Genomic DNA, 72,089 nt, shown 5'->3' on the forward strand with positions numbered 1-72,089 from the left:
ACACCCTGCTGCCGTATGTGTCCCTACTACTGCTCCTGATACCCCAATACTGAGACGCTGCTGCCGTATGTGTCCCTATTACTGCCCCTGTTACTCCAATACTGAGCCGCTGCTGCCGTATGTATCCCTATTACTGCCCCTGATACCCCAATACTGAGCCGCTGCTGCCATATGTATCCCATTTACTGCACCTGATACCCCAATACTGAGCCGCTGCTGCTGTATGTGTCCCTATTACTGCACCTGATATCCCAATACTGAGCCACTGCTGCCGTATGTGTCCCTATTACTGCTCCTGATACCCCAATACTGAGCCGCTGCTGCCAAATGTGTCCCTATTACTGCCCCTGATACCCCAATACTGAGCCGCTGCTGCCGTATGTGACCCTATTACTGTATCTGATACCCCAATACTGAGCCGCTGCTGCCGTATGTGTCCCTATTACTGCATCTGATATCCCAATACTGAGCCGCTGCTGACGTATGTGTCCTTATTACTGCACCTGATACCCCAATACTGAGCCGATGCTGCCATATGTGTCCCTATTACTGCCCCTGATGCCCCAATACTGAGCGTCTGCTGCCGTATGTCCCTATTACTGCACCTGATACCCCAATACTGAGCCGCTGCTGCCGTATGTGTCCTTATTACTGCACCTGATACCCCAATACTGAGCCGCTGCTGCCATATGTGTCCCTATAACTGCCCCTGATACCCCAATAATGAGCCACTGCTGCCGTATGTGTCCCTATTACTGCATCTGATACCCCAATACTGAGCCGCTGCTGCCGCATGTCCCTATTACTGCCCCTGATACCCCAATACTGAGCTGCTGCTGCCGTATGTGTCCTTATTACTCCACCTGATACCCCAATACTGAGCCGCTGCTGCCGTATGTGTCCCTATTACTGTACCTGATACCCCAATACTGAGCCGCTGCTTCCGTATGTGTCCCTATTACTGCCCCTGATACCCCAAAACTGAGCCACTGCTGCCATATTTGTCCCTATTACTGCTCCTGATACCCCAATACTGAGCCGCTGCTTCCGTATGTGTCCCTATTACTGCCCCTAATACCCCAAAACTAAGCCGCTGCTGCCGTATGTGTCCCTTTTACTGTACCTGATACCCCAATACTAAGCCACTGCTGCCATATGTGTCCCTATTACTGCTCCTGATACCCCAATACTGAGCCGCTGCTTCCGTATGTGTCCCTATTACTGCACCTGATACCCCAATACTGAGCCACTGCTGCCATATGTGTCCCTATTACTGCACCTGATTCCCCAAAACTGAGCCGCTGCTTCCGTATGTGTCCCTACTACTGCCCCTGATACCCCAAAACTGAGCCGCTGATGTCGTATGTGTCCCTTTTCTGTACCTGATACCCCAATACTGAGCCGCTGCTGCCGTATGTGTCCCTATTGCTACACCTGATACCCCAATACTGAGCCGCTGCTGCCATTTTTGTCCCTATTACTGCACCTGATACCCCAATACTGAGCCGCTGCTGCCATATGTCCATATTACTGCCCCTGATACCCCAATACTGAGCTTCTGTTGCCGTATGTGTCCCTATTACTGCCGCTGATACCCCAATACTGAGCCGCTGCTGCCGTATGTGTCCCTATTACTGCACCTGATACCCCAATACTGAGCTGCTGCTGCCGTATGTGTCCCTATTACTGCCCCTAATACCCCAATACTGAGCCGCTGCTGCCGCATGTCCCTATTACTGCCCCTGATACCCCAATACTGAGCCGCTGCTGCCGTATGTGTCCCTATTACTGCCCCTGTTACTCCAATACTGAGCCGCTGCTTTCGTATGTGTCCCTATTACTGCTCCTGATACCCCAATACTGAGCCGCTGCTGCCGTATGTGTCCCTATTACTGCCCCTGTTACTCCAATACTGAGCCGCTGCTTTCGTATGTGTCCCTATTACTGCACCTGATACCCCAATACTGAGCCGCTGCTGCCGTATGTATCCCTATTACTGCTCCTGATACCCTAAAACTGAGCAGCTGCTTCCGTATGTGTCCCTATTGCTGCCCCTTATACCCCAAAACTGACACCCTGCTGCCGTATGTGTCCCTATTACTGCTCCTGATACCCCAATACTGGGCCGCTGCTTTCGTATGTATCCCTACTACTGCTCCTGATACCCCAATACTGAGACGCTGCTGCCGTATGTGTCCCTATTACTGCCCCTGTTACTCCAATACTGAGCCGCTGCTGCCGTATGTATCCCTATTACTGCCCCTGATACCCCAATACTGAGCCGCTGCTGCCATATGTATCCCATTTACTGCACCTGATACCCCAATACTGAGCCGCTGCTGCTGTGTGTCCCTATTACTGCACCTGATATCCCAATACTGAGCCACTGCTGCCGTATGTGTCCCTATTACTGCTCCTGATACCCCAATACTGAGCCGCTGCTGCCAAATGTGTCCCTATTACTGCCCCTGATACCCCAATACTGAGCCGCTGCTGCCGTATGTGACCCTATTACTGTATCTGATACCCCAATACTGAGCCGCTGCTGCCGTATGTGTCCCTATTACTGCATCTGATATCCCAATACTGAGCCGCTGCTGACGTATGTGTCCTTATTACTGCACCTGATACCCCAATACTGAGCCGATGCTGCCATATGTGTCCCTATTACTGCCCCTGATGCCCCAATACTGAGCGTCTGCTGCCGTATGTCCCTATTACTGCACCTGATACCCCAATACTGAGCCGCTGCTGCCGTATGTGTCCTTATTACTGCACCTGATACCCCAATACTGAGCCGCTGCTGCCATATGTGTCCCTATAACTGCCCCTGATACCCCAATAATGAGCCACTGCTGCCGTATATGTCCCTATTACTGCATCTGATACCCCAATACTGAGCCGCTGCTGCCGCATGTCCCTATTACTGCCCCTGATACCCCAATACTGAGCTGCTGCTGCCGTATGTGTCCTTATTACTCCACCTGATACCCCAATACTGAGCCGCTGCTGCCGTATGTGTCCCTATTACTGTACCTGATACCCCAATACTGAGCCGCTGCTTCCGTATGTGTCCCTATTACTGCCCCTGATACCCCAAAACTGAGCCACTGCTGCCATATTTGTCCCTATTACTGCTCCTGATACCCCAATACTGAGCCGCTGCTTCCGTATGTGTCCCTATTACTGCCCCTAATACCCCAAAACTAAGCCGCTGCTGCCGTATGTGTCCCTTTTACTGTACCTGATACCCCAATACTAAGCCACTGCTGCCATATGTGTCCCTATTACTGCTCCTGATACCCCAATACTGAGCCGCTGCTTCCGTATGTGTCCCTATTACTGCACCTGATACCCCAATACTGAGCCACTGCTGCCATATGTGTCCCTATTACTGCACCTGATTCCCCAAAACTGAGCCGCTGCTTCCGTATGTGTCCCTACTACTGCCCCTGATACCCCAAAACTGAGCCGCTGATGTCGTATGTGTCCCTTTTCTGTACCTGATACCCCAATACTGAGCCGCTGCTGCCGTATGTGTCCCTATTACTGCCCCTGTTACTCCAATACTGAGCCGCTGCTTTCGTATGTGTCCCTATTACTGCTCCTGATACCCCAATACTGAGCCGCTGCTGCCGTATGTATCCCTATTACTGCACCTGATACCGCAAAACCGAGCCACTGCTGCCGTATGTGTCCCTATTGCTACACCTGATACCCCAATACTGAGCCGCTGCTGCCGTATGTGTCCATATTACTGCACCTGAAACCCCAATACTGAGCCACTGCTGCCATATGTCCCTATTACTGCACCAGATACCCCAATACTGAGCCGCTGCTGCCTTATGTGTCCCCATTACTGCACCTCCTGTGTGTTTCTATGTGCCCTCTAAATTCTAAAGCCCCCCTCTATAATATAGTAATGCCGAGTGCAAGTGCCCTAGAAAACAGTGCCCACATTTTGCCCCCTAGAAAGTAATATTGCCCTGTGTGCCCCTTTGATAGTCACAGTAACCTGAGTTCCACTATAACAATAAGTGCCCACTTTACATTTAATAATGTCCCGAGTCTCCCCCTTGTACAGCTCCCTTATACACAGCATGAAGCTCTCTTATACACAGTACACTGTGTTCCAAATTATTATGCAAATTGGATTTAAGTGTCTTAAAGATTTAATTGTTTTGTTTTTCAAATAAACTCGTGGATGGTATTGTGTCTCAGGGCTCAATGAATCACTGAAATCAATCTTAAACACATGTGATAATTAGTTTTCCAGGTGATTCTAATTAAAGGAAAACTACTCAAAAATGATGTTCCACATTATTATGCAGGTCACAGGTTTCAAGCAACATGGGAGATAAAAAGGATCTCTCTGCTGCTGAAAAGGGTTAAATAGTGCAATGCCTTGGACAAGGTATGAAAAAATTAGAGATTTCACGAAAACTTAAGAGTGATCATCATACTCTGATGAGATTTGTGACTGAAACAGAGCACAGAGAGAGTTCATGCAAATAAAGGCATAATGAGGAAGTTTTCTGGCAGACAAATTCATTGGATTAAGAGAGCAGCTGCCAAAATACGATTACAAAGCAGCAAACAGTTATTTGAAGCTGCTGGTGTGTCTGGAGTCCCTCGAACCTCAAGGTGTAGGATCCTTCAAAGGCTTGCTGTGGTGCATAAACCTACTATTCGGCCACTCCTTAACAGTGTTCACAAGCAGAAACGGTTGCAGTGGGCCCAGACATACATGAAGACTAATTTTCAAACAGTCTTGTTTACTGATGAGTGTCGAGCAACTCTGGATGGTCCAGATGGAAGGAGTAGTGGATGGTTGGTGTCATGATCTCCATGGCCAGAGAACTAGCATAAGCCTCTATAGGAACAAGCTCTTGGAAGATGTAACTATACTGACCATGAACTAAACCTACCGCATCATCTAGAAGTAGCCAGGTAGCATGTCCTACTTTTTATCCCTATATGCCCAGCGCCGGCCGGAGAACTAAATAATGCTAGCAGAGGGAAATATAAGACCTGACTCACCTCTAGAGAAATGCCCAAAAAAAGGAGACAGAGGCCCCCCACATATATTGGCGGTGATTTTAGAAGAAATAACAAACGCAGCAGGAAAATAGTTTTAGCAAATTTGAGGTCCGCTTTCTAGATAGCAGAAGACAGAAAGCATACTTTCATGGTCAGTAGAAAACCCTAACAAAACACATCCAGAAATTACTTTAGGACTCTGGCATTAACTCATAATACCAGAGTGGCAATTCCTGATCAACAAGAGCTTTCCAGACACAGTAACGAAACTGCAGCTGTGAACTGGAACCAAAATACAAAAACAAAACATGGACGAATGTCCAACTTATCTAGTAGATGTCTGGGAGCAGGAACAAGCACAGAGAGGCTTCTGATAACATTGTTGACCGGCAAGCATCTAACAGAGAAGCCAGGTTATATAGCGACACCCAGATCTAATCAGAACAGGTGAACAGGGAAGATGATGTCACAAGTTCAATTCCACCAGTAGCCACCGGGGGAGCCCAGAATCCAAATTCACAACAGTACCCCCCCCTCAAGGAGGGGGCACCGAACCCTCACCAGAACCACCAGGGCGATCAGGATGGGCCCTATGAAAGGCACGAACCAGATCAGAGGCATGAACATCAGATGCAGTGACCCAAGAATTATCCTCCTGGCCATATCCCTTCCACTTGACCAGATACTGGAGTCTCCGTCTGGAAACACGGGAGTCTAGGATTTTTTCCACAACGTACTCCAACTCACCCTCAACCAACACCGGAGCAGGAGGCTCAACGGAAGGCACAACCGGTGCCTCATACCTGCGCAATAACGACCGATGAAAAACGTTATGAATAGAAAAGGATGCAGGGAGGTCCAAACGGAAGGAAACAGGGTTAAGAATCTCCAATATTTTATACGGACCGATGAACCGAGGCTTAAACTTAGGAGATGAGACCCTCATAGGGACAAAACGAGAAGACAACCACACCAAATCTCCAACACAAAGCCGAGGACCAACACGACGGTGACGGTTGGCAAAAAGCTGAGTCTTCTCCTGGGACAACTTTAAATTGTCCATCACCTGCCCCCAGATATGATGCAATCTCTCCACCACCGCATCCACTCCAGGACAATCCGAGGATTCCATCTGACCGGAGGAAAATCGAGGATGGAACCCCGAATTACAGAAAAACGGGGAAACCAAGGTGGCAGAGCTGGCCCGATTATTGAGGGCGAACTCCGCCAATGGCAAAAAAGCAACCCAATCATCCTGGTCAGCAGACACAAAACACCTCAGATATGTCTCCAGGGTCTGATTAGTCCGCTCGGTCTGGCCATTAGTCTGAGGGTGAAAAGCAGACGAAAAAGACAAATCTATGCCCATCCTAGCACAAAATGCCCGCCAAAATCTAGACACAAATTGGGTTCCTCTGTCAGAAACGATATTCTCAGGAATACCATGCAAACGAACAACATTTTGAAAAAACAGGGGCACCAACTCGGAAGAAGAAGGCAATTTGGGCAGGGGAACCAAATGAACCATCTTAGAAAAACGGTCACACACCACCCAGATGACAGACATCTTCTGAGAAACAGGCAGATCTGAAATAAAATCCATCGAGATGTGTGTCCAAGGCCTCTTAGGAATAGGCAAGGGCAACAATAATCCACTAGCCCGAGAACAACAAGGCTTGGCCCGAGCACAAACGTCACAAGACTGCACAAAGCCTCGCACATCTCGTGACAGGGAAGGCCACCAGAAGGATCTTGCCACCAAATCCCTGGTACCAAAAATTCCAGGATGACCTGCCAACGCAGAAGAATGCACCTCAGAGATGACTTTACTGGTCCAATCATCAGGAACAAACAGCCTATCAGGCGGACAACGATCCGGTCTATCCGCCTGAAACTCCTGCAAGGCCCGCCGCAGGTCTGGAGAAACGGCTGACAAGATAACTCCCTCCTTAAGAATACCTGTGGGGTCAGAGTTGCCAGGTGAATCAGGCTCAAAACTCCTAGAAAGGGCATCCGCCTTAACATTCTTAGAACCTGGTAGGTACGATACCACAAAATTAAACCGAGAAAAAAATAATGACCAGCGCGCCTGTCTAGGATTCAGGCGCCTGGCGGTCTCAAGATAAATCAAATTTTTGTGGTCAGTCAATACCACCACCTGATGTCTGGCCCCCTCGAGCCAATGGCGCCACTCCTCAAACGCCCACTTCATGGCCAAAAGCTCCCGATTCCCAACATCATAATTCCGCTCAGCGGGCGAAAATTTACGGGAAAAGAAGGCACAAGGCCTCATCACGGCGCAGTCAGAACTTTTCTGCGACAACACTGCCCCAGCTCCGATCTCAGAAGCGTCGACCTCAACCTGAAAAGGAAGAGTCACATCAGGCTGACGCAACACAGGGGCAGAAGAAAAACAGCGCTTAAGCTCCTGAAAGGCCTCCACAGCATCAGGGGACCAATTAGCAACATCAGCACCCTGTCTAGTCAAATCGGTCAATGGCTTAACGACATCCGAAAAACCAGAAATAAATCGACGATAAAAGTTGGCAAAGCCCAAAAATTTCTGAAGACTTTTAAGAGAAGAGGGCTGCGTCCAATCACAAATAGCTTGAACCTTGACAGGATCCATCTCAATGGAAGAGGGAGAAAAAATATATCCCAAAAAGGAAATTCTCTGAACCCCAAAAACGCACTTAGAACCCTTGACACACAGAGAATTAGACCGCAAAACCTGAAAAACCCTCTTAACTTGCCGGACATGAGAGTCCCAGTCATCCGAAAAAATCAGAATATCATCCAGATACACTATCATAAATTTATCCAAAAAATCGCGGAAAATATCATGCATAAAGGACTGGAAGACTGAAGGGGCATTAGAAAGACCAAAAGGCATCACCAAATACTCAAAGTGGCCCTCGGGCGTATTAAATGCGGTTTTCCACTCATCCCCCTGCCTGATCCGCACCAAATTATACGCCCCACGGAGATCAATCTTAGAGAACCACTTGGCCCCCTTTATGCGAGCAAACAAATCAGTCAGCAACGGCAATGGGTATTGATATTTAACCGTGATTTTATTCAAAAGCCGATAATCAATACATGGTCTCAAAGAGCCGTCTTTTTTTGACACAAAGAAAAAACCGGCTCCTAAGGGAGATGACGATGGACGAATATGTCCCTTTTCCAAGGACTCCTTTATATATTCTCGCATAGCAGTATGTTCAGGCACAGACAGATTAAATAAACGACCCTTTGGGTATTTACTACCCGGAATTAAATCTATAGCACAATCGCACTCACGGTGCGGAGGTAGTGAACCCAGCTTGGGTTCTTCAAAGACGTCACGATAATCAGACAGGAACTCAGGGATTACAGAGGGAATAGATGATGAAATGGACACCAAAGGTACGTCCCCATGAGTCCCCTTACATCCCCAGCTCAACACAGACATAGCTCTCCAGTCAAGGACTGGGTTGTGAGACTGCAGCCATGGCAATCCCAGCACCAAATCATCATGTAGATTATACAGCACCAGAAAACGAATAGTCTCCTGGTGATCCGGATTAATACACATAGTCACTTGTGTCCAGTATTGTGGTTTATTATTAGCCAATGGGGTGGAGTCAATCCCCTTCAGAGGAATAAGAGTTTCCAAAGGCTCTAAATCATACCCACAACGATTGGCAAAGGACCAATCCATAAGACTCAAAGCGGCGCCAGAGTCGATATAGGCGTCAGTAGTAATAGATGACAAAGAGCAAATCAGGGTCACAGACAAAATAAATTTAGACTGTAAAGTGCCAATGGAAACGGATTTATCAAGCTTTTTAGTACGCTTAGAGCATGCTGATATAACATGAGTAGAATCCCCACAATAGAAACACAACCCATTTTTCCGTCTAAAATTCTGCCGCTCGCTTCTGGACAGAATTCTATCACACTGCATGCTTTCTGGCGTCTTCTCAGTGGACACCGCCAGATGGTGCACTGGTTTGCGCTCCCGCAGACGCCTATCGATCTGAATGGCCATTGTCATGGACTCATTCAGACCCGCAGGCACAGGGAACCCCACCATAACATCCTTAATGGCATCAGAGAGACCCTCTCTGAAAGTAGCCGCCAAGGCACACTCATTCCACTGAGTAAGCACAGACCATTTACGGAATCTTTGGCAGTAAATTTCAGCTTCATCTTGCCCCTGCGATAGGGACATCAAAGTTTTTTCTGCCTGAAGTTCCAAATGAGGTTCCTCATACAGCAAGCCCAAGGCCAAAAAAAACGCATCCACATTGCGCAACGCAGGATCCCCTGGTGCCAATGCAAAAGCCCAGTCTTGAGGGTCGCCCCGGAGCAAGGAAATCACAATCCCAACCTGCTGTGCAGGGTCTCCAGCAGAACGAGATTTCAGGGACAAAAATAGCTTACAATTATTTCTAAAATTCTGAAAGCTAGATCTATTCCCTGAGAAGAATTCCGGCAAAGGAATTCTTGGCTCAGATACCGGAGCATGAATAATAAAATCTTGCAAATTTTGTACTTTCGTGGTGAGATTATTCAAACCTGCAGTTACACTCTGAAGATCCATTATTAACAGGTGAACACAAAGCCATTCAAAGATTATAAGGAGAGAGAAAAAAAAGAAAGACTGCAGCATAGACAGACTGGCAAGTGATCCAATTAAGAGCACAGAGAAAAAAAAAAAAAAAAAAAAAAACTCTCAGCAGACTTCTTATTCCTCTCCTTTCTCAGCCAAGGATTTTAACCCTTTAGCGGGCCGGTCAAACTGTCATGATCTCCATGGCCAGAGAACTAGCATAAGCCTCTATAGGAACAAGCTCTTGGAAGATGTAACTATACTGACCATGAACTAAACCTACCGCATCATCTAGAAGTAGCCAGGTAGCATGTCCTACTTTTTATCCCTATATGCCCAGCGCCGGCCGGAGAACTAAATAATGCTAGCAGAGGGAAATATAAGACCTGACTCACCTCTAGAGAAATGCCCAAAAAAAGGAGACAGAGGCCCCCCACATATATTGGCGGTGATTTTAGAAGAAATAACAAACGCAGCAGGAAAATAGTTTTAGCAAATTTGAGGTCCGCTTTCTAGATAGCAGAAGACAGAAAGCATACTTTCATGGTCAGTAGAAAACCCTAACAAAACACATCCAGAAATTACTTTAGGACTCTGGCATTAACTCATAATACCAGAGTGGCAATTCCTGATCAACAAGAGCTTTCCAGACACAGTAACGAAACTGCAGCTGTGAACTGGAACCAAAATACAAAAACAAAACATGGACGAATGTCCAACTTATCTAGTAGATGTCTGGGAGCAGGAACAAGCACAGAGAGGCTTCTGATAACATTGTTGACCGGCAAGCATCTAACAGAGAAGCCAGGTTATATAGCGACACCCAGATCTAATCAGAACAGGTGAACAGGGAAGATGATGTCACAAGTTCAATTCCACCAGTAGCCACCGGGGGAGCCCAGAATCCAAATTCACAACAGGTTGGTGGATGGCCACCATGTCCCAACAAGGCTGCAACGTCAGCAAGGAGGTGGAGGAGTCATGTTTTGGGCTGGATTCATGGGGAACCAGCTGGTAGGGCCCTTTAAGGCTCCTGAAGGTGTGAAAATGACCTCAGCAAAGTAAATAGAGTTTCTGACTGACAACTTTCTTCCATGGTCTAAAAAGCAGAAATGTGCCTTCAGGAACAAAATCATCTTCATGCATGACAATGAATACCTGGCTGCTATGGGCATAAAAGGAGATAAACTCATGGTGTGGCCACCATCTTCCCCTGACCTCAACCCTATAGAGAACCTTTGGAGTATCATCAAACAAAAGATCTATGAGGGTGGGAGGCAGTTCACATCAAAACAGCAGCTCTGAGAGGCTATTCTGACTTCATGCAAAGAAATACAAGCAGAAACTCTCCATAAACTCACAAGTTCAATGGATGCAAGAATTGTGAAGGTGATATCAATGAAGGGCTCCTATGTTAACATGTAACTTGGCCTGTTAGGATGTTTTGGAGTTAAATAGCTTTTTTGTTCAGTGAATGTGATCTCCTAATGCTGAAAATTCCACAAATGAGCATTTTCAGTTCTTTAAAACATATCAAATGTTTAGAAATTCTACTGTGCCTAATAATTTGGAACAGTGCATTTTGAGTTTTTATTCATTTTGGAGATTATACTGTTATCATTGGGAGGTTTCTTCAATAAAATTCGATGTATACTCTAACGGGTGATGACTTTTATTAGACCGACTGTCATTTGCACCGACCATTTAGGAAAATCCGAGAAAAATGTCATTTGCATAATAATTTGGAACACAGTGTATAATGCCCCCTCACTGTATAGTACCACCCACACAGTATACTGACCCCTTAGTAGCCCCCAAACTGTTTGATGGCTCCAGCACTGTAAGATGACCCCCCAATGTAATCCCCACACTGTATGATGGCCCCCTAGATAGCCTCCATATAGTATAATGCACCAGATAGTCCTCAATATAGTATAATGCACTCCCCATAGGCCTCCATATAGTATAATGCATTCCCCATAGGCCTACTCTATATTGTATAATGCATTCCCCATAGGCAGACTCTATAGCATAAGGCAGCCCCCTTAGGCAGACTCTGTAGTATAAGGCAGCACCCAAAGGCAGACTCTGTAGTATAAGGCAGCACCCCCCTTCTCCAGGCAGACTCTGTAGTATAAGGCAGCACCCCCCCACAGGCAGACTCTGTAGTATAAGGCAGCACCCCCCACAGGCAGACTCTGTAGTATAAGGCAGCCCTCCTCCCCACAGGCAGACTCAGTAAGGCAGCCCCTGTCCCCACAGGCAGACTCTGAAAGGCAACCCCCTCCCCACAGACTGGCTCTGTAATGCAGCCCCCCCACAGGCAGACTCTGTAAGGCAGCCCGCCCCCTCCCCACAGGCAGACTCTGTAAGGCAGCCCCCTCTCCCCACAGTCAGACTATTTAAGGCAGCCCCCCTCCACACAGGCAGACTCAGTAAGGCAGCCCCCCCCCCACATGCTGACTCTGTAAGGCAGCCCCCTCACAGGCAGACTCTGTAAGGCAGCCCACCCCCTCCCCACAGGCAGACTCTGTAAGGCAGCCCCCCTCCCCACAGTCAGACTCGGTAAGGCAGCCCCCCCTCCGCACAGGCAGATTCTGTAAGGCAGACCCCTCCCCACAGGAAGTCTCTGTAAGGCAGCCCCAAGGAAGACTCTGTAATATAAGGCAGCCCCCCGTTCCCCAGGCAGACCCTGTAGTATAAGGCTGCACCCCCATAAAGAAAAACAATAAATACTCACCTCTCTTCCTGGTTCCTGCACTGCTCCCTGCTCCTGCTCACCTCCGGACCACGGGCGCCGGGCAGTGATGTCATCGTGCCCTATCAGTGTCGGCGTCAGTGATGTCAGACGCTGACAGGGGGCGATGGGAGAAGGAACGTAGCGCTCCTTCCCTCATCAATGCGGTCAGCTGTATCGGCTAAGTGCCGATACAGCTGACCCTGCGATGACGGGTGGGGGGCCCACTGCTGGCACCGGGCCCCCCCTGCCTGGTCTGGGGTCCCATAGCGGCCGGCGGCAGAGCAGGGAGATCGGTTCTCACTGCTCTGCCGCAGAATGTCTCTGTATCGGTGCGCTGTGCACATCAATACAGTTGCAGTAGCGTAGCTCCGGGTGGGCCCCCTCTGAGCACTGGGCCCGGGGCGCCCGCACCCTCTGCCCCCCGGCAGCTACGCTACTGCTGGTTACCCATCCACTGTAGAATCCAGTACACACTTATTACCCTCACCCACAAAGCACTCCATGGCTCAGCACCACCCTATATCTCCTCCATGGTCTCAGTCTACCACCCTACCTGTGCTCTCCATTCTGCTAATGACCTGAGGTTAATATCCTCAATATTCAGAACCTCCCACTCCCGTCTCCAAGACTTTACACGTGCTGCGCCAATTCTTTGGAATTCACTACCCAGGTTTATACAATTAATCCCCAATCCACCCGGTTTTAAGCGTGCCCTAAAAACGCATTTGTTCAGACTGGCCTACCGCCTCAACACATTAACCTAACTATCCCTGTGTGGCCCATTCAAAAAACTTATACCATAATCAGGTTCCTCGCATCATGTTCCCATACACTTTATGCAGTTAATAGCCCTCTGTGTCTCTACTGTTACACATTTATTCTGTTAACTGGTTCATGCAGCTATACATGAACACCCGAGCCTTACACTATGGCTGGTCCGAACAACGAAAGCAATTGTTACCATCCACCTTTCGTGTCTCCCCTTTTCCTCATAGATTGTAAGCTTGCAAGCAGGGCCGTCATTCCTCTTGGTATCTGTTTTGAACTATGTGTTTATTGTTATGCTGTAATGTCTATTGTCTGTACAAGTCCCCTCTATAATGGAAAGTGCTGTGGAATATGTTGGTACTATATAAATAAAATTATTATTATTATTATTATTATTATTATTAATTCTGCAATACAACATTTGTCCTTTATTTACAGCCCAAAGCTGCAGTAAATCCACCCTCTCCTCTAGATACAGCATCATCTTGCAGTACATCACTCATATCCTCTATATACAGTCTCATCCTGCAATACAGCACTTCTATCCTCTATATACTGCCCCATCCTGCAGTAAATCACTCTTCTCCTCTATACACAGCCCCAGCCTGCAGTACATCACTTGTCTCCTTAATATACAGCTCCATCCTGCAGTACATAATTTATGTCCTTTATGCAGAGCCCTAGCCTGCAGTAAATCACTCATCTCCTCTATATACAGCACCATCCTGCATTAAATCACCATGATTAAGGCTGTTTAAGTCAAAACGCATTGGTTAGTGTGCTTCTGTTGGTCTACCATCATAACATTTATAATTTTAAAACTAATAAAGTTTTTCTTGGATTTTATTACGTTTGTCTCATTGGAATACCACTTCTCTACATACAGCCCCATGTTGCAGTCCACCACTTATGTCCTTTATATACAGCTCCATCAGTATCATTGCTCTGATCTGAATACAGCCCCATCCTGCAGTACATCACCATTCTCCTCTATATATAGCCCCATTCTGCAGTAAATCACTCCTCTCCTCTATATACAGCTCCATCCTGTAATGCATCACTCCTCTCCTCTATATACAGTTCTATCCTGCAGTACGTCACTCTTCTGCTTTATATACAGTTCTATCTTGCAGTACATCCTGCAATGCTCTACTTCATTACTCTCCTGTATATACAGCCCCATCCTGCAGTATATTACTCTCCTGTATATACAGCCCTATCCTGCAGTACATCACTCATCTCCTCTATATACAGCCCCATCCTGCAGTACATCATTACTCTCCTGTATATACAGCCCTATCCTGCAGTATATCACTCCTCTCCTCTATATACAGCCCCATCCTGCAGTATATTACTCTCCTCTATATACAGCCCTATCCTGCAGTATATTACTCTTCTCTATATCCGGCCCTATCCTGCAGTACATCACTCCTCTTCTCTTTATACAGCCACGTCTTGCAGTATATTACTCTTCTCTATATACAGCCCTATCCTGCAGTTCATCACTTCACTCCTCTTTATACAGCTCCATCATGCAGTAAATCACTCCTGTTATCTGTATACAGCTCTATTCTGCAGCACATCTCTCTTTTAAAGTCAAATGCATACAAGCAATACTGCACAATTCCATTCTAGCATCCATGCATATTTTGCATCCCAATGTAAGCAGATCTCTGCGGTGTCATCATCACACCATCTGTATGGTGACGTCCCTGCTGTTCTGTATGCTATAGGCCTAAATGTACCTGCGGCCTACAAAACAACTTTAATCTTTTTTTTGTCTGCCCACAGTGTATATTTTAAAATTTAGATTATGGCAAATGTGCTGGTGACTAGACATGAGTGAACATCGTCAGCTTCCTCTTTATTCAGCTCACTAATAGAACTTACCGAATAGCTGTGGCAGGAATCTGGATACCTGGAGCGCTCCTGATAATGAGCCATCCTGCACCATAGCTGCACTGCATGTGTTGCGGCTGTGTGATAGTCACAATGTGGCGCCCCTGAAGGTCTGGTCACCACAGAGGTACTGCACCTCAGCCAGAGGTGTGGTACTCTGCTCTCGGTTAAGAGGGGGCACTTCCCGAGACCCACACTAGCATCCAACACTACACCACTCCAGGCCAGGGGATCTGGGTGGACCTTATTGAGGAAGGGCTCCATCTCAGGCTGGAGGGGGAACTAGGTAGAGGGTGTGGGTAGAGAGAGAGTCAGCTGTGAGGAGTTATCATAGAAACAATAGGGAGGAGTTAGTCAGTTAGAGAGAGGAGAGAGAGGAAGTGTCTGAGAGAAGCTCCTGAGAGAAGGAAGGGGTCCTAAGGCCCAGGGAAGTGAGGATTCCACCCTGGGCACCCAAATCCATGCCGACCATCATCGGATGGAAGGACCAGGTCGCAGTGGAGGGAACCGGCCCCCAAACTAGTGGAGAAGTACAAGGCTCAGCTAGCGAGCCGGAGGCTGTGGTAACTGTACGTGCCACTTCCACAGCCACACATATTTGCCGAAAAGGCAGCCACATAGGATCAAGTGGACCAGGAGGACGTCCCCTGACAAGATCCGAAGCTGCTGGCTTGGGACACTGTGTGTGAGGCACAGGGCAGGAGAGCGAAGCCAGCGCAGAGAGATGGCATTGGAAGGCACATAAGAAAGGGTGTCTCGGGAAAGTGAACTCCAATTTACCTGAGAGCTGGCTAACCACAGACCCGATGGACACAGCGTCTGGCTGGGGACTGCATATAAGAACTGTGAGTAAAGCTGTGGAAACTGCATCCTGCTGTGTCCTCTGAATGATTACTGCGTCACCTGCCCTGCATCACAACATCCACCATCATTGACTTTAACTCTTTAACTGCCCTGGGGCCTAGCTCTACCCGTGGAGAGCTGTAACATCGCTGCTGTGTCATCAACCTCCCCAGTGGACCTGAACCCCAGCGTCAGCCATTTTCCTTAATGCGGATCTCCATGGGTGGCATCACAAACTAATTGCCTATAAACTTTATTCCCCTTCATTACAATTTTATTGGACGCCCAGGGCCACGGACCGGGTCACTGCTATCGTATAACATCCCCCAAAGAACCATCGGACCCGGCCCGAGTACCCCACGGCCCTAGCGGGCACTCCAACAATACATGCATGACTGTCACACAGCCGCAACACATGCAGCTGCGGCGCTTTACTTATCCGGGTTCCTGCTGCAGCTATTCAGTGAGCTCTATTAGCGAGCCGAATAAGGAGGGAACCGACGATGTTCGCTCATGTCTATTGGTGACTTGATAGCTGTTGAGCTTGCTATGAAGTTAATATAGCTGTGGGAAAAATGTTTTTTTGAAGACCGTTATCACTTAGAACTCACTTATACATATGAATGCTTGGGTTGGTAAGGGAGAAAAGAGTCGCTGCCAGACAGCTCTAGCAAATGTCGTATCTCTTCTAAAACAAAACATTAGGCATTCAAGTTACAATTGCCTAAACTTTCTATGCACACTCAGATCTGTTACTCCAAGGCTCTTGCTTGTCTTCTCAACTCTACGGTTTCATGGTGCAGTCCGCAAACTTGGCTCTGATGTGCCAAGATGGCTGAATAAATATATTGCCCTATCTGCAGATTTGAATCTACTATTCCAAAGTGCCAGCCTGTACCAACTTCTTTACTGATGCTCATCCCATTCAGCAATGCTGATCCAAGTGGCATCAAGCATAACCAGCTCTACTGATCCTCCCTTTTCCATGTGTCCTCAGGTTTGTCCACCATGTGTTAGGTGTCGAGTTCCTGCCGCTGCACAGGGGGAATCTCAAACCATGTTCGCTGCCGTCTCCCATTCTTCTCCAGCCACAGTGGAGCCTGCTCAGCAGAGACGTTGGTCCCAGCGCCTGGCTTGGACAGATACTGCACGTTTGGTTACTGCTTCCAGGTTCAGCCATTATAACCAGTACTATTCGGCGGCGAGCAGGCGCCCCTTGGGACTAAGTCCTGCTTTTCTCCTTCTGAGCATGCCCAAGGGAAGACCTCTCATTGGAGGTTGGGGGTCACACGCTCAGGTCCTGTAGCAGCTCCTATTGGTCCACTTGGAAGGTCCTGGAGAGCTACAACTATAAAAGGTTTGCATGGCCGCATGGCCATGCACTAGTATCATTTGTGTTTGGCTGCTGCCAGTGGATACGCTACCACTCAATATACATATATGTGGTGTGAGCCTGTTTAGCTTTGGGGCTGTACACTCAGGCAGGCAGCTAGCGCCAGTGGGGGCAATTAGCCTTGGCTTAGCATCTGGTTCCTTCATGTGTGCGGTTAGCACAGAAGAGTTCCAAAGCAAGCACAACCCTAGTTAAGGTATTAGTTTTTGTGTACAGCGCGACTGTGTGAGGCAACAGAGGTCGCTTACATTTCACATGGGGTGAAGTTTAACCCACATGTGAGCTCAGTGTCCGTCCGCCATTACTTTGCAGCAGGTATCTCTGAAAGGTGGACCCCGGGCTGCGAACGCTCCTCGTATCAAGCTCTCGATTACTTGGTGCGTTCCGCTAGCTCTAACACCATGTCAATGCCTTTGGTCAGTGCTGATCACCCTTATCTGCAGCTTACCAAATTCACCTCACCAGATGAGTCCATAACAGTTTTCATTTGAGAGTTCAGTTTCACTTTCTCAGGATACAAGTTCTTTGAAAAGTTATACCATTCATAATGAGGCTCAGCCTACAGATTGCAATGCACACAATCTTGGCTTTTAGTGGAGACTTTGGACAATGTCCTTATCCTGAACAATTCTTTGATGGAAGAAAAAAATAGCGGATCAGGATTCCAATAGTGAAACACTGTAGACAAAAGCTCCACGATGCATAAATTTACTTTCTAAGGAATATGGATGACAATATACATAATAAAATCTCTCACACTGCAGCATAACGTTCTTTCATAAGTAGCCAGACTCAGGTTTCATTGCCATGAAAATCTACAAATGGCAAAACTGGAGAAAGACCTTGTAAATTCATATGTCATTTGAGCTGGATTAATATTTGACAAATCTGCTGATTTACCGCTGAATGTGTATAGCGGCTTGCCGTCTCTCCTCTGATACTGGTGAGGAAGAGAGAGAAGAGATATGTTGAATTTCAGCACCCGATCCTTTTGATCCTAAAGAGATAAACCTTCACTGGAGATGTCTGGCAATGGCTGACTCCACTCTCCCCATACAGAACACATCTGCTCTTGGCTGAGTGTACATGTATATGAGCTGGGGATTTGTGGGGAAATTAGAGTACACAGCTTCACATGGAGTAATGTTTGTCTCAGTCCATGTCAGTCATTGCGCCGTCCTGGAGTGGGGCATCAAGTTAAAGTGAACTTATCATGTAAAAAAATGCTATTAACCTGTAGAAATGGAGTTAATCTGCAGGTTAATAGCATTCTGAAAGGGACTATTGTCACCAGGTGTTTGCTATCTCATCTTACAAGAGTATAATGTAGATTCCAGCGATGTATCACTTAGTTTACTGGGGGCAGCAGGTGTGACACAATCAGAGCTCTTAGATTTATAATGCAGCAGAGCTGAGAAAGCTAACCCCGCCCACACAAGGCTCTCTATGTGCATTGTCTATTGACAGTGAGCTGCTTACCACTATAAGGGGCGGAGTCAGATCAGGGCTCACGCACTGCTGTAGCTCCGACAATGATAATGTTCTGGTGATCAAACCTTCATTGTAAGCAAAAAACAGTACACACGTTATCATCTATTCAACTTTGTCCTTTAATTAATTACTATTATTATCTTGTTTTGTTATACATATTTCTTTGAACAAATTATGATTTTTATCTGGGACTTTTGTGCTCTTTTCCTTTTTTTGTGTTGTGTTAAAAAACAGTACACACCCTGGTGAGCGACACATCTTTGAAATCTGTGTTTCAACCCCTACCTTATGATGTCCTCAGATTGCATGGAAAAAACTTGCTGACCAATTCCCCTGAAGTTATGGGGCCGCCACACTGAGAGTCCCACTGCCAGGAGGAAAGTAACTTTATTCCTCAAAGTAGCCTTAGACTTTCAGTCATAGAGGCTGAGCTGGCTTTCAGTCTGTGACAGGGGCATGGTTACAGCCGCTGCTCAATATGCTATAGCTGAACCGGCCGAGCCTTCATGTCTGAAAGTCAGAGGCTTCAGGAGGAAATAAAGTTAGTTTTCTCCCAGCAGCAGGTTCTTAGAGGACGTGGGCTACAAACACCAAACTATGTCTTACAGGTCCTCTGTTTTTAATGTACATAACTGATCTCCATCTCAGCTTGTACCCCGTGGACAACTGTGTGCGCATCTTATTTTTATTCCTAAAATTGTCAATTAGGCATGATGAGCTCCTCCATAGCAGTAATCTCAAACCTCAGAGTTGTGACCAAAATCTAGTAGATTCAGGAGAGAGAGAGCGAGAGAGACCCTAGTTGAAAACCCACTTCTCTACAGCTTTTCCATACTGCTGACCACCCGGTAGAAACTTTCCTGAATTCTAGACACTCTATGAAAGTCATAATGAACCCACATTAAATAACTTCCTTCATGATTTCTCCTGAGTTAATGAATGACTATCCCGAGCTACAAGCCCTTGGCCGTTCACATCACAAAGCCAAGAGAATCAGACCTGCCCTTCATTTGCATGGGCACAGCTGGATAAAAGGTCCAGCACTTCCAAGTCAGTGTTTTCCCTGTGCCGGTGTGCTCTCGTTACACAGGAATAATCTCCCCATCACCAATGGCACACAGCGGATTTTTCGCTTTTCTCCTTTTCCTTGGTTTAGGGGTTTCTAATGTCTCTGGAGAAAATATCACCGTTCTGTGTGATAATATATTACATGCCACCTTGAAGAATGACAGCCTCTCAAATTTTATCTTGAGTGTCTCCCCTGAAAAACTTTCCAGCCATACAAACTACAGCAGTAAGTGAACCTGCAGATTATAGTTATTCAACTATTCTTGTATATCTCATCGAAGCTCGTAGCATCTTGATGAATCTTGTCAAATTCTGAAGCTTATTTAAGAAGTTTCGATAAGTTTGGGATTTTTCCAAGTAGGAAAATTGAATGTGTTATACTGCACATGCATAGACTAGTAAGTGGCCGCACAGGATGCAAAGAGCTTAATGTGCAATTGCTGAGGCAATGCTGTGTTTATAGAGGCAGCCGAAATTATCACCAGGAGCTTTGGGGCTGTTTGATTTGTGCCATTAATGTAATATGCCTGCAGTCCTATGTAAAAGCCTCATCTGAAATTTTTCAAATACTTTGACTTCGACACTCCTGACATGGTGCTGCATGGGTACCATTTTCCTTAAATTAATTGCAATATTACCAATATTTAAAATGATCATTTTTGTATTTTTTGTATTTTTTTTTTTACACAATTCTTTTTTTTTAAGTGGATAGTAAGATTGGGAATTATCATGGTAAAATATACAGATTTCTATGAATTCAACTTTCCATCCACAATACTAACTTGTATTGTTGTTATTATTATTATTTTTTTTTTTATTATTATTATTACTAATAATTAAAATATTTGTAATTATAATTTAATAATAATAACTAATATAATAAAAATCATAATGTTAGTAATCATAATAATAGCAAAAATAATAATAATAATAATAATAATAATAATAATAATAATAATAATAATAATAATAAATTGTAAGGTGGATTGAATGGAAAGTCAGATGCACAGAAATTCTATATATACTGTATCATGTTCATTGCCATTCCTTTCTTTATACAATCTGGATGCATTATGACTGATTTTCAGCACACGTGAATTGAGAATGACATTTTATTGATGCTTAAAGTTTTTGTAAGTTTTTAAAACTTTTTTTTAGAATTTATAGAATTTTGACAATATTTATTTCATAGGTTTCCAGGTGCGCCACAATAAAGTTGATTGAGCCAGTTTGGCTAAGTATGAAGTCCTACTGTAGATATAATTGCAGATGTAGATGCCGCTCCCACCACATTTGGGTTCTACCTTCAATGTACTGTCGTGAAATTCTCTTGAATGCTTTTATCTACTGACAGTACTGAGCCCATAGAATGTCATATGCAAAAATTATAAAAGATTAATTTTTGTAATATATTTTACCCCAGATGACCATATACTTTTGCCTCAACTCTTTCTACAAGCATACCCAGCAGCTTTATCAAGGGTACCCCACAACAAAATGTAGACATCTCTAGAATCTCTTTTTGTAGGAATCATGGAGGTATTAGTAGATATCAAGCGGAATTGACATTATGAGTAGTATTTCTTCAAAACATGTCCAATCTTCTGCTTGGATCTTGATGTTCCTCAAGGATGTATCCATGATTAAATCCTTCATTCTTCTTGCAGAATATAATGAAGCCATACAAATTATTATTTTTATTATTATTATAAGAATTTATATTACTATAATTTTTCTTCCTGGATATCCTTTCTCAAAAGAAAAATTTCCTTCCAGCAGTAAGATCCTTTAACACGAGCTTATGATCGGCAGAAGAAACATTCTCGATAATCGACCGATGTAAATCACTGATTAACTGACAAAGAATAAAAATTATTGATTGTCAGCAGGACATCACCTTGTGTAAATTGTTATGCAAATGATTATAATTACAGTCTTCATTCCGGTAGTATAGGGTTGATGATCATAGGCAAATGAGTGCTAATCAACTTGTTAAGTCATGAATCGACATTGGTTTAGGGCATACAAAATCTGTCACTCAAATGTACACTTAGAAGGTCACTTTTCGACAAACTGGAAGACGTGGTGTCGATAAGGATTCTTGATGTTACAATCAGGTTTGAGGGAAACACCAAGGATCAAATTTTTTTTGTCTTCGGAATTGAATGCAAAATCTTGCCACCCTACCCTACATCTCTCACTGTAGGACCTAGCATAGGGCTTGTGGGAGATATATCTTTGGTAGATGAAGAACAATAACAGGCTCATTTATATAATAAACATATAGTACCATAGTCAACTATTTATGGCACAATATTTGGAGGTGTCACTTCCAGGTGGCTATAAAGAGGTCAAAATTACCAGGAAAATTATAGTCGAAATTCGAAGACCTTCTCATGGTTCACCTAAACCTAGATAAACTAAATAATCTTGGGTGATCTTGGGTTGGTGATGTGACCATAACACGGTCACTAACCTGTGGCATCATTATGGCTGTTTGTTTCTTGCTCATCAATTATGCTCAGCGTGTTAAAATTTTGGGTAATTCTAAGAGTTAATTCCAGTTTTAACTGTATCACATTGGGGACAACTCATTGTTAACTAAAGAACTATTGTCTATTTCATCTGCATCAACCAATACTTAATGCACAATGGAGTGGTATAAAGAGATTAATATATTTATGGAAAATCATTTTTTTCATTTTCCTTGACGAATCATGATGTGACAAATCCCTACAGATCTTAGCAGATCACATTGGCTTGGACCAGTCAGTTCTTTAATCATAGATTTTTTTTTTTTTAGTTAATGTAGGCTTGAAAAAAAACTCATAAATTCAAATGTTTTTTACACACTTTCTATATATATATATATATATATATATATATATATATATATATATATATATATATATATATTAACTTAGACTTGTTAAAAAAACACAAAAAGAGTGAACATTTTTTATCGAAACAGAACATAGCTGTCCCATCAACTTTAATAGATGTTTTTTGTGACTGTTGGGAAGGAGACTGACACTATAGCAAATCAGTAGAGGACGTGTCGTGACCTGGCACCAGGCTGAAATGTCGGTCCCAATGCACCTGACTGAGACAGTTCCCGGAGGGTCCGTTATAAAGTAATCAGGGTGACAGACAGAAAAAAGTGCAGCAGGAATGGCGAATGAAAAGAAGCGGCAGCACTCACCCTACCAGTCCTTTGTTCTTCAAGAACCAATGCACACATAGCGGCAGGGTAGAAGAGGTGGAAGCAACGGAGGACTAGGGCCATTTTGTTGTAATTTGGAACTAGCTTCTGCAATTTCGTGATCTGCTACCTGTGCTCTTACAGGAGGCTGCGTGTAAACCAATCCTGAAAATTAAATGCCATGCTTTGCAATGGGCATATTCAGCTATTTTCCTCGCTTTTCCCAACATCTATTGTTGCAAGACTAACCCCTTTAACACCTTGGGTTTTTCCATTTTTCTGTTTTCAGATTTTTGCTCCCCTTCTTCCCAGAGACATAATTTTTATATTTTTCAGTCAATATGGTCATGTGAGGGCTTATTTTTGCGGGACGAGTTGTACTTTTGAATGACACCATTGGTTTTAACATATCGTGTACTGGAAAACGGGAAACAAAATCCAAGTGCGGTGAAATTGCAAAAAAGTTAAATAAATGCTAAAACTGACCTGCCATTATGATTCTCCAGGTCAGTATGAGCTCGCTGATACCAAACATAGTTAGGTTATTTTTTATTTAAATGGTAACAAAAATTCCAAAATTTGTCAAAAAAAAAATGTTGCCATATATCGAGACCAGTAGCATCTCCGTTATTTGAGATCTGGGGCCGGATGAGGGCTAATTTTTTTGTGTGCCGAGCTGACGTTTTTATTGATACCATTTGGAGGTAGATACGATGTTTTGATCGCCCATTATTGCATTTTATTGCAATGTTGTGGCAACCAAAAAAAAGTAATTCAGGTTTTGATTTTTTTTTCTCGTTACGCCGTTTACCAATCGGATTAATTATTTTTATAGTTTGATAGAGAGGGCATTTCTGAACTCAGTGATACCAAATATGCTTTGCTTTTTTTTATTGTTTTATTTTGAATGAGGCAAAAGGGGGAACGGGGGTGGTTTGAACTTTTATATATTTTTTATTTTTTTAATAGTTTTTTTAATTACTTTATACTTGCTTCAATATTCTCCATGGGAGACTGGAAGCTGCGATCATCTGATCACTTGTGGCACACATAGAAGCGCTTCAGCCCTGCTATGTGTAGCAAAAATGCTCATCTGTTATGAGCACCGGCCACAGGGCAACACTCATTGCAGTCTGGCAATGACAACCACAGGGGTCTTGCCAACCCATCAGCGCCCCATGGTCATGTGACTGGGCGCCAATGGGTGGAGCCAATGACACACATTCGGTTTGATCGAATTAAATTCCGCTGTCAGAGCAGCCGCATTTAACATGTTGAGTGGATCGCGATTCAACCCGCGGCTGTTAAGGGCACATGACAGCTGATCAGATCCGAAAAAGAGTGGGAGGTGACCTATGACGCACCTATATGTCATAGGTCATAAAGGGGTTAAGTACAGATTTACATCTTCAAAGCAATTGTCTAAAAAGGATTGTCTGACAGATACATTTTTTTTAGGTATGGATTGTTTGAAAATGACAAATGGAGGCAACCCCATGGATCTAGCACAGTGTTTCTCAACTCCAGTCCTCAAGACCCACCAACAAGCCATGTTTTCAGGATTTCCATAGGTGATGGAATTAATGCTGAAGCAGGTGATTAAATTATCACCTGTGAAATACTAAGGAATTCCTGAAAACGTGACCTGTTGGTGGCTCTTGAGGACCGGAGTTGAGAAACACTGCTCTAGTGGAAACACTCCGGAAATCCATGCCAGTGGCAAAAGCGTTATCTGCTTCACTCAGAAGTCACAGAACTTCTACAGTCTGTGATTGTCTGCAGTGGTCAGATGACTAGAAGTGAACTTCATCGGTGAAATATCCAATGACTTGCACTTCTAGACACCTGTTCACTGCAGATATTGCTTCTAGAGCTGTCAAAGGACCTCCGGAGCGAGGTGCCCTGGAAGATGAGAGTGCCACCATTTGTTCTTTCCAAACAATCCATGCCTAAAATAAAATTATTTTACTGTCGGACAGACCCCTTAAAATTTGTTTTTCTCAAACAGTGCCACTTTTATCAGTGGCTGTGGCTGGTATTGCAGCTAAGACTTAATTGAAGTATAAAGCCTGTGTCTGCCAGTAGCTCAGTGTAGGGCATTACATTTTCAAGCAATGTAACAGTGAATGTAACATGTAATTAAAGTTTATAGTTTTATTGCTCTCCTTTATTCACATGACTTTTTTGCCATAAAACCGTCAAGTTTATAAGTTTTTACATAAAACCTGATTGACTATGGTTGTGATTGCAAGCTCCTACCACCATTTAATATATTTTTAGATTGATTGTTACTACTATATACAGTCTAATTACAGAGACCTGATTATGTAACGGAAACTAACCACTGCTTTTACTATTACCGTGCACTTTGCGGCAGCTTTTGGAAGCGCCTAGGTAGTGGTCACACCCAGGACTTGTAATTTTAGCCTTTTCATCCCCCCCTGCCCAAATTTAATAATTAGCTTTGATTGGATCTGCTTGTCCTTGTAATTTATATTACGTATCCATCTCATCTATATGTTAAGCCTTACACATATAACTTCTATAATCCAAGCACTTTTGTCTGAAGGAGTTATTTGATATGAAGAAGTAAAGCTCATCCTTGGTATAATGCATAACTTATGCAATTTTCTGATGGAATTTAATACTTAATCTTCATTCTTTTTGCAGCTTTTTTTATATAAAAGGTTAGATATTTCAGGCATTTTAGTTTGTATTTTGCGCCCCGTTTTTATAGATTTTTTTGCCATTTTTATGTTAGTTTTTTAAGTCTGTTGTTTTTCGGTTTTGCTTAACTACTTGGGTATGATTTTCATTATCGATTTTCGGCTAACTCATTTGTTTGCAACTTTTTGATATGTGGCAAAATTTGCGTGCAATGCTGTTCCGGTATAATAGGATAGGTGATAACTTAAAGATCGTTTATTGGTTTGACCACTGAAACCCCTTGCAGTGACACGACGTTGCAAAAATGCAAATTATGTGGGTGCACTGAGCCACGTTAATGATGCACCTAACCTCTCTCATGTGCATACAAAATAAAACGCTTCTTCAAAGAGATTAAAGCATTGAAGTGTAAGTCCCTGATATAAAGAAATATTTTTAAGCAATTTAATTTGCATTTTCTTGGAGTGACAGGTTCCCTTTATAACTGATTAAAAGGGGTTGTACTAAGCATATAATTTACTCTCTATCGATAGGTAAGGGATGAATTATTAATTTTTGGAAGTCTGATCACTAGGATCACCATTGATCATAAGAACATCAGATCGATGGTTGAACATACGTGCTTCTGTTCCATTCATTGTCTATGAAACGTTATGGCAGTCCTAGAGAGAACAAATGGAGTGAAGGTGCACTGCACATTCTCAACCTCTATATTATTTAGATGGGCCTGCTCTGGGGATCAATGATGGTCCTAGCAGTCACATCCACCAGCAGGCAATTTGTTATCCTGTATCCATTAACCAATTGATGTGAAAAACTCATATACTTGGTGCAACCCTTTTTAAGAACCTTCTTTTAATTTCATTGTCTATATATGTAGTGTAGTGAACTACTTTGGAGTAAATTTGGACTTTTGATACACCCGACCTTAACATAGAATTTTTACCTTGTTCCTTTTTCTAGTTCAGTTGAATGGAACTGGCGATTTCACAGTCCTCTTTCAAGCCGTTATTGGGTCCGTCTCTGAAGGAAAATGGTCTGCAGAAAGTGATAGCTGTGATGGAAGTCCCTTGTTCATTAACCATTCCTTCAGCAGTCAACACATCGTCACAATATGGACTTCACCAGTCAACGTGACAACAAGCGCTACAATTAAGTAAGTGGACAATGTGCTGTTCTGAAATGTTTGGAATCTTTTGTGGGTCCTCGAAGCCCCTCTTAACATGGAGCAGAAAGAAAATGATCTCCAATGTTTCCATAAACCTGATAGTTTATCTGAACAGGAAAAGAGAGTTAAGATGCAGGCAGGCACTTCTGGTGGCACTTATCTCCTTGGCGAAGAAAGAACTTTTCAGTGTGTCCTTCCTTTGTTACGTTCAACATCTAGTTACTGTAAGTTACTGCAAGTCAAACTCTAAATGGTCGGGAGAGATGTTGATCTCACATGTCCAATTTCAGACTGCTGATTCCATTGTTCTCCCTGAGATAAGCGACTTACTAGAAAACAGGAGCATTTGGCCGAACAAGCTCTCCTCTGTATGGGAGAGTTCAGATCACTATTGTTTCGTCCAACAGCCATCTAATATGTATGGTCTTCCGAAGAGTGTTGGCCAATATCAAAAGGGCATCCATCAGATTGCACTTGATGGCTGATCTCTGGGCAGCATAGTATAGACCAGAAGAAGCTAACCAAATACATGAACAGATAGTGTGAAAAAAGATAGTATAACTTCTATTTTATTAATTAATTCTATGCTTAGGAGTCCAGTAGACGGTCCTGAGCAACAGTTATGTCTGTATACACACTTATACAGAGAAGTCTGGGAATATAAGAAGTTACTAAAACTGACATGTCAAGAGCACTTAGTGATCCTTTTTATTCATACATCTGTGCAGAGGATTTGAAGGCTCCAATGTTATGAAGATGCATTAAACATGAATTTTACCCAAAAAGTTGGGCCTAGTTAAAAAAAAGTGTGGATAAGATTTACACTTTTCTCAGATCTTTAGAATTGGCAAAGTTATCAGGCACAAGAAACACAATATACAGAATATGCAGCCCTCATACAAAAGAGACTAAAGTCAGCCAAACTCATCAATAACAGAGGGATTGGCAGACAGTCCAATGTGTATGGGGGTATCCTGACTCTACCCCAAAAGTTGACGTTAGGGAAGCAAAGTATCTAGCCATTAGGATTTCAGCAGCCAGTATTTTTGTTCACCGGCAAGATAAGCTGCTACCAGAGAAGTCCGGCAGGGGCTCTCTGTGAGAGTTGGAAGAAATAGCTGTGAGTTAATCAATTATTCACAACGATATAAAGGGTGTAAGATGCGTAAATGTTTGTGACGCTGATACTATGTTTCTTTTGTTTTTACTTTTAAAGGGTATATTTGCAAAATAAAGCTGAAACTTTCGTTTTACAAAAAATTTTGCTCGAAGGTGAGTCCCCTACTGGTATTGTATCATAATATTAGAATATATGATATTTTATTGATAGGCGTTAAAATCTCATTATGTTAAACTAGCAAGCTATTACCATCTCCTTTTTGGCATTTTGATAGTTTGTTTCCAATAGTTTAATACCACAAACATTTCCAGTGGTTTTGTGTCCAAGTAGTAAAGTGGTTTTCCCAGAATTGTAAGTATTACCCTATCCATAAGATAAGGGATAACTTATTGATCACTAGGGGCCAACCGCTAAGGCCCCTAATAATCCTGAGAATGAGGCACCAGAACCACAAAAAAGGGTCTCTGCTGTGTATATTGGGTGGTAAATGATAGGGGAGGTGGAGCCAACTAAGCCTTGACAACAGTAGCGTAACTAGATATGAAAACATACCGGAACCAATAAGACATAACAAAATGCATATTGCAAAACCAGGATCCTCTCAAAAAATCATAGAAAATTCATAAGAGCAATAGAGAGTTTTAGCTATCCTAATAATAGTATGGATGTACCACAAGAGCACATTCAATAATTAATCCAATAAAGACTAGAAATGTAAATAGAAAAAGTCTTTATTACTTCACAATACTAAATAACAACCAATACATGATTAAAAAATCAGGGAAGCAACAGCGAAACGTGCATCGGGGCTCCTGTGCATCAGTTTTGGGCATCAGTATGGGTAAGAGATTATGATGTTTCAGCTAGTTATACCTTGTTATAACATATTTTGGTGACAATCTATAGACACTTTTTGCACTAATGATATCTCTGCTTTGGTAGTTTATAGCTATATATACATATATGCTTCTTGTACATATTTCCGGGTTGAAAGCACTATACACTTTATTAAGAATGTGAACTCAAGCACCTGGATGTTTTTACTATAGCCTTAGGTGATATGCCTTTCCTTTGCTTATATGGTTAAATTGCTGCCCGCCTTTTCTTTACTATATGAATCTTGTTATTCAGTATGGATTTTTTAATCATGTATTGGTTGTTATTTAGTATTGCTCTTATGAATTTTCTAGTAGCATAACTAGAGTCTGATGGGCCCAATTGCAAAATTTAGACCTGAGCCCCCACCTGCATATTGGTCAGATGTATGTGCCGTGTAGCATTCTAGAGCCTACAAAAAAACATGCGTATTCTCACTCACATGTAATAATGCCCCAAGTCCGGATTCCTTCCTGTAATTATGTCCACCGTCCTTTTCCTTTCCAGTAATAATGTTCTCCTTTTGAATTAATGTTCCTCATTCTGGGCCACTTCCTGGTATAGTGTCCCTCATCCTGCATCACTTACTAGTATAATATCCCCCATTCTGGGCCCCTTCCATCAATAATGTACATCTCCAGGCCCATTCCTGCAATAATGCCCGCTTTGATCCTGGGCCCCATATTATAACAAAGTCCCCCATCTGGAACCATTACCAATAATATTGTCCTCCATTCTTCTACAGCACATTTAAAATAAAATTAATGATTATTCTCACCTTTCCACTCCTATGACACATGGCATCCTCTTCTATAGCCTGCACATGGCCTCTAGTGACGTGCAAGCCAATGCCAGCTGCCATCCTCTCATTGGTCAGCGGCATGTATTGGAACTGGAACATCTCTGCACTGGAATGCATTTCAGCTGAATGTGCATGTGAGAATGTACATCCAGTTGAAATAAATATTGGCATTGGGGTCCCCTTCCAGCATGGGTCCGATCACGGGATTACCCTCTGCACCCACGATCATTATGCCCCTGCTTGGCAAGGGGATTTGACAACAGGGCTGTTTTAGAGAACTGAATTGTTGCCCAAAGTGATTGAAAGTCTATTTATGACTCTGGTTTTACATTATGGGATACATGATAAGCTACCTCTAGACAAGGTGGACTGCCCCACCTGGGATCATTGCATATATTGACTATGCTTCATCAAAGCCCTATGTTAAATCAATTGGAATTACAGAGATGTTGCTCACCAGCTCATAATAAATGTTCCTGTATGTTTTCAATTTAAATTTAAACTGATTTTTTTTTTCATATTTTTTAGATTCTAGCCCAGGAACCAATACAACGAAAGGTTAGTAAAGCTAAGCAACCGGATCTTAAGTTACTTGTTACTTTCAGATTATAATCAAATTATATGTGAAGAAGAAGAATATTCCTGTACTAATGGCTGCTAAAAGACATCTGAAGTCATTTAAATTTTCAATATGGCTTAGTGGTTAAGTGCATTTAGGTCCTTGATTCATAATTACCACAATTTGCCTGGTTAAAATTATATACTTTACTTGAGTTGGCATGGGTCACTCGACATTTCTATCAAATTTCACATGAACACACTGTAAGAGATCGACTTGCTTGTAGACGCTGGTGGACACATAAGGGTCCAATTTGTTGGTTCAAAGCAAATGTGCGGTTTCTTAAATGTCCATAAACTGTCCAGTAGTGTTGAGCGATACCGTCCGATACTTGAAAGTATCGGTATCGGAAAGTATCGGCCGATACCGGCAAAGTATCGGATCTAATCCGATACCGATACCCAATACCAATACAAGTCAATGGGACTCATGTATCGGACGGTATTCCTGATGGTTCCCAGGGTCTGAAGGAGAGGAAACTCTCCTTCAGGCCCTGGGAACCATATTAATGTGTAAAATAAAGAATTAAAATAAAAAATATTGCTATACTCACCTCTCCGACGCAGCCTGGACCTCACCGAGGGAACCGGCAGCGTTGTTTGCTGAAAATGCGCGCGTTTACTTCCTTCCGTGACGTCACGGCTTCTGATTGGTCGCGTGCCGCCCATGTGGCCGCGACGCGACCAATCACAGCAAAGCCGTGACGTAATTTTGAGGTCCTGGATGCCTAATTCTAGGCATTCAGGATTTTAAAATTACGTTCCGGCTTGTGATTGGTCGCGTCGCGGTCACATGGGCAACACGACCAATCACAAGCCGTGACATCACGGGAGGCAGGAGACGCGCGCATTTTTAAAATTACGTCATGGCTTGTGATTGGTTGCGTGCCGCCCATGTGGCCGCGACGCAACCAATCACAGCAAGCCGTGATGTAATTTCAGGTCCCGAATGCCTATTTCTGCATTCAGGACCTGAAATTACGTCACGGCTTGCTGTGATTGGTCGCGTCGCGGCCACATGGGCGGCAGGCAACCAATCAGAAGCCGTGACGTAATTTTAAAAATGCGCGCGTCTCCTGCCTCCCGTGACGTCACGGCTTGTGATTGGTCGCGTCGCCCATGTGACCGCGACGCGACCAATCACAAGCCGGAACGTAATTTTAAAATCCTGAATGCCTAGAATTAGGCATCCAGGACCTCAAAATTACGTCACGGCTTGCTGTGATTGGTCGCGTCGCGGCCACATGGGCGGCACGCGACCAATCAGAAGCCGTGACGTCACGGAAGGAAGGAAACGTGCGCATTTTAAGCAAACAACGCTGCCGGTTCCCTCGGTGAGGTCCAGGCTGCGTCGGAGAGGTGAGTATAGCAATATTTTTTATTTTAATTCTTTATTTTACACATTAATGTTGTATTTTACACATTAATGTTGTTTCGATACCGATACCCGATACCACAAAAGTATCGGATCTCGGTATCGGAATTCCGATACCCGCAAGTATCGGCCGATACCCGATACTTGCGGTATCGGAATGCTTAACACTACTGTCCAGCTTAACAAAACAAAAACGCCTCTTCTGGGTACAAGAGGTATAACAGAACCAAAACTGAAAATAAACAGTCCATGTATAGCATGGGCTCAGCCTTATAAATTTCAGACTTTCACTCAACCTCTAGCAGAGACTGAGCCACACAAGCAAGGTCTTTTTTACCTTGAACACACCACCCTAAAAATGCAGCTAGACTTCCTTATGTCTGCTGTATCAGGCACTGGGGTGCGGATATGTGATAATTCAGTCCCACCCATCTATCTGATGTCTCATAAACTCGGGCCTTGACATGCCCTATTAACTCTCTCAGCACTCCACGTGCTGAAGCCTGCTTTTCTGGGATTACGTCACCAAGGCTACAGCCTCAATGATACATATCTCCTCTCCAGGACCTTGACACACCCTACTAACTCTTTCAGCACTCTACAAGCTGGAACCTGCTTTTCTGGGCTTAGATCACTGAGGATACCAGCCTCAATGATGCATATCTCCTGTCAACGACCTGCACGGTGGCCATCTTACAATACTAATAGATTGATCATATAGCTGTGTGAATTACTTCAAAACAAAATTAATTAGCTTAAAACTTCTCAACTTCTTAAAAGTCCTCATAAATACAGAAAAACAGTTAGTAGCCATCATTGGATCGAGTCACTCATCTCTACTTACCGTGTTTGGTTTTGGAACAGAAAAAAACCCACTTGGGTTGTCAAAAGTAAAGTTGTTGAGTAATGTAAAGTTATTCAGAGCCTTCGTAACTCTTTATAATGAAGCATTACTCGTTATCAAAATGTATAATCCATCTGTAGTTATTAAACTAGTTGGAGAAAATCCCTAAGATCACATCTCATTGCTTTTTCATTCATTTACAAAACTAAAGTTATATATATATATATATATATATATATATATATATATATATAAAAAATTAAAGATGACATGCATTATGTTTTCATCATTTTAGCACCATCCACTACTAACCACACAGAAGGTACTAAAGCTCCCGGCAAAGGTGGGTTTTCTGTAAATTTACAAATTCAGAAATGTGACATCTCTTTGTAGTATATATATTCATTAAAATAATGACATTTATTTATTAAAATAATTTTAGATTTTTTCAGTATTTATTTTATTTTTTTGCCTATTTTTAAATTCTGATTGCATGTGTATATACATATATATATATATACATACATATATATATATATATATATATATATATATATATATATATATATATATATATATATATATATTTTAAACATGACTAAATTTATAGCCATCTTGGTTGACCCGCCTTAACAGGTGTAGTGATTTGCTCTAAAGAGAATCTGTCAGCACAGAATGACTGTTCAAACCAAGCACGTGTGCTCGGAGCAACCTTGATGTGGCTGACCATTTCAGTGCATTTTCCCACCTACTTGTATACTCAAAAGTTGACAAATTAAGCAATGTTTCCAGTTGGTGAATAAATTGTGTTTCTACTCTTACTTACTACAACTAACTGAAACTGCAAAATAATTTTCGATATATAATTTCCATTGCAGTAACAACTCATCATGTAGTGAAAACCACAAGTGCAGCTTCTATAGATCAATCAAGTCTGGTATCTATGGCTTTAAGTCTGATCCTCGGTGTGCTCCTCATCCCCAACAAGTATCTCTCATGATGGATTTAATCAGGACATTTCATGGACTTTCTCCCAAATTTTTCATCTGTCGTACCAAGATTTTTCTTTTTGAAAATGGAAACAATCTAAATTCTGCTGTAAAATGTAACTATGCATTAGACATTTATCAATAGAAATTTGAAAAGTTGGTAAAATTTGAATTTATTTCTTAACTTAATGAATTGCAAAAATTTACAGAAATTTATGCAAACTCAAAGAGATGGTTTCTAATATCTCTGTGGTATTCGAGTAATTATCCATCTGGCTACATGACCCTTTTTATGATGCTGGATTTTGTATTTTGTATCAGTTTTGACCAAATTTAGATCTTCCTTTGTAGCGTTACACCTACTGGTGGAAAAGCCCATGCTAGAAAGTTATTGCCTGTCTGAGTGTTTTAGCACATTTCCTTTTTTCAGCTGTTGTAGCTCAATGCAGGATGCTTATCATCTCCTCTTTCAATATTTCCAAATCATCATGCTTTTCAAAGGATTGTCTTAAAAGGGTGGAACCAATACATGTGTACATTTTTGGGTGCTCCTTGGTATATCAAGAGCATATGTAAGAGATATATCTACTAGGCATGAATAGCTTGGTTCAAGGCAAGTTTAATTTTTCACACATTTCGCAAAGAATTTCGATTTTCCGAAGTCAGAATTTTGTTTGCATTTTGTTTCTCTCAAATTCAGCAAAAAGGTTGCCAGATTCATAAGTGTTGGAAGGAATGGCAAATTTTAAAAGCAATAATTCTCACCCGTCACCTCACCTGTACTCTTTAGTCAAGTCATACATGCAATCTTAACCGAGCCATCTTTGGAATCTTCCAGCATCTTTGGTGGCTCAGGCAATGACTAGGCTGCAATGCATGCCGTGCAATGTCCTTATGTCACAGTCTAGTCAGCAATGGAGACTTTGAAGATGTCTGACTCCAGCAAACGAAATGCCAAGAGCTGAAAGTTGCAACAAATGGCCCAGTGAAGACCGCATCAGAGAATGATCGAACCATATTGTGGCTGCATAACAGGACAAGTAAAAGACGGGGGGATTATAATTTTTTTTTACATATTTTTGTTATGCTCTAAGGTCTAGAGGGATTTTGAAGCATAGTGTAGATTCGATTTATATAGAATGAACTTGATGCAAATTCAAAATTACTTGCCACATTCGAATTTATTGCCAAACTTGAATTATGGCCGAATCGGTCATGACTAGTGTTGAGCGATACCATCCGATACTTGAAAGTATCGGTATCGGAAAGTATCGGCCGATACCGGCAAAGTATCGGATCTAATCCGATACCGATACCCGATACCAATACAAGTCAATGGGACTCAAGTATTGGAAGGTATCCCTGATGGTTCCCAGGGTCTGAAGGAGAGGAAACTCTCCTTCAGGCCCTGGGAACCATATTAATGTGTAAAATAAACAATTAAAATAAAAAATATTGATATACTCACCTCTCCGACGCAGCCTGAACATCACCGCTGGTAACCGGCAGCCTGCTTTGTTTAAAATGAGCGCATTCAGTACCTTCCATGACTTCACGGCTTCTGATTGGTCGCGTGCCGCTCATGTGACCGCCACGCGACCAATCAGAAGCCGTGACGTCATCCCTCAGGTCCTAAATTCCTAATTCTAGGAATTTAGGACCTGAGAATTACGTCACGGCTTGTGATTGGTCGCGGCCGCCCATGTGACCACCACGCGACCAATCACAAGCCGTGACGTAATTCTCAGGTCCTAAATTCCTAGAATTAGGAATTTAGGACCTGAGGGATGACATCACGGCTTCTGATTGGTCGCGTGGCGGTCACATGAGCGGCACGTGACCAATCAGAAGCCGTGACGTCATGGAAGGTGCTGAACGCGCTCATTTTCAACAAAGCAGGCTGCCGGTTACCAGCGGTGATGTCCAGGCTGCGTCGGAGAGGTGAGTATATCAATATTTTTTATTTTAATTCTTTATTTTACACATTAATATGGTCCCGATACCGATTCCCGATACAACAAAAGTATCGGATCTCGGTATCGGAATTCCGATACGGCAAGTATCGGCCGATACCCGATACTTGCGGTATCGGAATGCTCAACACTAGTCATGACAAATGCCAACTTCAGCTGATATCCTAGAGTGTAAGAGACATATCTTATCTTACTACAGGTCCTTCCTCTGCAGTTCATACATCTTCTAAATATTAAAAGGGTTTTTCAAATTCAGAACATTTGTTCATATGTATTTCAGTTTCGAGAAAGGGTTCAGCATTAAACGCATTAATAAAAGTCACTGGGCGTATTACCACACTTTGAACTACGTCTTTTCACAGCAGTATGGTCTACCAGAATGCCTGTCTCCAACTTTTCTTCAAGATCGAAACATTGATGAACTATCTTTAGGTCAGTTGAAGGCCTGACTCTCAAACCTCCGCAGATCAGGCCATTTCAAGGGCTACAGTACTCATTGAGCTTTTGCCTTCATATCTACATGGTTGCGGATGTACTTGGTATTATAGTGTTATTCCATTGAAATTAATAAAAGAACACTCAACAATCCTCCACACAACACTAGTATATACTTGACATGCTAGTAAAAAGAGCAATAGAGATGGCATCCTCTTTAAACAGCTGATGAGTCAGCTCCTCAAGTCAGATCCCCACCGATCAGTATTTTAAGGATAGGCCATTAATTTTGCAAATATGGAAAACCCCTTTAATGTTTGCTACATAGTATCAAAATCTTGGCACCGTCATCTAACTGCACTGCCAATCTATTATCTAATCCAATCTTAAAAATGACATAATTTAGGAGTGTGATGATAATACATTTTTAGCTATTTGCACATTTTTTTCTATTTGCCTTTTCTGCACCTTTGCTATTATTGTACCATTTACTATATGAAGTAGATAGAAGAGAGCATTTTGGATTTTCATTTTTGCATATATATTTTAGTTTTAGGTTCTGCCATTGATTTGTGTTGTGTCTGTGTTTGGTTAACTATTAAGTTAGTTAATGGCCTCTGTGTTAGTGGGAACACTGGCTATTTATCCATTCCAGGTATGATCGCTAACATAGTTAACAAGTTAATATTTAATTTTCCAGCAAAGATAACATTTTTAATCAGCAAGATATATTGTAGCGCGCGTATCTATCTGCCTTAAATATATTAATACAGAAATGACATGAGAGGTAATTAATGATTTTTTTATAGCTACTGTATCTGGGACTGTAAGTCAACATTGATGATAAGTAATTGAAAGTTAATATGTAACCATACAAGAGTTATAGGGTGTTCACAAGGAAAATATATCACTCACGCCTGTCCACCTCCGCCTCTTGTTCAAATGAAGAATCCAGGTACCTGCGTTCTACATGTGCTTAATTACTTGGACACTGACATAGTCATATTTATATGGATTTATATTTTACTGCTTTTCTGTCTATAGACAGTGAGCTCCAAACTTCACCATCTACAAGAATGATAGATAGAAAGAGACAAATAGGATGTGAGCTGAGATGTCATGTGACTTTAGCTTTAGTACAAAGGGCAGTGCGGAATCAGTGATATTATCTTGTATAGTAACTATGAGAACAATATTTATGAAAGCCTACATTGGCACAAAACAATTGTTACTAGAGATGAGCAGAATAATTCATTGAAATTTTCTTTTAACTTCACCAAATATTCATATTTCAAATTTCATGATTCGATCCTCTCGAATGAACAGGGTTGCCAACTTGATTTCATATTCTTTTCTAGCTTATCGAAAATTCATGGACAGCCAACATTTTTTATAGACATAATAAAAACCATATACATGATAATAATGCTACATATAATAATAATGATATGAAGTCACTAAATGCATTTGCTGTGAACTTTAAAATTATGATCACCGACAGTCCAAGAATTTCCTGAAGGTAGCAACCTTGTGAATTAAGGTAAATAATGACCTGTTAGCCACCGTTTTTCATGATTTCTTTTATGCACGTGAAGGCATTATAAAATATAAAAATATTATACTCTCTTCATCTGATTTGGCAACGTAGTTTTGCCGAGTCCTCCGTTGGCTTACCGGCTTCCTCTTGCTCCGGTCTTCACCTTAAGTCTTCATCTTCAGTCTACATGGCGCCAAAAATCTGATTCCCTAAGTATGAATAAAGAAATTCTGTAGAGTACAATTATAAAAAAATAGTGATGAGTGAGTATGCTCGTAACTCGAGTTTCTCCAAGCATGCTCGGGTGGTGGTCTCCGAGTATTTCAGCGTGAATGGAGATTTAGTTTATGTTGACGCAGCTGCATGATTTGTGGCTGCTAGACAGCCTAAATACATGCAGGGATTGCCTGTTTGTTAGGGAATCCCCACATGTATTCAGGCTGTGGAGCAGCCGCAAATCATGCAGCTGTGTCAACATAAACTAAATCTACGAGCACGCTGAAATACTTGGAGAACAACCGAGCATGCTTGGAGAAACTCAAGCATACTCGCTGATCACTATAAAAAACAAAGGTGAATTATGCATAATTTACATGGTGTAAGTAAAATGTGTCAAATTTATGAACCATTTGTGTTTTCCTAAATGCATACAACAGTACAGAAAACATTGCAGAAAGTGATGTGTCAAAAGCATAATGGATATGTGGAGTGCCAAAGGATTGGGTCATGAGTGCAAAGATGGGCAAGGTATTTACGGCAGTGAAATTTATTTTTTTCCTTGGGTGAAGTGAAGGAAAGTTATACCTCTGTCATTTAACATGACCACACATTAAAAAAAATCACAATCCAATTAAATAAGATTTATATAAAAACTGCATCTAAGTGTAAAAGGCACGACTATTCAAAACCCTTCTGAAATGAAGTAATACATTATTAACATATCATTATTTAAGATTTGCATGTTCACTGACTGTATTGTATTTGCTCTTACCTAATAAAAGTTTATTGACTTGCGGTAAATGGTTTATTTTATTGGATACTTGAATAAATTACTGTAGTGCATCTGTCACTTTCAAAAAATAAAAATGTCTGTGTGACTCTTAATAAACTTTCTGTATTTAGGTATATATATAAAAATAATCCACGCTGGGTTCTCCAGTTTTGTGACCACTAAATACCTTCAAAAAAAAAAAAAGTATTTGCACCTTTTATATGACTTTAAAAAACTATTAAAAAATAAGTTTGTGCTGTGTTTTAAAATAGCTCCACCGTGGAGCACGACATTACCATAAGGAAATTCTGAGGGAGGTAATAAATTGATTTTTTACCTGGTGCGGTATAGTCGATAATGTCCACAGTTCCCTTTAGTCGGTCTTTGTAAAAGTCCAAATGTGGAAAAATGCGGCTTCGGTGGAGTTTTTTTCCCTTTTGCTTTCACGTGAGCGGGCTCCAGGCAGTGCCCCGGCCGGCGGCAAACAGCCCTATGCTTGCTCACTGCTAGTAGCGACTATGCGCTGTTGTGCAGCTCTCGGTTCTCTGCCTCTGCAGGACCTTGCGTGACGTCACGGTCATGTGATTGCTCACGTGACTTGCTACAGATAGCACGATGGACCAATTTCCTACTAGTTTCGGAATAGGACGTATTCCTTCATCAGGGATCCCTAGTCGCTACTAGCAGTGAGCAAGCATAGGGCTGTTTGCCGCCGGCCGGGGCACTGCCTGGAGCCCGCTCACGTGAAAGCAAAAGGGAAAAAAACTCCACCGAAGCCGCATTTTTCCACATTTGGACTTTTACAAAGACCGACTAAAGGGAACTGTGGACATTATCGACTATACCGCACCAGGTAAAAAATCAATTTATTACCTCCCTCAGAATTTCCTTATGGTAATGTCGTGCTCCACGGTGGAGCTATTTTAAAACACAGCACAAACTTATTTTTTAATAGTTTTTTAAAGTCATATAAAAGGTGCAAATACTTTTTTTTTTTTTGAAGGTATTTAGTGGTCACAAAACTGGAGAACCCAGCGCGGATTATTTTTATATATATACCTGTTTATAGCTACTAATACAGAAGGGTGGCACTGTATTTGTATCCGCTGCAGGATTCACAGTTTCTGAAGCGCTACTGGTGTGCTTAATTTTATCAACTTTCTGTATTTGTTTTCATGTATATTAGCAGTTTTCATGTAAGACCTACTTTTTTAAGTTTATACTTTAAATTTAGGGATCCTTTAATTAAACAGGTAGATCAGCTATATAGACGACATCCTCAGCCAACTCTAAAAATTAAAAGGGCACACAAATGGTTCACATATAAAGATGTTATCTTAAGGCAGATCTAAAAAAAGCAGGACACAGTGTAGATATATAGATTGTACCTTCAATTACAAATATTAAAATAGGTTTCAAGTAGTTCAGGTATATAGATGACACCCCAAGGCATATCGCAAAAAAAAAATTAGACACAAAATACTCCAGGTATATACAGTAGATGACATACTAAGACACATAAAAAACAAAATAGGGCAAACATAGTTCATATATATATATATATATATATATATATATATATATATATATATATATATATATATATATATATATATATAGATGCAGATCGAAAAATCACCACTGACCTTCTTAGGCATATCTAAAAATTAAAATGACACACATGTACTCCAGTAGGCATATAGATTACATTTTCAAGAAGATATAAAACAGTTAATAGAGGTATATAGCTGACCTCCTCTGGCAGATCAGAGATGCTCCCATGAAAAAAATATGATCATTTACTTTCGTCAAATTTAAAATCCACAATTTTTTTAGAACCTGCTAAAAAGGCTAAATTTGCATAGAAGAAAAATGTCTGTTACTCACAGAATGATTTTCTAATCATGGTATATAGCTTAAAAAATATAATTTATTTCTTGCTATCACATTTGATGTATAATGGCATTAATCAGACCAAGGAAATCACAATTACTCTGGCTGATAATCAGATCCAAACATTTGATAGAACACTCGTTTACGATTATTATCATTAGTAAGCACACAAGGAATCATCCAACGAATGAGCAAAATAATCATCCGTGTGATAACTGCATCATGAATGGTGATATTAATAATATTGTTGGCAGAACATTGTTCTCTATACTACAGATAATGATGATATTCTATGGGTACAGAATTGTTTTAACGACCGCTCTGTGCACATAGAATTCCAGTTATTCATAGTCGTCCTGTCTAGACAGAACTTAATTCATCTAAATGGGCTTTAAAGTGGTTTTAAGCTGTGCTTTGTGTTAAAAATAAATCTTTATATGACTAATAGATGACAATGTGTAAGATTGTTTCTAGGATGTGTCGCGGTGTTTCTAACACGATAAAATAAAAAATTAAAATATTAAAATATTCTTGAGGTTTGAATGCAGCCTGACATATTTTTTCTGTTGGATTGCTCACGTGTTGCTTATTCTGACTCCTTACTCCAGGATTAAGACTGGAACATTCGCACAAATGAGGAATAGAAGAATAAGCTGAACTTCTGTTGTACAGAGTTAAAAAATGTGAGCTAACAATTCTACCAAACCTAACTCTCTCTATCAACAGTGCAGCTTGAAGCGCTCATGAGGAAAGTGACATTGAGGAAGGAGGTTGAGAAAATAGAGAAACTGGTTTTAAAGAAAAAAGGAAGAAGTCATTAAAATTATCTTTGTTTACATGAAAAACAATTAGAGTCATGTACAAATATTGTCCAGACATGCGGAACTTTATAGAAAAGCTATGATTTAGGTTTGCGGAATTTATTTGCCTCTGTTCCTTATCTAATCTCACAACCTCTCCCTTCCCCCTATCTGAGCACCATCTTCTCATCTTCTCATCCTTGTCCTCCTCACCCGCCCCCCATGTCCAGCCACTACCACATCCTCGCAGAAACCTTGCACACCTAGACATTCACAGACTCTCAGAACCATCTCCTACCCCTGTCCTCCATATCTTCACTCCACGACACAGACAGCGCCACCGCTTTCTATAACTCCACCCTCACATCAGCCATAGACTCAGTCGCCTCTCTCATGCATGGCAAAGTGCGACAAATCAATAGGCAACCCTGGCATAACAAGCTCACCAAAAAACTCCAAAAAGCATTCAGGGTCGTGGAGCGGCATTGGAAAAAACATGCCTGCCAGATGACTTCACTGCTTTCAAACAAGCTACACTTGCCTTCAAACTAGCCCTCACTTCTGCTAAACAGACCTATTTCACTAACCTTGTATCTTCACTATCCTACAACCCAAACAACTGTTCAGCACATATAACTCTCTCCTCCGTCTGCCACTGCCACTTCCAACTCCCCTCATCTCTTCTGAGGACTTTGCCACCTACTTCAAAAACAAGATTGACCAAACAAGGCAAACCTTTACTGTTCTACCACCCCCACCACTACATATACCAAACCTCTGCCCTTCCCCAATAACTTCCCTCTCCAACATCACTGAAGGAGAACTTACTCGCCTCCTTTCCAAATCACACCTCACCACCTGTGCACTTGACCCCATTCCTTCCCACCTGCTCCCATCCTCCCTAACATGCTCATTCCAGCCCTAACCCATCTCTTCAACCTATCGTTATCTTCTGGTACTTTCCCCTCTGCCTTCAAACATGCCACCATCACACCCATCCTCAAAAAAGCTAACCTTGACCCAACTGCTATGCCCAGCTATCGCCCCATATCACTGCTCCCATTTGCTTCCAAACTCCTTGAGCAGCATATCCATGCTCAACTTTCCTCCCACCTCTCATCTAATTCTCTCCTTGACAACTTCAATCTGGCTTCCGCCCCCACCACTCCACCAAAACTGCTCTGGCCAAAATTACTAATGACTTACAGCCAAAGCTAACAGACAGTTCTCCATCCTCCTCCTTCTCAACCTGTCCTCTTCTTTCGACACAGTCGACCACTGCCTACTGCTACAGATTCTTTCTTCCCTCAGCATCAAAGGCCTTGCCCTGTCCTGGATTGCCTCATACCTTTCCGACCACACATTTAGCGTTTCCCACTCCCACACTACATCCTCACCCTGCCCTCTCTCTGTTGGAGTCCCTCAAGGCTCTGTCCTAGGGCCCCTACTTTTTTCCATCTATACCCTTGGCCTAGGACAACTCATAAAATCCCATGGCTTCCAGTACCACCTATATGTGGATAACACTCAGATCTACCTCTCTGTTTCAGATGTTGCCTCTCTGCTGTCCAGAATCCCAGAGTGCCTGTCAGCCATATCCTCCTTCTTCAACTCTCGCTTCCTAAAACTCAATGTAGAGAAAACCGAACTCATCATCTTTCCCCCCATCTCGCGTATCCCCCCTACCTGATCTATCTATTTTGGTAAACGGTATCATGCTCACTCCCCCACCTGAAATCCGCTGCCTCGGGGTAACTCTCGACTCTGCCTTGTCCTTCAAACCGCACGTCCAAACTCTTGCCACCTCCTGTCGCCTCCAACTCAAAAATATTGCCAGAATCTGTCCCTTCCTCAGTCCACAATCTACTAAAACTCTTGTGCATGCGCTCATCATCTCCCACCTTGATTACTGCAACACCCTCCTCTGTAGCCTCCCTGCTAACTCCCTTGCACCACTCTAGTCTGTCCTCAACTCTGCTGCTTGGCTAATCCACCTCTCTCCTCACTACTCCTCTGCTTCTCCCCACTGCAAATCCCTCCACTGGCTCCCAGTTCCCCAACGAATCCAGTTCAAACTACTAACACTGATCTACAAAGCCATCCACAACCTGTCCCCTCCCTATATCTCTGAACTAATCTCCCACTCTCTTCCCTCACGTAATCTTCGATCCTCCCAAGACCTCCTACTCTCCTCCACACTTATTCGTTCCTCACACAACCGCATCCAAGATTTCTCCCCAATATCCCCCATCCTCTGGATTTCCACGCCTCAACACGTCCGATTATCCACCACCTTCGAATCCTTCAGACGAAACCTGAAAACACATCTTTTCAGGAAAGCCTACAGCCTGCAATAACCATTCTGCCGCCTCACCAACCACCTGAGGTGCCACCCCACCAACCACCCGAGCTGCTGCCACATCACCAAGCACCTGAGCTGCCACATCACCACTGCCAGAGCTGCCGCCTCACCAACCACCCGGGCTGCCGCCTCACCACCACCAGAGCTGCCGCCTCACCTCCACCAGTGCAGCAGACCTCCTGTCTCTTCCCCTTTATCCCAAAGAATGTAAGTCCGCAAGGACAGGATCCTCTACCCTTTGTACCAGTCTGTCATTGTAAATTTGTTTACTGTTAACGATATCTATAACCCTGTATATAACTCCTTTTCTCATGTACAGCACCATGGAATTAATGGTGCTATATAAATAAATAATAATAAATATTATTTAGCATTATTCAGTATGGAAGGTGGACAGAGTAGATAATTGACTAAGGCACGATGAAAGCAATTGTAAAATCAAGTTTTGCCTGTCATTTTTTTTTACAAATTAGCATTTCCCCATATAAATAAAAGTACTAGGGATTGATAGGAAAATGTGGAATGGACGGGGGACAAGACATTCTGAATCCACCACCTTGGGCAACAACCAAGCTCTTCCTATCATTGACCTTATTTTTGTTATATCTGTCTCATTTGTAGCCTCATTTGTAGTCTTTATCCAATGCATGTCCAGATACTGAAAAACTGTAGTTCTCAGCATGTCCTGACCTTTCAATTGGATGTCAAAAATCGACTCTTTTGTCATATAATAGGGTAGATTTACTCAAATTGAGTCAAAAATCTGGCGCAGATGCCATGTGCCGCAATAGATTTTTTAAGCAGTCTTTTGTGCCTCATTTGACAAGATGGCTTGGCATAACTTGGAGGGGGATATGTTGTGAATTTGGATTCTGGGCTCCCCCGGTGGCTACTGGTGGAATTGAACTTGTGACATCATCTTCCCTGTTCACCTGTTCTGATTAGATCTGGGTGTCGCTATATAACCTGGCTTCTCTGTTAGATGCTTGCCGGTCAACAATGTTATCAGAAGCCTCTCTGTGCTTGTTCCTGCTCCCAGACATCTACTAGATAAGTTGGACATTCGTCCATGTTTTGTTTTTGTATTTTGGTTCCAGTTCACAGCTGCAGTTTCGTTACTGTGTCTGGAAAGCTCTTGTTGATCAGGAATTGCCACTCTGGTATTATGCGTTAATGCCAGAGTCCTAAAGTAATTTCTGGATGTGTTTTGTTAGGGTTTTCTACTGACCATGAAAGTATGCTTTCTGTCTTCTGCTATCTAGAAAGCGGACCTCAAATTTGCTAAAACTATTTTCCTGCTGCGTTTGTTGTTTCATCTCATATCACCGCCAATATATGTGGGGGGCTTCTGTCTCCTTTTGGGCATTTCTCTAGAGGTGAGTCAGGTCTTATATTTCCCTCTGCTAGCATTATTTAGTTCTCCGGCCGGCGCTGGGCATATAGGGATAAAAAGTAGGACATGCTACCTGGCTACTTCTAGATGATGCGGTAGGTTTAGTTCATGGTCAGTACAGTTACATCTTCCAAGAGCTTGTTCCTATAGAGGCTTATGCTAGTTCTCTGGCCATGGAGATCATGATAGTTTGACCGGCCCACTAAAGGGTTAAAATCCTTGGCTGAGAAAGGAGAGAAATAAGAAGTCTGCTGAGAGTTTTTTTTTTTTTTTTTTTCCTCTGTGCTCTTAATTGGATCACTTGCCAGTCTGTCTATGCTGCAGTCTTTCTTTTTTTTTTCTCTCTCCTTATAATCTTTGAATGGCTTTGTGTTCACCTGTTAATAATGGATCTTCAGAGTGTAACTGCAGGTTTGAATAATCTCACCACGAAAGTACAAAATTTGCAAGATTTTATTATTCATGCTCCGGTATCTGAGCCGAGAATTCCTTTGCCGGAATTCTTCTCAGGGAATAGATCTAGCTTTCAGAATTTTAGAAATAATTGTAAGCTATTTTTGTCCCTGAAATCTCGTTCTGCTGGAGACTCTGCACAGCAGGTTGGGATTGTGATTTCCTTGCTCCGCGGCGACCCTCAAGACTGGGCTTTTGCATTGGCACCAGGGGATCCTGCGTTGCGCAATGTGGATGCGTTTTTTTTGGCCTTGGGCTTGCTGTATGAGGAACCTCATTTGGAACTTCAGGCAGAAAAAACTTTGATGTCCCTATCGCAGGGGCAAGATGAAGCTGAAATTTACTGCCAAAGATTCCGTAAATGGTCTGTGCTTACTCAGTGGAATGAGTGTGCCTTGGCGGCTACTTTCAGAGAGGGTCTCTCTGATGCCATTAAGGATGTTATGGTGGGGTTCCCTGTGCCTGCGGGTCTGAATGAGTCCATGACAATGGCCATTCAGATCGATAGGCGTCTGCGGGAGCGCAAACCTGTGCACCATCTGGCGGTGTCCACTGAGAAGACGCCAGAAAGCATGCAGTGTGATAGAATTCTGTCCAGAAGCGAGCGGCAGAATTTTAGACGGAAAAATGGGTTGTGTTTCTATTGTGGGGATTCTACTCATGTTATATCAGCGTGCTCTAAGCGTACTAAAAAGCTTGATAAATCCGTTTCCATTGGCACTTTACAGTCTAAATTTATTTTGTCTGTGACCCTGATTTGCTCTTTGTCATCTATTACTACTGACGCCTATATCGACTCTGGCGCCGCTTTGAGTCTTATGGATTGGTCCTTTGCCAATCGTTGTGGGTATGATTTAGAGCCTTTGGAAACTCTTATTCCTCTGAAGGGGATTGACTCCACCCCATTGGCTAATAATAAACCACAATACTGGACACAAGTGACTATGTGTATTAATCCGGATCACCAGGAGACTATTCGTTTTCTAGTGCTGTATAATCTACATGAGGATTTGGTGCTGGGATTGCCATGGCTGCAGTCTCACAACCCAGTCCTTGACTGGAGAGCTATGTCTGTGTTGAGCTGGGGATGTAAGGGGACTCATGGGGACGTACCTTTGGTGTCCATTTTATCATCTATTCCCTCTGAAATCCCTGAGTTCCTGTCTGATTATCGTGACGTCTTTGAAGAACCCAAGCTGGGTTCACTACCTCCGCACCGTGAGTGCGATTGTGCTATAGATTTAATTCCGGGTAGTAAATACCCAAAGGGTCGTTTATTTAATCTGTCTGTGCCTGAACATACTGCTATGCGAGAATATATAAAGGAGTCCTTGGAAAAGGGACATATTCGTCCATCGTCATCTCCCTTAGGAGCCGGTTTTTTCTTTGTGTCAAAAAAAGACGGCTCTTTGAGACCATGTATTGATTATCGGCTTTTGAATAAAATCACGGTTAAATATCAATACCCATTGCCGTTGCTGACTGATTTGTTTGCTCGCATAAAGGGGGCCAAGTGGTTCTCTAAGATTGATCTCCGTGGGGCGTATAATTTGGTGCGGATCAGGCAGGGGGATGAGTGGAAAACCGCATTTAATACGCCCGAGGGCCACTTTGAGTATTTGGTGATGCCTTTTGGTCTTTCTAATGCCCCTTCAGTCTTCCAGTCCTTTATGCATGATATTTTCCGCGATTTTTTGGATAAATTTATGATAGTGTATCTGGATGATATTCTGATTTTTTCGGATGACTGGGACTCTCATGTCCGGCAAGTTAAGAGGGTTTTTCAGGTTTTGCGGTCTAATTCTCTGTGTGTCAAGGGTTCTAAGTGCGTTTTTGGGGTTCAGAGAATTTCCTTTTTGGGATATATTTTTTCTCCCTCTTCCATTGAGATGGATCCTGTCAAGGTTCAAGCTATTTGTGATTGGACGCAGCCCTCTTCTCTTAAAAGTCTTCAGAAATTTTTGGGCTTTGCCAACTTTTATCGTCGATTTATTTCTGGTTTTTCGGATGTCGTTAAGCCATTGACCGATTTGACTAGACAGGGTGCTGATGTTGCTAATTGGTCCCCTGATGCTGTGGAGGCCTTTCAGGAGCTTAAGCGCCGTTTTTCTTCTGCCCCTGTGTTGCGTCAGCCTGATGTGACTCTTCCTTTTCAGGTTGAGGTCGACGCTTCTGAGATCGGAGCTGGGGCAGTGTTGTCGCAGAAAAGTTCTGACTGCGCCGTGATGAGGCCTTGTGCCTTCTTTTCCCGTAAATTTTCGCCCGCTGAGCGGAATTATGATGTTGGGAATCGGGAGCTTTTGGCCATGAAGTGGGCGTTTGAGGAGTGGCGCCATTGGCTCGAGGGGGCCAGACATCAGGTGGTGGTATTGACTGACCACAAAAATTTGATTTATCTTGAGACCGCCAGGCGCCTGAATCCTAGACAGGCGCGCTGGTCATTATTTTTTTCTCGGTTTAATTTTGTGGTATCGTACCTACCAGGTTCTAAGAATGTTAAGGCGGATGCCCTTTCTAGGAGTTTTGAGCCTGATTCACCTGGCAACTCTGACCCCACAGGTATTCTTAAGGAGGGAGTTATCTTGTCAGCTGTTTCTCCAGACCTGCGGCGGGCCTTGCAGGAGTTTCAGGCGGATAGACCGGATCGTTGTCCGCCTGATAGGCTGTTTGTTCCTGATGATTGGACCAGTAAAGTCATCTCTGAGGTGCATTCTTCTGCGTTGGCAGGTCATCCTGGAATTTTTGGTACCAGGGATTTGGTGGCAAGATCCTTCTGGTGGCCTTCCCTGTCACGAGATGTGCGAGGCTTTGTGCAGTCTTGTGACGTTTGTGCTCGGGCCAAGCCTTGTTGTTCTCGGGCTAGTGGATTATTGTTGCCCTTGCCTATTCCTAAGAGGCCTTGGACACACATCTCGATGGATTTTATTTCAGATCTGCCGGTTTCTCAGAAGATGTCTGTCATCTGGGTGGTGTGTGACCGTTTTTCTAAGATGGTTCATTTGGTTCCCCTGCCCAAATTGCCTTCTTCTTCCGAGTTGGTGCCCCTGTTTTTTCAAAATGTTGTTCGTTTGCATGGTATTCCTGAGAATATCGTTTCTGACAGAGGAACCCAATTTGTGTCTAGATTTTGGCGGGCATTTTGTGCTAGGATGGGCATAGATTTGTCTTTTTCGTCTGCTTTTCACCCTCAGACTAATGGCCAGACCGAGCGGACTAATCAGACCCTGGAGACATATCTGAGGTGTTTTGTGTCTGCTGACCAGGATGATTGGGTTGCTTTTTTGCCATTGGCGGAGTTCGCCCTCAATAATCGGGCCAGCTCTGCCACCTTGGTTTCCCCGTTTTTCTGTAATTCGGGGTTCCATCCTCGATTTTCCTCCGGTCAGATGGAATCCTCGGATTGTCCTGGAGTGGATGCGGTGGTGGAGAGATTGCATCATATCTGGGGGCAGGTGATGGACAATTTAAAGTTGTCCCAGGAGAAGACTCAGCTTTTTGCCAACCGTCACCGTCGTGTTGGTCCTCGGCTTTGTGTTGGAGATTTGGTGTGGTTGTCTTCTCGTTTTGTCCCTATGAGGGTCTCATCTCCTAAGTTTAAGCCTCGGTTCATCGGTCCGTATAAAATATTGGAGATTCTTAACCCTGTTTCCTTCCGTTTGGACCTCCCTGCATCCTTTTCTATTCATAACGTTTTTCATCGGTCGTTATTGCGCAGGTATGAGGCACCGGTTGTGCCTTCCGTTGAGCCTCCTGCTCCGGTGTTGGTTGAGGGTGAGTTGGAGTACGTTGTGGAAAAAATCCTAGACTCCCGTGTTTCCAGACGGAGACTCCAGTATCTGGTCAAGTGGAAGGGATACGGCCAGGAGGATAATTCTTGGGTCACTGCATCTGATGTTCATGCCTCTGATCTGGTTCGTGCCTTTCATAGGGCCCATCCTGATCGCCCTGGTGGTTCTGGTGAGGGTTCGGTGCCCCCTCCTTGAGGGGGGGGTACTGTTGTGAATTTGGATTCTGGGCTCCCCCGGTGGCTACTGGTGGAATTGAACTTGTGACATCATCTTCCCTGTTCACCTGTTCTGATTAGATCTGGGTGTCGCTATATAACCTGGCTTCTCTGTTAGATGCTTGCCGGTCAACAATGTTATCAGAAGCCTCTCTGTGCTTGTTCCTGCTCCCAGACATCTACTAGATAAGTTGGACATTCGTCCATGTTTTGTTTTTGTATTTTGGTTCCAGTTCACAGCTGCAGTTTCGTTACTGTGTCTGGAAAGCTCTTGTTGATCAGGAATTGCCACTCTGGTATTATGAGTTAATGCCAGAGTCCTAAAGTAATTTCTGGATGTGTTTTGTTAGGGTTTTCTACTGACCATGAAAGTATGCTTTCTGTCTTCTGCTATCTAGAAAGCGGACCTCAAATTTGCTAAAACTATTTTCCTGCTGCGTTTGTTGTTTCATCTCATATCACCGCCAATATATGTGGGGGGCTTCTGTCTCCTTTTGGGCATTTCTCTAGAGGTGAGTCAGGTCTTATATTTCCCTCTGCTAGCATTATTTAGTTCTCCGGCCGGCGCTGGGCATATAGGGATAAAAAGTAGGACATGCTACCTGGCTACTTCTAGATGATGCGGTAGGTTTAGTTCATGGTCAGTACAGTTACATCTTCCAAGAGCTTGTTCCTATAGAGGCTTATGCTAGTTCTCTGGCCATGGAGATCATGACAGGGATATGACTTAAGTTGCGCTATATTGTGACAAAGGCACAAAAAATTGTATGCCAACTTAGAGGTGATATAAAGTTAGGGAAAAGTGTTTAGATGCATCAAATCATCCATATGGTGAAAAAACACAGTGCTAATGAATGAGCAACCATGGCTCTCAGTAAATCATTTATCAACTACAGTCTTCTAATGCTACATGTACATGGCACAACCACTGGCAAAGAGCTTGTATGGTGGCACATCGAGTCCTTACTGCAGGGTGCAATATGCATTTCACTTGCCATTGAATGACCTATATTAGCCAACATTCCAAAATTCTCCCTAAACTTCCAGGTACTAAAATCTACATAATATAGCCTCCAGTGATGCAAGCGTCTGTAGGAGATCAGAAAGATACATCAGCGCTCCACAGACATCTCACAAGGTCATCTTATCAGCAAAAATAGCAGGAAATAGAGAAAACATTAGGCATGCCAAGGAATGTTTTAAGCAGTGAGTGCACATACATTATCAAAGAACAGCCATAAATTTTTAATGGAATGTTGTGCCTTACTTTGAAAGTTAATATTTAACACTTTTGTCCCTCAGGTGTGTATGGTATAAGACAAAGTAGTGGTCTGCCTACATAGTCAATGAGTGGTACTATTATTTAACTTCTCACATTTCATAAAGCTTAAGTCGTGTTCTAAAAGGGGATATCCATGACTTGAAAAAAAAGGCATGTAGTTCCTGACTAACGCAACTACCTGTCTGCTGTACCTGCTGTTGGACATTGACAACTACTGCCTGAGATTCAGCTACTCCCTGTCAACAGGGCAGCAGTTTCTCTTCCTGTTGACAAGGCGGGACTACTGACGTTGTGCTGATTGACAGCTTGATTCCCCCAATTTGGCAGCGGAGAGCCAAATAGTAGTCTCGCCTTATCAACAGGAAGACAAACTGATGCTCTGTTGACATGATGTTAGCGTAAGTCTGTGACCGTTCTATGGCGGAGGAGAACGGTGCTGGGCACAGTAGGCAGGTAGGTAGCAACCACCTGCCTGTTAGTGCTTTGGCTTTTTTTAACTCCTGATATCCTGTTTAAGCTTTCTAAAATGTTACAAATATGTATTATGCATTTTCATCTGTGACCCGGGACTTCCACTACCTGTTAAAATGAAGAAGCTAATGGCTCCATTTACAGAATACCTAAGCTAACAGTATAAAGGGTAAATGCCAGCTAGATTGATGGGGTCCTAGCTCAACCAATGAAAACATCTCATATAAGGTGTGGAAGCCACAAGGGGCCTCACGTAATGCGTAATATTGGTGGAAAACTTTCAATATGTTGTAAAACCTTGTTTTATGACTTTTTATTTTACTGCTGTATTATGTACAAATATTATCGTCTCTGTATTTTTCAAGTGGTACTTTCCTCGTTGCAGCTTAGAAAAATACTAAGTTTTTGAATCTTCAGTGGTTGATACGTTTTAATGGCTAACTGAAAAGATAGTAACAAATAGGAAGCTTTCGAGACTACTGAGGTCTCTTCATCAGGATGAAGAAAAATCTAATTTATCCACTACAGAACATCATAGGACTTAAAGACGAAGCCACCACTAACCAGCTCACCTGCATTATATTGTTACTTTGCTTTGCTTCTTCGGTACCATGATGCTTGAGTGTCTCTTTGAAGATAATCCATTCAGGACTTTAGTACCTATAATTCTGTATCTCACCAAAGTGTAACCAATATGCTTATATGCCTATTGAAAGAGTAACTGCTAAGCTGAATGCCTCTTCGGAGAATAGTAACAATATTTTTGTACAGAAAATGTTTCAGAGGATCCTTCAGGGCAAAACCACTGAGGACAGTGCAACCTGCTCTTTCACCCATCCTGTGCTTAATACCCAGCCACTGCAATCACTACCTACATGGACAGCCCCTTTACCGGTCAGCTTCTCCGCCAATTTTATATTTTACTGTTTGTATTTTTCCTTCAATTTTTACAAGAGCCATACATTTTTTTATGTTTTCACTGACATAAAAATATCAGGTCTTGGGTTTTTGCCTGTTGATTTCTGATTTTGAATGAAACTATCAATTTTTCCCAAAGTGTATTGAAAAATCGGAAAAAAATCCAAAAAGGATGAAATTGTGGAAAAATGCAATTTTGGTATGTTTTGGGGGATTTATTTTTACAGTATTTGTTTTTTATAGTATTCATTGATCACTTTCTAACATCTTCTGTATGTGGCCAGTGGAGAATGAAGTGGCAAATGAGTGTGGTTAGGGCGTGGCATAGAATTTGCTGCAGTTAGCTGTCCCTCTTTTACCTCTTGGATAGTTGAGAAGTATGCTCACCGATGCTCTATTCATTCTCTGTGGGAGTGCTGGAGTTAGCCAAATATAGTACTTGAGCACAGTTGTGATGGGACCCCCAGTGATCAGCAAGTTACCACTTATCCTATGGAAAGCTCCAGGGCCCTAATGTAAAATCTATAACAGGATCCCTTAATTAACAAGTGCCATTTAAAATACTGGCTTTATAGGCACCAGTGTTGGCAACCTAGGGGGGTAGAGACCCTTTATAGATAAACACCGGTTTAGAATGGTGGCTCAGTGGTTAGCAGTGCAACGCTGGGATCCTGGGTCCAAATCCCACTGAGGACAATATCTGCAAGGAGTTTGTATGTTCTCCCCGTGTTTGCATGGGTTTTCTCCAGGTTCTCCGGTTTCTTCCCACCCTCCACAGACATACTGATAGGGAATGTAGATTGTGAGCCCCAATGAGGACAGTTCCGATAATGTCTGTAAAGTGCAGTGGAATTCATGGCGCTATATAGGCACGTAAAAAAAGAAAAAAATAAACTCCCCTAATAATCATTATTGATCTATATGCAAAAGCTATATAAAAGATATTGTAATTCAACCCGGCAGAGTAACCAAGATTTCTACACAAGAAGCAATGTAAGCACTGCATAGATCCAACAAACATAGTGCACCACGGGAACAGTGGAAACACTTTATAACAAGCACTGACACAGCTTTTTCCATTGAAATTTACACGTGGCCTTGAAGCATTTAACCATATCATATATGCTGATGCTGCACACTCACAGTCCTGACTTTTTTTTTTACAAGATATCTTCAAATGGAATATGCACTACAATAAATGTGTAATTACAATATAGGGGTAACGTTTCTCCTTATGGAGAGTGACATACCATCTCTGGCTTGTCAAGATAAGGAGGCTTATTCGCCGTGCAATGCTCCTCTGGGAATTTAAATATGCAAATTGCCTCTTCTGAGAAAAAGAGGACTTTACTCTATAGCGCCACCTATTGGAAGTAGCGATCCTACAAGTCACAATCAACCCTTTAACGAGTCGTGCAATATGACTTAGGATAAAAGCCAAATCAGTATCTCAATTCGCAGACACGGTGTTCCGGGCTATTGGCCCTCGTCAGTGCGAAGCATGAGAACTGATTTGGCTAGGTGAGAGGCTCTGGAGTGGGGTCTAAGGGGTAACGTTTCTCCTTATGGAGAGTGACATACCATCTCTGGCTTGTCAAGGTAAGGAGGCTTATTCGCCGTGCAATGCTCCTCTGGGAATTTAAATATGCAAATTGCCTCTTCTGAGAAAAAGAGGACTTTACTCTATAGCGCCACCTATTGGAAGTAGCGATCCTACAAGTCACAATCAACCCTTTAACGAGTCGTGCAATATGACTTAGGATAAAAGCCAAATCAGTATCTCAATTCGCAGACACGGTGTTTCGGGCTATTGGCCCTCGTCAGTGCGAAGCATGAGAACTGATTTGGCTAGGTGAGAGGCTCATAGGTATAGGTGGCGCTATAGAGTAAAGTCCTCTTTTTCTCAGAAGAGGCAATTTGCATATTTAAATTCCCAGAAGAGCATTGCACGGCGAATAAGCCTCCTTACCTTGACAAGCCAGAGATGGCATGTCACTCTCCATAAGGAGAAACGTTACCCCTTAGACCCCACTCCAGAGCCTCTCACCTAGCCAAATCAGTTATCATGCTTTGCACTGACGAGGGCCAATAGCCCGAAACACCGTGTCTGCGAATTGAGATACTGATTTGGCTTTTATCCTAAGTCATATTGCACGACTCGTTAAAGGGTTGATTGTGACTTGTAGGATCGCTACTTCCAATAGGTGGCACTATAGAGTAAAGTCCTCTTTTTCTCAGAAGAGGCAATTTGCATATTTAAATTCCCAGAGGAGCATTGCACGGCGAATAAGCCTCCTTACCTTGACAAGCCAGAGATAGTATGTCACTCTCCATAAGGAGAAACGTTACCCCTTAGACCCCACTCCAGAGCCTCTCACCTAGCCAAATCAGTTCTCATGCTTCGCACTGACGAGGGCCAATAGCCCGAAACACCGTGTCTGCGAATTGAGATACTGATTTGGCTTTTATCCTAAGTCATATTGCACGACTCGTTAAAGGGTTGATTGTGACTTGTAGGATCGCTACTTCCAATAGGTGGCGCTATAGAGTAAAGTCCTCTTTTTCTCAGAACAGGCAATTTGCATATTTAAATTCCCAGAGGAGCATTGCACGGCGAATAAGCCTCCTTACCTTGACAAGCCAGAGATGGTATGTCACTCTCCATAAGGAGAAATGTTACCCCTTAGACCCCACTCCAGAGCCTCTCACCTAGCCAAATCAGTTCTCATGCTTCGCACTGACGAGGGCCAATAGCCCGAAACACCATGTCTGCGAATTGAGATACTGATTTGGCTTTTATCCTAAGTCATATTGCACGACTCGTTAAAGGGTTGATTGTGACTTGTAGGATCGCTACTTCCAATAGGTGGCGCTATAGAGTAAAGTCCTCTGTTTCTCAGAAGAGGCAATTTGCATATTTAATTACAATATATACAGTGGTAAAAAAAAGAATTATGGATGCAAATTGACAGCACTCCAATACTGTCGTCTAGCAATAAAAATATAGCGATAAAAAAATCCGATTTAAATAAGCTGAATATACAGTAGCAAGATAATAAAAAAACATATAGCAAGATAACAAAAAATGTTCTCATCTGTTCAACACATGATCATGGAAGACGTTCAGATTGATACACTGTATGTCTTTATTGGCTGTGAGGGTAAAAGATGAAACCTAATCATTACCTTGAACAGTAAGTTTGCCCAACCACAAGATAGATGATAAATGTGTGATTAGTGGAGGTCCAGCTACTGAGATCATTACCATTCCCAAGAATGGGAGACTCAAAGTCTCCTCACTAGCGAGCGGGTGTGTCCACCACTCTTATGGAGAATGGAGCAGTGGTCGCACATGCTCACTATTATTTTGATAATACGGGGATTTAGCGACCCCTGTTCTCATTATCAGTGGAAATCCTAACTTTTGAACTCGATGAAATCATATGCTGCATGTATCACCCATCATGATATGTGTAAATTGTTTAAGGAAAAACATATTTTAGCCAAGTCAGCAAAAGACTTGGTGAAAAAGACTTTAAAAGCATCTCCAGATCTTTGTAACCCAAAGTAAGTTGATTTTTTAAATTGGTGGCTAGAGATGAGCGGATCCATTTATGCGAGTCCGGTTCAACTTTCAGGACAGTGGTACCTAGCCGCTAGACGAGAGGCCCATGAATCTCTTACCTTCAAGTTTCTCCATCAAGTCACTTGATTTGTCAGGGCTGGTGTGACAGATGATGACGCGCCAGTCCTGGCTGGATGCTGAAATCTAAGAGATTTGCAGGATTCCCCTCTAACCGCCACACAACAATATCCTGGACCCTTAACCGAAGTCCAATAAATCGGTCTGCACATTTCTATCATTGTCCTATCTTTTTAATACACCATCAATGCTTTACTTCTCGAAAATCTCTCTAAGAGTTCAGTCCTGGCGCAGGTACACCTGATATTTGAAAGTGAAACGTCTAGGCAGGGTTCCTCTAAGCAAAACATCTTGTATTTTGCTAAAACAATAATATTTCTGAGATAGAGAGATAAACTAATATATTTCCAGTAAATCTAAGGTCAACTATATATTTACGATGAACAGAAACATGTTCAGTATGTCCCCTAAGGCATGAGGAACCAGTTCAACCACTCTAGACATCTAGTTTCATCTTGTTCTCTACTGAAATCTCCTTTCCATCATACAGGACCTGGTTTAGTAATCTGTTTTTGGGGTGTCTATTAGCTTTCAGAAAATATTGCTTAGTTTTCTGTCAATATGCAATCATTAAGTCAGTGAGTCAGAGGAGTTAGTCCTCTCTGGCCTTTAGATAATTATTTTCCTTAAAGCGGTTGCCCAGTTTAGAACATCCATTCCCGTAGAAGCTGGTCCTGCTTGAAGGATCTTTGGTGGCGTCAAGCAGCATGTTCAAGGTGCCGAATTTTGATTTTATGTGTTGGGGCTCCATCCTCAACTACCAACTAATGATTGAATAAAAAAAAATAAACATGAAAGGGGAAAAGATGAATAAATTGGGTATGAGAACAGATTATGTGTGGATTTTGCTATTTGCCATCAAAAAGTGATCTCCTAACAGATGCAAAAGCAGCTTGAAAATCAATTTTAACCCCATTTGAATTTCCATCTTTGTGCTTTTGTTTTTTCCTTCCCTTCATCCGCTTTTCTGTTCTGATATTTATTTGCAGGACAGGTTGTAGTTTTCAATTATGTATACTGAAAAACAGGAAAAACGTTCCACATGGAATAAAATGGTGGCAAAAGGCGCAATCCCTTTGAAATTTTAGGGTATCTGCCCCTACATTATGCTGCTCTCAGATTCCATAATTAAAAACTTGATTACGGACTTCCTTTAAATATTAGATAGAATTATTACATTTATCTTAACTTAATTCATTAACCATGATAAAATGGAAAAAGCAAAGGGAAAAATCCAACTCACCAATGCGTGAACATATACTACGGAGCCGGGAACATAACCACTGCCATGGACATCAAGTAATTAAGGATATAGAGATGATTCAGCTAAAGATGCAGTAAAAATAAATCAGACTTTATTGAAATGCATTAAAATAGTGACAACATCAGAAAATATAGACCTGTCAACGTGTAGCACCTAAACATTTCTGGTGCGTATAGCACCCTCATATATGCACTAGAAACGCATAGGTCCTCCATGTTGACCGGTGTATTTTTTCTGATGTTGTCACTATTTTAAGACACTATCAGAATACTTTGTTCTGTTTAGCTGATCGTGGGGACCATGGTTTAAGGAGGTACTGTTGGCTTTACACGCAGCTCACTGACACTATGAGCATAGTAATAATTATTATTATTTACTTATATAGCACCATTGATTCCATGGTGCTGTACATGAGAAGGGGTTACATCCAAAATACAGATATCACTTACAGTAAACAAACTAATAATGATAGTCTGGTACAGAGGGAAGAGGACCCTGCCCTTGTGGGCTTACATTCTACAGGATTATGGGGAAGGAGACAGTAGGTCGGGGGTTGCAGTAGCTCCGGTGGTGTTGAGTTGGCAGTGTGGTCATTGCAGGTTGTAAGCTTTCTTGAAGAAATGGGTTTCCAGGTTCCGTCTGAAGAATCCAAATGTGGTGGATAATTGGACGTGTTGGGGCACAGAAATCCAGGGGATGTGGGATATTCGGGAGAAGTGTTGGAGGCGATTGAGTGAGGAGCGAATAAGTGTGAAGAGAAGGAGGTCTTAGGAAGACCGGAGATTACATGAGGGAAGATATCAGGAGATTAGTTTGGAGATGTAAGGAGGAGACAGGCTATGGAGGTTGTAGGTCAGTGTTAGTAGGTGGAACTGGATACAATGGGGAATTGGGAGCCACTGAAGAGGTTTTCGGAGAGGAGAAGCAGAGGAGTAGTGAGGCGAGAGATGGATTAGTTGGGCAGCAGAGTTAAGGATGGACTGGAAAGGTGCAAGAGTGTTAGAAGGTAGGCCACAGAGGAGGATGTTGCAGTTGTTGAGGTGGGAGATGATTAGAGCATGCACAAGCATTTTAGTAGAGTGAGGGTTGAGGAAAAGACGGACTCTGGAAATATTTTTGAGCTGGAGGCGACAGAAGGAGGCAAGAGCTTGGATGGGCGGTTTGAAGGACAGGGCAGAGTCAAGGGTTACTCCGAGGCAGCAGATTTCCGGTACGGGGGAAAGCGTGACGTCGTTTATTGTGATAGGTAGATCGGGGAGTTCTATAAGTAAGTGAAGCCCTGCATGTGTTCCATTAATTGCATCATATTGATATGTAATCACTGAACTGCTTCCATCATGTCAGCAAAAATTATAAATAGGTACAATGGAGGAAAAAAACAGGACATGAGGATCACAAAGATCAATTCTCAGCATATATGATATAAAAATAAAGCATGAAAAGCCGATATAACTGACCTACCCTCCAGCTAAATAAATAAGTCATTAATCACCGTGCATGTTTTGGATTGGTGCAGATTCATAAACTACAGGACATATACTGTAAGTACTGTTGTACTGATTCATCTCTGAAGATGTCATTATTGTATCTTGCACGTCTACTTGAAAGTAAATAGCAAAAGTTATGGTACCGGTCGGATTTATCCTCGACTTGTTAGTATTATAGATGAAATAAAGCCTAGAAAATAACAATAAACCATGAAAGAGTGCACGGACAAAGCAAACGAAGTACCTGCTGTCAGGTTCCTATAAAGGACAACTGTAAACTGTATGCTTTGGGATAGACGTTCATCCGTTGCTATGGTCGGATTGATTTTCAGAGCATTTTCATCGCAGTCTGTGGGCTGATCATTAAAGCAGGCGGAGGGCAGAACACACGAGCAGGTGGCTTTATTTATTTTGGCGTTTTGTACACATGGCGATAAAATAAAAAGTCTTTTAAGCAGCCCGACAGTAGCCGAGGAGCATTATATCTGCCACAATGGCCTGCCGCTTGATACTAAAGCCAGAAGGGAAAAAATAATAAGGGCTTTTGTCAGACTAATAGACTGGATTTACAATAAGAAATGAACTCACATGTTATAAATCGTCAATCACCATGAGAAAAATGCAGTCAGGCTCAATGCCATGGCATAATTATGACTCTTTGGGCAACCTAAGGTTAACCTCACCTTGTTAAACCATTTTTTTGCTCATTTATTTTGTAATATTTCTTTAAAACGATTGGATACTTTTTGTTTTCCGATAGCGAGCTCTAAATCTCCTGCAAAATATGTAATTCGAAATTAATAAAAATATTTTATCTATTAGAGATGAGCAAATAGATTTTAATCTCCTCAAGTTTGTGTCTATTTTTTAGGAATTCGATGAATTATAAAAGAGAAGATTCAATTTTGTGTCAATCGGTTAATATGGCCACTAGTGTTGAGCATTCCGATACCGCAAGTATCGGGTATCGGCCAATACTTGCGGGTATCGGAATTCCGATACCGAGATCCGATACTTTTGTGGTATCGGGTATCGGTATCGAAACAACATTAATGTAATAATGTGTAAAAGAGAGAATTAAAATAAAAAATATTGCTATACTCACCTCTCCGACGCAGCCTGCACCTTACCGAGGGAACCGGCAGCGTTCTTTGCTTAAAATTCGCGCGTTTACTTCCTTACGTGAAGTCCCGGCTTGTGATTGGTCGCGTGCCGCCCATGTGGCCGCGACGCGACCAATCACAGCAAGCCGTGACGTAATTTCAGGTCCTTCAGGATTTAAAAATTACGTTCTGGCTTGTGATTGGTCGCGTCGCGGTCACATGGGCGACGCGACCAATCACAAGCCGTGACGTCACGGGAGGCTGGACACCCGCGCATTTTAAAATTTTAAAATGCGCGGGTGTCCAGCCTCCTGTGACGTCACGGCTTGTGATTGGTCGCGTCGCCCATGTGACCGCGACGCGACCAATCACAAGCCAGAACGTAATTTTTAAATCCTGAAGGACCTGAAATTACGTCACGGCTTGCTGTGATTGGTCGCGTCGCGGCCACATGGGCGGCACGCGACCAATCACAAGCCGGGACTTCACGTAAGGAAGTAAACGCGCGAATTTTAAGCAAAGAACGCTGCCGGTTCCCTCGGTGAGGTGAGTATAGCAATATTTTTTATTTTAATTCTTTCTTTTCAACATTAATATGGATCCCAGGGCCTGAAGGAGAGTTTCCTCTCCTTCAGACCCTGGGAACCATCAGGAATACCGTCCGATACTTGAGTCCCATTGACTTGTATTGGTATCGGGTATCGGTATCGGATTGGATCCGATACTTTGCCGGTATCGGCCGATACTTTCCGATACCGATACTTTCAAGTATCGGACGGTATTGCTCAACACTAATGGCCACTGCCATTATATATATATTTTAGAAGAATACATGTGCCAGAGAAGGGTCACATGACATCCGGGTAGCCAAGCAGGTGGACAACCCATTAATCACAAGGTGTAGCTTAGCCAATCAGGAGGCACTATGATAGCCTATATAAAAGCAGAAGCAGGGAATGCAGCAGCCACTGCGAAATGAATCTGGATAATTAGGGAACAACACTGTTCACAGCTTAGGCACAGAGAAAAAATTAAAAAAATACTGAAGGAACTGTACAGATAGTGTGTGACAGGGCTGAGGAAAAGAGAATACAAATTTAATTAATAGAGGGAGAGATTTTTATACACTAGGCCGGCACTTAGCGGATCACCAAGATTTGTTTTTATGCAAACCTTGCAAAGCAGATTGCGAAGTGTTCAAATTCATATGGATCTGTATATTTTAGCCTGTTCGACTTGAATTCTGTGCCCATCAATCTTCTCTTCTCTGCTATCTAGTTTATCCTAAATTGTGTTGGATGGTGTTGAGTTCAGGGCTCTGTTTAGCAATCAAATTCTTTCACACCAAAATCTCCCACCCATGCCTTTATGGACCTTGCTTTGTTCACTGGGCACAGCCATGCTGAAACAGAAAAGAGTCACAAAGTTAAAAAATACTAACAAAAATGGTTACCTCAATGAACCAAAAAGAATTTGTGATCAATATTGACCTGTCCATTCAAGGACATTTTAGCCATAGTGTGAAATCCTATTTTTTGTTTGTGAAACTGCCACTTAGGCGAAACTGTACTGTTTTGTTTGTTGTGAAACTATCACATAGCCGAAACTGTTTTTTTTTGTCTTCTCTTTTCTCTCTTTGTTTAAACAAGCAAAACTTGTATAACCACTGAAACTACCTGTACAACTATATAAAGAGGGGATAGCACCTTGAAGGCAGGCGTGCTTCAGAGGCTTCCCAGTGATATACTATACGAGACGTGTCTTGTGTATTATTTCTGGTGATTCCCCACTTCCAAAGGCTGCTCCGACTGAGTGTGGTCCCGACATTTCCTGGCGCCTGAACAGGGACCCGAGGTCTGTGTACTCCTTCAAGAACACCGGCAGAATACGAACGAAAAGAGAATCTGGGATAATGGACGGCAGATGAATAAAAACCTGGCCAGGTAAGAGACACTGTTAGATCTCTTATATCTGCCCTGCACTGTCCGTAAGATTTTCTGTGTCGTGTCCTTTAGCGGGTAGTTCTAGTAGAGGAGGATACCTATAGCTCGGGTTCTTGAACTACTTAGGAATTGACCACCTCACGGAGTACGGCATTGAATGAGAGTGAATGTGAATAGAAGGTGTGTGGAAGTTGGGAATAGCCCTATAAGCCGCCCAGGGTGTTGAAACAGAAGAAGTGACTGTCCCACTGGGCAACGTGGTTGCGTCCTTTCGGGGAGACCTCCGCGCCTATGTTCAATCTCTGATCCTGTCTTTGACGAAAACCTGGTGACGGATAAGTGTATGATAGTATGAGCCCAGGACAGATAAATTAGCCTGGGACAAGATACGTTGTATTTTGATCCTCTGTCTGGTTGCATTTGTGTTGTTTGCTATAGGTGTAGGAATCAGGATTTTCTTACATCAACACGGTACGCAGAAGCCGTTAAACATCCTAGCTCCTTAGGAAGAAGGTAACGAGGTATTCTCATACCCAAATGCCACCTAGGGCAAGAAAAGAAAAAAGCTCAGGATAAGAAAATGGGGAATAAGCAAACAAAGTCGGAACCAGAAGAATTAGATATCTATACTATCATAAAGGAGAGAAGTGGTGAAGATGCCACTAAGGGGCTGAGAAAGATTTTTAGTAAGTTTGGAGTTACTAAGGCAGAAGCCTTTAGTAGAAAAAAATGGGAAGGAATTCAGGAAAAAAAAAAAAGGCATAATCAGAGACAAGAAATGGATAGATCAGATCCAAGCGTTGATTGATGTCTCTAGGGTAGCAGAAAAAGAGGGATGGACATATAATCAACAGAATAAAAAGTGGTGTATTAGACCCGCAGGCTATGGAGAAAAACAAAATGTGGAATATAAGAACACCCCACCCCCATACCTTAACCCACATGCCCCATCTTTTCTCCAAACACCACCTCAAAGTTTAGCCGGACCAGGAGGATGGGTATGTCCGCACTGTGGACAACAAAATCCAGACTGGAGAAATGATTGCCTAGCCTGTGGTACACCTAGACATGGCGCTGTACTTGCCCCTGTTAGGGTAGTACCAAGACCCTTTAGGGAACCTGGTGCTGACGGAGTAATGGGAACTAGATATCACCAAACTCGACAATATTTCCCTTGGTCCCCCGCTGAAGGCATGTCTCTCTTGCATAACGCACCAGATCCCACCCAGTGTCCAGTTAGATTTGCACAATATATACAGCAAATTATGCAGACTCACGCTGGAGTTTGGGCAGATGGAGAAGAATTATGTAGAATGAAAATGACTCCTGGACTCTTCCAGGAGCTATTAGCAAATCTACAGGTAAATAGGCCCCAGGCAGGAGATGGTGCCTTACAAACGATAGAATCAGGTACGCAATTTGTAGATCACTTAATGGTTTTCATGAGGGAAAAACAGAGGCAGAGAGGAACAACGGGAGTGGTGGCTCAGAAATCTGGACAATCAGTAGACGAATATTATCTAAGTGTAGAAAATAATTTCAGAGATGAAGGCATGGATCTAACCGCTTCAGGAATGATGAGGTTAGTTACAAAAACCTTTATAGATGGATTGTCTCCAAAAGTGAAGGAAAAGCTTAAGGCCGCAACCCCTGATTGGAGAACCTTGGAAGACCCACACCTGGCTAGACAGAAAGCTGTAGGGATAGAAATGGACTTAAGAGAAAATTCTAAGCCAGTAAGAATTGCACAGGCTAATACTGGCTCTGCTAATCAAAAGTTTACTTGTCATTACTGTAAGAAGCCAGGACATTTCCAAAGGGAATGTAGGAAGAGAAAAGCAGATATAGATTCAGGAACCTTTGTACCCAAAAATAGGATAAATAACCCAGCGCCTGATCAAACAGACAGCTCAGAATGACTGAAGGTTATGCAGGTCTCTCTTCCTTCTAGAAGACCAATAATACAAGTTGAGGTTGAGGGTAAAAATGTACCTTTTCTGATAGATACGGGAGCAACATCCTCCATTTTAAATCAAGACTTTTTACCATATCCTGACAATATATCCTCAAAGGTAACATATGCAGAAGGGTATGATGGTAAAATTCAGGCGTTGCCCTTTACAAAACCTTTAAATGTGAGCTTTGGCCCTAAAACCTTTGTGTCCAAATTTTTATTTGCTAAAGGTGCACCTACCTGCTTGCTGGGTACTGATGTCTTAAGTAAAATGCACGCAAACATCCATTTTAGAGAAAATGGCACAGTTATGCTGACCATCCCTGAAGATGCAGAAACTCTGGAACAATATGTTAGAATACAGGCAATGGAGGATTTTCCCGAAATTTACACTCAACAAGCAAAAATTGACTTGTCTCGGGTTCCTGACAGCCTATGGGCAAAAGGAGACACTGATGTAGGATTCTTATCAGTAGCTCCTATACTGTTAGAAACTGCCCCGGGAACCATTTTACCTCAGCTTAGGCAATACCCCATCAGCGCCCAGCAAGAACTGGCGATTTCTCAACAAATTCAGGATTATGTGTTACAAGGTGTTTTGGTAGAAATCAGGTCAACCCGCCAATACACCCTTATATCCTGTTAAAAAGAAAGTTTCCTCCAAAGAAACTATGGTGAAATATCGCATGGTGCACGACCTACGGGAAATCAATAAGGTTTTGGCACCGGTCACCCCTGTGGTACCGAATCCTCATACCTTACTGTCTCAAATTCCCAGCACTGCTGCATATTTTACGGTAATTGACTTATCAAACGCATTTTTTTCTGTGCCACTACATAAGAACTGTTGGCATTTGTTTGCCTTTACATTCAAGGGTAAACAATTAGCATGGACAAGATTGCCACAAGGTATGGTACACTCACCAACTTTGTACTCTGAAGCAATGCAGACCGTGCTGAAAAATTTCACCCCAGAACCAGGAGTAGTCATTCTACAGTATGTAGATGACTTACTTATTTGTTGCCCTGATGAGCAGACGGCAGTTACCTCAACTGTTAATTTCTTAATTTTCCTAGCGCAAGAAGGCTGTAAAGTAAATAGACAGAAACTCCAGGCTTGTCAACAAACAGTCGTGTTCTTAGGTCACTGCATATCACAGGGCATCAGACACCTCACACCTCAACGTACGGAAGCCATACGTAACATGCTTGAACCCAGGAATCACAAACAGCTGCGTGCTTTCCTGGGTATTGTTTCACACTGTAGACAGTGGATCATACATGCAAGTCAACTCATGCAGTCTTTATATGACTGTGTTGCCAACACGCCATATTCACTCAGTGAAGAGGCTAAACAGTCATTTTCCTCTTTGAAAACAGCACTGGTATCAGCTTCGGCTCTGGGACTCCCAGACTACACTAAACCTTTTCAATTGATGGCAGCTGAGATATCCTCACATGCTACAGGGGTGCTCACTAGTGTTGAGCGATACTTTCCGATATCGGAAAGTATCGGTATCGGAAAGTATCGGCCGATACCGTCAAAATATCGGATCCAATCCGATACCGATACCCGATCCCAATGCAAGTCAATGGGACGAAAATATCGGAATTAAAATAAACCCTTTATAAACTTGTAGGTTCATTCTACATGAAGGAAAACAACTAAGAATAATGTAGGATGTATTGGGGGACGTGGCGGAGATATTAAAGGGACAGAGGTTTAGCCCAATGTAATAGAATAGCAGGATTTTTAATTTTTTTTTATGAAGTTCGGCGTTAGAAAGAATTTGACTATGTTATTTTTTTTTTTTTTAATGTCAGATATTGATGTTTCACTACTTCCACGCCCTTCACCTTCTTTTTTACTTCTCCCACGCTTTCTTCTTAATTATCCTCATCATCAGCTTCTTTGACATCAACTTCTTCACCTTATTCATCTTCTTCTTCATCTTCTACCTATTATTTTTTGGGTTACATTGTTCATATTCTTTTTATTTTACTATTATCTTCATCATATTCAACTTCTTCATCATATTCTTATTTGTGACAGGCATTCCCGTAGTTGTTATCTATAAAAGTTTGAAGATTACACCTTCCGTTCTGCCTGTCACAAACCAGTTACATTTGTCCGCGTTCAGTTTGGCCTGCAGCATCAGGCTTTATCCAGGGGCACCACGAGGAGGAACGGACTCACCCCCATACACTGCTTAGTCTTCTTCTGCTTATAATTTACATAATATTTTTTTGCTCTGATATTTTGTGTTATGCTTAATGTCCTTCTGCTCTTTGTTCTGCAGCCTCTTGTTCTTCTGCTTCTCGGTCTTCCAGGTCGTCGTCGTCTCCAGGGTCGTCGTCTCCGGGGTCGTCGTCATCGGGGTGGTCTCCGGGGTCGTCGTCATCGGGGTGGTCTTCAGGGTCATCGTCTCCAGGGTCGTCGTCATCACGGTGGTTGTCGTCTCTGGTGTCGTCGTCATCTTAGGGGTGTTCTTCCGGGTCATCGTGTTTAGTCTCTTGAACTTGGAAATGTAGCAGAAGGTACAAGAAGGCTGAGAAAATGCCGAGAACCAGCTGATGGAACTGGAACTCGGATGGCTACCCGAAGGTCCAAGAGCCAATGGAACTACCGAGGACCAGCTGACGTTACTGGAACCCGGTTACTAAGCAGGAGGTACCCGTGCCTGAAAGCACTACCAAGGACCACCTGACGTTGGTGGAACTCGGATACCCAGAGGGAGGCACCTAAGCCAAAGGCTCTGCCCGGAACCAGCTGACGGTACTGGAACCAGGATGGGGAGCAGAAGGTACAAGAGCAAAAGACACTGCCGAGAACCAGCTGACGGTGCTGGAACCCGGATGGGTAGCCGAAGGTCCAAGAGCCAATGGAACTACCGAGGACCAGCTGACGTTACTGGAACCCGGTTACTAAGCAGGAGGTACCCGTGCCTGAAAGCACTACCAAGGACCACCTGACGTTGGTGGAACTCGGATACCCAGAGGGAGGCACCTAAGCCAAAGGCTCTGCCCGGAACCAGCTGACGGTACTGGAACCAGGATGTGGAGCAGAAGGTACAAGAGCAAGTGTCTGCGTGGCTTTTGCAGGACACGTTGCCGGCTGCACAGCAGGGGAACAGCTGGCGGTGCTGGACCCCACTGACACATTGGCGAGGTGTTTGGCTCTGTGCAGCCAGCACTTCCGGACAGCAACGAGCGGTGTTGTAGCCCGGGCTCTGCAGGGGGAGCAGAGTGTAGGCCGAAGCCTACTTGAACCAATTTCAAAGGTAACCTTTAACCCCCCCTCAGGGGTTAGAAAGTAGAAGAGCCACAGCTTATGCAGCAGTAGTGCTGCACAAGTCAAAGGTTGCTCTTTTAATTTCGCTCCTTGCACACGCTGAATGAAACACGTATAACATTTAGCCCTTTATACAGTCAAACTGTGTTGGAGGCGCGAGTTCCCTTTGTAATGAGACGCAGCACAGATGTCAAGAATCCCACCTTGGTGCTGGGTGCAGCCTCCTGAGCGTTGTTATTTGCTGTACAGGAGTCTGCGCTGTCGTGTTATCCCCTGGCCTAGCGCTGTTAGCGCTGCCCATCTTCTGACCTCATTTAATGTTGGCCGGTGCGGTTCGCGATGCCCATGAATCACAGCCCCGCAGTGTATTGACATAGTTTAAACACTGCGGGGCTGGGATTCATGGCCTGGCGCAGTACATATGTTCGCCTCTCGCTTGGGTTCTTACACCTGCTTCAGACTATGTGGCGTCATCTGATCCCTTATCGCATGCCACGGCCATGAAGCCGCACAGTCCGAAGAAGGCGGAAGGAGAGGAGGGACAGGCGAACTGATGCACTGATCCTGCCCATCAATCACACCCTCGCAGTCCCAATAAATAAGACACCGAGGGGCGTTGTGTGGGTCAGGGCGGCCGCAGAGGCGCAGGCAGCCAAACAATGATGCCAGAAGACGGGCAGCGCTACCAAGGGGGTTGCAGCGTGTCATTACAAAGGAAAGTCACACCACCGGGACGGTTAAATGGTCACACAGAGGACACATTGCAGACGTGTTTTCAGTTCCACATGTGCGAGGAGAATACGTTTCTGAGCCACCTTGCACACATGCAGCATTACCGCTGTACAAGGTGGCTGGATAACGTAAAAACGCCTGGGGGAGGGGGGACAGGTTCCCTTCAATTTCAGTTCTTGTGTCTGCGTGGCTTTTGCAGGACACGTTGCCGGCTGCACAGCAGGGGAACAGCTGGCGGTGCTGGACCCCACTGACACATTGGCTGGTGTTTTTCTCTGTGCAGCTAGCACATCTGGGCAAAAACTGGCGGTGTGTTAGAGCCCAGGGACAGCAGGAGGAGGAGCAGGAGGAGGAGGAGCAGGGGGAGGGGAGTGTAGGCCGAAGCCTGCACAGGCGGCAGCTTTGGGTGTGTTGTGTCTGCGTGGCTTTTGCAGGACACGTTGCCGGCTACACAGCAGGGGAACAGCTGGCGGTGCTGGACCCCACTGACACATTGGCGAGGTGTTTGGCTCTGTGCAGCCAGCACTTCCGGACAGCAACTAGCGTTGTTGGAGCCCGGGCTCTGCAGGTGGAGCAGAGTGTAGGCCGAAGCCTAATTGAACCGATTTCAAAAGTCACCTTTAACCCCCCCTCAGGGGTTACAAAGTAGAAGAGCCACAGCTTATGCAGCAGCAGTGCTGCGCAAGTCAAAGGTTGCTCTTGTAATTTTTCTCCTTGCACACGCTGAATGGAACACGTATAACATTTAGCCCTTTATACAGTCAAACTGTGTAATGGAGGCGAGAGTTCCCTTTGTAATGAGACGCAGCACAGGTGTCAAGAATCCCACCTTGGTGCTGGGTGCAGCCTCCCGAGCGTTGTTATTTGCTGTACAGGAGTCTGCGCTGTCGTGTTATCCCCTGGCCTAGCGCCGTTAGCGCTGCCCATCTTCTGGCATCATGTAATGTCGGCCGGTGCGGTTCGCGATGACCATGAATCCCAGCCCCGCAGTGTCTTAACATTGTTAAAACACTGCGGGGCTGGGATTCAGGGCCTGGCGCAGCACATATGTTCGCCTCTCACACTCGGGTCCTTACACCCGCTTCAGACTGTGCGGCGTCATCTGATCCCTTATCGCATGCCACGGCCATGAAGCCGCACAGTCCGAAGAAGGCGGAAGGAGAGGAGGGACAGGCGAACTGATGCACTGATCCTGCCCATCAATCACACCCTCGCAGTCCCAATAAATAAGACACCGAGGGGCGTTGTGTGGGTCAGGGCGGCCGCAGAGGCGCAGGCAGCCAAACAATGATGCCAGAAGACGGGCAGCGCTACCAAGGGGGTTGCAGCGTGTCATTACAAAGGAAAGTCACACCACCGGGACGGTTAAATGGTCACACAGAGGACACATTGCAGACGTGTTTTCAGTTCCACATGTGCGAGGAGAATACGTTTCTGAGCCACCTTGCACACATGCAGCATTACCGCTGTACAAGGTGGCTGGATAACGTAAAAACGCCTGGGGGAGGGGGGACAGGTTCCCTTCAATTTCAGTTCTTGTGTCTGCGTGGCTTTTGCAGGACACGTTGCCGGCTGCACAGCAGGGGAACAGCTGGCGGTGCTGGACCCCACTGACACATTGGCTGGTGTTTTTCTCTGTGCAGCTAGCACATCTGGGCAAAAACTGGCGGTGTGTTAGAGCCCAGGGACAGCAGGAGGAGGAGCAGGAGGAGGAGGAGCAGGGGGAGGGGAGTGTAGGCCGAAGCCTGCACAGGCGGCAGCTTTGGGTGTGTTGTGTCTGCGTGGCTTTTGCAGGACACGTTGCCGGCTACACAGCAGGGGAACAGCTGGCGGTGCTGGACCCCACTGACACATTGGCGAGGTGTTTGGCTCTGTGCAGCCAGCACTTCCGGACAGCAACTAGCGTTGTTGGAGCCCGGGCTCTGCAGGTGGAGCAGAGTGTAGGCCGAAGCCTAATTGAACCGATTTCAAAAGTCACCTTTAACCCCCCCTCAGGGGTTACAAAGTAGAAGAGCCACAGCTTATGCAGCAGCAGTGCTGCGCAAGTCAAAGGTTGCTCTTGTAATTTTTCTCCTTGCACACGCTGAATGGAACACGTATAACATTTAGCCCTTTATACAGTCAAACTGTGTAATGGAGGCGAGAGTTCCCTTTGTAATGAGACGCAGCACAGGTGTCAAGAATCCCACCTTGGTGCTGGGTGCAGCCTCCCGAGCGTTGTTATTTGCTGTACAGGAGTCTGCGCTGTCGTGTTATCCCCTGGCCTAGCGCCGTTAGCGCTGCCCATCTTCTGGCATCATGTAATGTCGGCCGGTGCGGTTCGCGATGACCATGAATCCCAGCCCCGCAGTGTCTTAACATTGTTAAAACACTGCGGGGCTGGGATTCAGGGCCTGGCGCAGCACATATGTTCGCCTCTCACACTCGGGTCCTTACACCCGCTTCAGACTGTGCGGCGTCATCTGATCCCTTATCGCATGCCACGGCCATGAAGCCGCACAGTCCGAAGAAGGCGGAAGGAGAGGAGGGACAGGCGAACTGATGCACTGATCCTGCCCATCAATCACACCCTCGCAGTCCCAATAAATAAGACACCGAGGGGCGTTGTGTGGGTCAGGGCGGCCGCAGAGGCGCAGGCAGCCAAACAATGATGCCAGAAGACGGGCAGCGCTACCAAGGGGGTTGCAGCGTGTCATTACAAAGGAAAGTCACACCACCGGGACGGTTAAATGGTCACACAGAGGACACATTGCAGACGTGTTTTCAGTTCCACATGTGCGAGGAGAATACGTTTCTGAGCCACCTTGCACACATGCAGCATTACCGCTGTACAAGGTGGCTGGATAACGTAAAAACGCCTGGGGGAGGGGGGACAGGTTCCCTTCAATTTCAGTTCTTGTGTCTGCGTGGCTTTTGCAGGACACGTTGCCGGCTGCACAGCAGGGGAACAGCTGGCGGTGCTGGACCCCACTGACACATTGGCTGGTGTTTTTCTCTGTGCAGCTAGCACATCTGGGCAAAAACTGGCGGTGTGTTAGAGCCCAGGGACAGCAGGAGGAGGAGCAGGAGGAGGAGGAGCAGGGGGAGGGGAGTGTAGGCCGAAGCCTGCACAGGCGGCAGCTTTGGGTGTGTTGTGTCTGCGTGGCTTTTGCAGGACACGTTGCCGGCTACACAGCAGGGGAACAGCTGGCGGTGCTGGACCCCACTGACACATTGGCGAGGTGTTTGGCTCTGTGCAGCCAGCACTTCCGGACAGCAACTAGCGTTGTTGGAGCCCGGGCTCTGCAGGTGGAGCAGAGTGTAGGCCGAAGCCTAATTGAACCGATTTCAAAAGTCACCTTTAACCCCCCCTCAGGGGTTACAAAGTAGAAGAGCCACAGCTTATGCAGCAGCAGTGCTGCGCAAGTCAAAGGTTGCTCTTGTAATTTTTCTCCTTGCACACGCTGAATGGAACACGTATAACATTTAGCCCTTTATACAGTCAAACTGTGTAATGGAGGCGAGAGTTCCCTTTGTAATGAGACGCAGCACAGGTGTCAAGAATCCCACCTTGGTGCTGGGTGCAGCCTCCCGAGCGTTGTTATTTGCTGTACAGGAGTCTGCGCTGTCGTGTTATCCCCTGGCCTAGCGCCGTTAGCGCTGCCCATCTTCTGGCATCATGTAATGTCGGCCGGTGCGGTTCGCGATGACCATGAATCCCAGCCCCGCAGTGTCTTAACATTGTTAAAACACTGCGGGGCTGGGATTCAGGGCCTGGCGCAGCACATATGTTCGCCTCTCACACTCGGGTCCTTACACCCGCTTCAGACTGTGCGGCGTCATCTGATCCCTTATCGCATGCCACGGCCATGAAGCCGCACAGTCCGAAGAAGGCGGAAGGAGAGGAGGGACAGGCGAACTGATGCACTGATCCTGCCCATCAATCACACCCTCGCAGTCCCAATAAATAAGACACCGAGGGGCGTTGTGTGGGTCAGGGCGGCCGCAGAGGCGCAGGCAGCCAAACAATGATGCCAGAAGACGGGCAGCGCTACCAAGGGGGTTGCAGCGTGTCATTACAAAGGAAAGTCACACCACCGGGACGGTTAAATGGTCACACAGAGGACACATTGCAGACGTGTTTTCAGTTCCACATGTGCGAGGAGAATACGTTTCTGAGCCACCTTGCACACATGCAGCATTACCGCTGTACAAGGTGGCTGGATAACGTAAAAACGCCTGGGGGAGGGGGGACAGGTTCCCTTCAATTTCAGTTCTTGTGTCTGCGTGGCTTTTGCAGGACACGTTGCCGGCTGCACAGCAGGGGAACAGCTGGCGGTGCTGGACCCCACTGACACATTGGCTGGTGTTTTTCTCTGTGCAGCTAGCACATCTGGGCAAAAACTGGCGGTGTGTTAGAGCCCAGGGACAGCAGGAGGAGGAGCAGGAGGAGGAGGAGCAGGGGGAGGGGAGTGTAGGCCGAAGCCTGCACAGGCGGCAGCTTTGGGTGTGTTGTGTCTGCGTGGCTTTTGCAGGACACGTTGCCGGCTACACAGCAGGGGAACAGCTGGCGGTGCTGGACCCCACTGACACATTGGCGAGGTGTTTGGCTCTGTGCAGCCAG

At 43.7% G+C, this 72,089-nt stretch overlaps 2 long non-coding RNA genes across 2 annotated transcripts; both read left to right on the forward strand.

The window, feature by feature from the left end:
• The first annotated feature begins 19,824 nt into the window (after nucleotides 1-19,824).
• Nucleotides 19,825-28,142, forward strand: LOC143764436 (uncharacterized). Its single transcript, XR_013213191.1, has 3 exons — nucleotides 19,825-20,062; nucleotides 26,669-26,861; nucleotides 28,090-28,142. It is a non-coding gene; the product is annotated as an uncharacterized LOC143764436 (long non-coding RNA).
• A 2,054-nt stretch (nucleotides 28,143-30,196) lies between these two features.
• LOC143764437 (uncharacterized) lies at nucleotides 30,197-33,932 on the forward strand. The gene is made up of 3 exons (XR_013213192.1): nucleotides 30,197-30,229; nucleotides 32,804-32,851; nucleotides 33,387-33,932. It is a non-coding gene; the product is annotated as an uncharacterized LOC143764437 (long non-coding RNA).
• Nucleotides 33,933-72,089: the final 38,157 nt, after the last annotated feature.

Source organism: Ranitomeya variabilis, chromosome 4, assembly GCF_051348905.1.
Source record: "Ranitomeya variabilis isolate aRanVar5 chromosome 4, aRanVar5.hap1, whole genome shotgun sequence".
In the NCBI taxonomy this organism is placed as follows: Eukaryota; Metazoa; Chordata; class Amphibia; order Anura; family Dendrobatidae; genus Ranitomeya; species Ranitomeya variabilis.